The sequence below is a fragment of the Pinus tabuliformis genome, chromosome 9 (assembly GCF_031772625.1).
Source record: "Pinus tabuliformis cultivar Carrire ecotype Pingquan chromosome 9, CPIR1, whole genome shotgun sequence".
Classification (NCBI taxonomy): Eukaryota; Viridiplantae; Streptophyta; class Pinopsida; order Pinales; family Pinaceae; genus Pinus; species Pinus tabuliformis.
The window spans coordinates 747959089-748031177 of NC_142307.1; the positions used below are offsets into that span (position 1 = coordinate 747959089).

At 33.4% G+C, this 72089-nt stretch overlaps 2 protein-coding genes across 2 annotated transcripts; both read left to right on the plus strand.

Moving 5' to 3' along the window:
- Nucleotides 1-28994: 28994 nt before the first annotated feature.
- Nucleotides 28995-32072, plus strand: LOC149150865 (transcription factor MYB36-like). Its single transcript, XM_089438874.1, has 3 exons — nucleotides 28995-29840; nucleotides 29960-30089; nucleotides 30654-32072. The coding sequence occupies exons 1-3, from the start codon at nucleotides 29705-29707 to the stop codon at nucleotides 31675-31677; spliced, it is 1290 nt and encodes a 429-aa protein (XP_089295000.1). The 5' UTR covers nucleotides 28995-29704; the 3' UTR covers nucleotides 31678-32072.
- A 35414-nt stretch (nucleotides 32073-67486) lies between these two features.
- On the plus strand, nucleotides 67487-67966 carry LOC149150866 (uncharacterized). Its single transcript, XM_089442969.1, has one exon. It carries the CDS (start codon nucleotides 67487-67489, stop codon nucleotides 67964-67966), a length of 480 nt encoding a protein of 159 aa, XP_089299095.1.
- The last annotated feature ends 4123 nt before the right edge of the window (nucleotides 67967-72089 follow it).

Consider the following 72089-nt stretch of genomic DNA (forward strand, 5'->3'; position numbering starts at 1 on the left):
TTATGATGTATTTTTCAGTTATACATGTATTAACATCTCTGAACCTCAGCTTCATCATTTTCCTGTATTCCTTCCAGTCAGTGAAGCTATCCTTATGTGTAACCCACCAATGCGTAGGTGTAGTGCGCAGTGTCAGATCAAGGGCCTGGAATCAATGTTCCTTGGGCACCTCCTTTTCAAACTCATCCAAAAATAGATTAACATCATTTAAGACATCATAATTTAGAATATTTCGTACCTCCATAGAGACACACCATAGTGATTTTGTCATCATATTGCAACATAGCATAGAAACTTTGTGCAACCTATTTTGCTAGTGCTCAAGTTCTTCATCTAAATATGAGGTACAAGAGCTATCTCTATCCCACGTGATCCACCCATATGCAGTGGGATTGATCCAATCTTCATCGCGGGTGATGATATTATATATTTGATCCAAATCATCTTCCTCCATAGTCACAGACTGGTTCAGTGTAGCATGCTCCCTTGGCAAGATCCAGTGGCACAATAGCCCTGAGAACCTTCTTCTCAAAGGTCATCCTTTGCTTCTTCAGATTAATTACCACATCCATGTTGAAGTCCCAATCAATTCCTACTAGTGCAAGGTAGGCATTGTTGTCATCCACCATTTCAATCACTTCAAAGCCAGCCAAAGTGCTTTCTCCTTCGATGTCGACTACTACCCCATACAGGTGCCCCATAGGAATGATTTTCTATTGATTGGCTATGCATAGCTATATAGGAGACCATTGTAGTGTAGGTCTCCCTATCCTCTCCCATGTCTGCTTAGGTAGTATGTTTCCATCAGATCCCAGATCTAAGATAACTTGATCATTTCATATTCTCCAATTTGCATGATTAGCCTCATCTCGCACCCTGTCTACTTCTTATTCTTACTCAGTTTCATTATAGTGTGTTTTTCTAAAGGAATCTTAATTTTTTCAATACAATTGTCAATTAGCTCCTGGAGCCCTTCCACTGACTTCTTATCTCTCAATAGCTTCATACAAGTTTTCAAAAAAGTGGCTAATAGTGAGGGATCCACATCCTACACTTCACTATTTTCAACCAACTTCTCTTGACTCCTCGACATAGAAGCTTCAACAAAATTCTTCTTGGCCTCCATAAATGTTTATGTATCCTTATTGAGATCAAATCTAGCCCCATTTTCAGCAGCCTTCTGCACCCATCCTCTAGCTTTTGGTTGTTTTCCTTTATCTTCTCCTATGGCCATACCACTATGCATTATGATATTGATGCTACAATCCTCTTCGCGAGGCTCTTCTCTCATCATTTGTATGTTTTGCGTAGGTTGTTGTATCTTTTTCTCATGCATTTTAGCTATCAATACCGGGCAATCTTCTATCGCATGATCAAACTGTTGGCAATATTGACAAGATGGATGCGTTGGGTTTTGACAATTGTGAGAAAAATGACCTACTTTGCCACATTTATAACAACCACAACCACTGCGAACCCCTCCTCCTCTTCCTCTTCCATTGCCTTGAAATCCTCTGCACGCTACACTCGTGCCCTAATTCTGAGGCTGATTTTCCACTTGCATTCAATAGGTAGGGGTCTATTCCATCATCAACTCATAACTTTGCCAGTTTCACTCATCATGCCCAAACGATTTAAAGAAGGTACAAAACAACTGTTGCGGAGTCTGTACAAACTTTTGCAAGAGGTGACAATTATCAGTTGCATGCTTCCCAATTATCTAGAAGATAGCGCACCATAGTGGTACTCCTGCGCTCGATCCCACAATGTTCTCAGGTTTCAAAGGTACATGACCTCCTCCAATCAAGTAATTAGGATAAACAGGGCATTGATCCTTATCATGTCCTTTATCTTTACATTTTATGCACCAAACTTTAGCACCCACCTCAGGTTGAGTATCCTTTCCTATCTTCAAACTTTGCAACTCCATGTGTAGGCTTTCTAGCTGCAACTGAATCTTTTGTACTCCAACATTCATACCCTGTACTGTTGAGGCTTCCAACCTCATTGTGATCTCCATAGCCTCTACTTTTGTTCCTATATTCTGTTGTGATAGTGGTAATCTTATATGTGGAAGCAAAGATGCGATGTACCAGTCCCTATGCTGAGATTCTGTGATCAACATATTAGCCTGTCGGATTAGGCACTTCAACCTTTGATCAAAGTCCCACATGGACTCATTTCCCCTTTGTTATATCTCCTTGAACTTTGTTACAAACTGTGCCTGAGACTTAGGCTTCTTAAACTCATTGTTCAACGCCTAATGCATCTTTGTCATCGTCGCACCAAGCCTATCCTGAAAGAACTTGATATACCAGGTTAGCGCCCTATCTTGCAATGTTGTGACTAGCTGCACTTTCTTTATATTATCATCAGTAGTATACTTTTTTTTCCACACAACATATGCAATGAAACAAAATTTTTCAGGGTCTTCACTCCCTACCCTTTTAAATATTAACATCTTTATTGTGCTCGCCATGTTGAATGGTTGGTGCAAAGGTGGAGGTGGAGGTGAAGGTGTATGTGTATGTGACAGAGGTGGGGCTGGAGGTGGAGTGGATGGATGAGGTATCCTCGGGATACCTTGACTTACTATCTATAGCACGCTTCATGGTGTACTCATAATAGTCCCTTCATCGTCACTAGAAGAAGATCCTAACAATGGACTGCATTCTAAGTGTGATTCTCCATTCCTTCTAAAAGGTTTTTCCCTTCACATAGTTCCAAACATCAAGGTAATGGAATAACCCGTTTTTCACACAACAACGTCTTAATCTACTTTTTCAAAGATTTTAAGTACTTACCTTATGGTCCCTTGAAGAGCCTGCGCTCTGCTTCGCTATAGCTAATGGTCGTATCAATCACAAGTTTAGTGAAGAATCCTCCTAATACATGATCAATCTAGTTATCAAAAACCAGTGTGATGTTATTTTATGAAGCTTCCAGGCCCCTCACCAGCTCCGGATTCCACTCAATGGGGTCGTCAAGCCTCCACGTACCCTGATTATCTGCTAATCTAGAAATCCACTCATGCAATTCGCAAGGGAAGTAACAAAAAAAGGCTTCGGTTTCGTCCCTGTACATGTACATATTCCACCACTGTTCCTTGGATAACTGTGGGTTCCTATTCTCCTGAGCTGCAAACACATGCAACTTTTGATCGATCTACTTTTCGATTTCCTTCTTAGTACGGAACCACTTATTCGACATCACACATTCCTTAGATAGATCCCGGTCCCGGAAATAGAACCATTTGTTGGCTTTATGGGGCCTGGCCTAGGTTCAGTGTTATCTACGCCAACCAAAAAAACCCTAACTGATGGCCCTTTTAGTAATAACCTGCATAGCACAGGTTGCAGTATCACCCGAAGCAGTATTGGGGGATGCTAGAACCAAGTTTCTGCATCTAGAGGCTTGTGTGATGTGCTCATGTAGATTTAAATCTTAGATCTGCCTTAGCGCAACTCTAATCCTTTCGAACAGACAACTACTGTAAATTTATCTAACTGATTTCCAGATCTTTGTGAAGGTTCCTAATTATACTTATCATGCATAAAGATTACAGATCTACCACTTTCACACAGTAAACAAGAATTAATTCATATAAAACATATCATAGAGTGAATATGTATAAACTTTGCAGAAGTAAATAATAAGACATGGAAGTACCAGAATCATCTCAAAATAGTCGTTATTAAGTATAATCATTCAATTACAAATTTCCTTTCCCTATGCACTCAGCTGCAGGGGCCCACACACTCAACTTGCAAACTTACCAAGGTCTCCACGCACTCATCTGCAGGAGCCTTCCCCTTTCACCTAAGTATAGGAAACGAACCTCTCTTGACTCAACATCTTACCCTTACAATGATTCTTCACTATTAGATTCTTAGGCTCACTATGACTCATCTATATATAGCATTCGATTTATAATACCATGGTCCGGGACGGGTCTCAAAAACTATCTATCACCTACCCACCTAAGGGACTAAATCTCCTTTGACTTCTATTAGCTTCACGCTCCGCTTCCACATTTCATGGAGACTTTACATTCGTTATAAAAGGAGACTACAAAATGTACTCAAAATTGACTCAACTGATCCCAGGGATCCCATCCCAACAGTTGTTTGTAAGTTTGGGGACAAATTGGCCTTCAGTACAACATATCATTCACAAACAGATGGTTAGACAAAGAGGGTCAACAGGATTCTGGAGGATATTCTAAGGATTTATGTCATGCACCAACATAGGAGATAGGAGGAGTACCTCCCATTGGTCAAGTTTGCTTACAACAATGGTTATTAGGAGTCACTGAGGATGAGTCTGTTTGAGGAACTTTATGGGTGGAGTTGTAATACTCCCATCAGTTGGAGTGGTCTAGTGAACAGGGTACTTATTAGACTGGATATGTTGGCAGAAATGGAACATGAGATGTAGGTTATAAATAATAATCTAAAGGAAGTATGGGACATGCAGAAGAGTTATGTAGACCAACACAAAGCATTTAAGGATTTTAATGGTAGGGAGCATGTGTATTTGCGCATCAATCCCAAGAAGAGCTCCTTGAGGATTGGATCATGTTCCAAGTTGGCACCACATTATTGTGGGCCTATTGAGATCCTTAAGAGGATCCTACAAACTTGCACTTCCTCCGAAAATGAAATTACATGATGTTTTCCGTGTTTCATTGCTTAAAATATATGTAAAGGATGTTGATCATGTTATTGATTGGTTTGTATTGCAGGTGGAATCAGAAGGAGAATTCCATGTGGAACCTTAGTGCATATTGCAACAGAAACAACTCATGCTCTGGAACAAAGCAATCGAGCATGTTAAAGGGTAGTGGAAGCACTTTATGCCCAATGAAGCTATATGGGCAATGGTTGATCAGATGCAAGCTAGGTATCCTTCATTGTTTATCGGTTGAGGAAAATCAATTTTATTATATGTATATATGTACATGGATGTAAATACTACCACGAGTTGTGTTGTAAAGCTCCAATAAGTGGTATGGCTGTCATGTTGTCATGATGGTTTTCTTTTGAGCAGGTTGTATATTGTAAATACTACAACTAGATGGGTTATAAAGCTCCATGGGCAGTGTGTTTTGGTTTTCAATGGTTTTGTTGGTTTTAGGTGTCATAGAACACTAACAATGGTGTTCCCCGAAGGGGGAGGGGTTTGTAGAAGCCCCAGGTTAAAAGTTCACGTAATAAAGTTAATAAAGGAAAAATAAGACCAAGGTCAACGGACACTTATGGCAAGTTGAATGTTGGGAAAATAATCCTAATGGGCATCACTTGTTGTGTATTATGGCTAAGGGGAAATTGGAAAAGGCAATGAAAAAGGATTTGAAAAGGAAAAAAAGAACTATTGGCATTTTATTTATAAAAATAAAGGAAAATAGGAGAAAATGGAGGTGAAAGGTCATAGGTTGCATGTGAGGAGGAAATTGAAGTAAAATTTAGGAAAAATAAAGAAATTAGAGGCATCAATAATAAAAATATGTCAGAGCATCAGTTTATAGCTTTTGGTTAGTTCATTTTCAGAATTGGTTTCAGAGAGGAGAAGAAAACGAAGAGGAGGAGGAAAGCAAGCAAGCAAGGGAAGGACAAGGAAATCAAAGGAAAGCAAGGATCAAGCATATAAATGTTGGGTCAAGCAGTTTCAACAAGAATACATGCAGATAACAAGTTGCATGTAGGATTTCCTAACTAGTTTTGGCATGCATGGTATGTGCATGTGTGTATTTGGTTTCATTGTTGTCGGTGGCATGGATTTTGCTAGTTTTTGGCAGTGGTTTTGAGCCTTGCCTTGGCATTTTCAGATAGCCATGGTGTGATGGGATTCTTTCTCGATTGAGCTTTGAATTACTAAAAGGTTTTGGATCTAGGTGAGGTGGTCTTAGGAAAATCCCAAGGGATGGGGGTGGAGATGTTTTTCTCCGGGAAGCCCTGAACATGTGGGTGGAGATAGGAAAATTACTGAAGGGATGGTGAAGGAATTCTGAGGAATCCATGCTCGGGTTGGTTTTGTGATCTCGAATTCGGTCTAGGTGAGATTAGAGTGTGGTGAGGGTTGAGGCGATTTAAGCTCTAGATTCCCTTATTTGTTTATGGATTGGTTTATCCCATGAGATTTCACCTTCATGCTTGGAATATGACATGGGGCTAATTGGCTAAAAGAAAGATTTGGTCCAACCCAATCTATGGTCAGGTGGTACATGGAAGTCCCTCACTTAGTTTGATTTTTCATATGGTTAATAAGAGCTAAGTTCCTTTTGTCTTTAATAAGTAAATGTACTTTTTATTATGTGGCTTTAACGGTTGTTTTATCATTATTATCTATCTGGTTATATGTTGGTTATAAGCATGGTTATATGACAGATCTAAGTATGGTTTTTATCACATTTCATTCAATGAATGTCTGGTTAATGGATGCATGACCTAATTGGTGTTATGGAAACTAATATGAGAAGGCATAAATCCTTCTTGCTAAATCTCAAATAAGTTTTAAGATCCTCATGTTCAGATATGCATTCAGGACCTGTAGGTTGCATGTTCACTATGTGTTTGATGTAGAAATTTTCAATAATAAACACTTATTCAATAGAGATTATCCTGATTATACACTATTGCGGAATACATGCACAATACATAACCTCCTCTACGTTGATCATCAATTTAGCACCATCAAAAACAATGAAACATCAATATCATTCACACATTAACACAGTATGTAACCCGGGGAAAGCTTACAGTTGAAAACCCCACATTATCTGTATATTAATGATTGAGAACATGTAACAATACATAGTACAATACTCCTCTCAAGTATCCAGCACTATATCCACCTGTTACACACAAAACTAGCTCAGATCCGAACAAGTCACAGGTTCAAATCTCCTCCGCTGCTTTGCCTGCCTCTATTGCACACAATACCATGTGAAATCACTCACCCTGGAAATCACGTGAGCACAGGCTACTTCACTGGGCATATACTGTGCAATCCTCATGGGCATACTCAATCCATTGATTGTGCAAGATCTCATGCACGACTATAGTCACAACTAATAGCAATCTCAACCTCTAACACCTGTCTCCACTGAACTGTACATGAATTAAGTTAACTAATGTATTCTTCAGTTGAATTATGAGTTAATAACTAGTGAATTAATTTAATCAATTAATTCACATCACTCATCACTAGTCTATTTGCAGTTAGACTAATTACAACTAGTTTAACCAAGTCAAACTGAACACAACTCCATCAACTCCACATCAACTCCACAGAACTCAACCACATGAGTTCTAACTGATGTCCTGCATGCAATAGCTCAACTGACTCACAAGAAAAGCATATTTCCTTCTGACAGCTGCATGTGCCACATCTGTAGCTCAAACTGAAGTGCTCCAAGAGGATAAGATAATGTTTATAGTCTAAATATTATTATGAGACAATAATATCTGACTTTTCTATTTTTAGCCTGGCAGTCTAAAAATAGACTTTGATCACACCGCTGTGAACCAGAAATAGAAGTCCATCTATTTTTCCCAACATGACCAATCATCCATAAACAACATCCTACAACTCATAGACCATGATCCATATATCTAAAAATAGACATAGTCTAAAAATAGACTTTGCGCCATAATTTTCCTGCGGGCCCACTTAGTGAAGGCGACTCCTTTCCATTAAGCTCCATCATCTTGTTGCATTCTCAACACTCCCTCTCAACAAGATATGGATTATCAGCAACCCCTATCCTACCTCGGTGGTATTCGAATTTGCTCCTGGTGAGCACCTTCGTCAAGATATCAACATCCTAATCCTCCGTTGGAATGTATGAAAGTAACATGATTCTCCGCTGCACACAATCTCTGATATGATGGTACCTGCTGTCAATGTGCTTAGATCTATCATGAAATACATGATTAGCTAAGAGTTTAATGCAACTCTAGTTATCACAGTAAATCATAGTAGGCTCCAAGTAAGAACCGAACAAACCGACCAGGATCTTCTTCATCCATATAGCCTCCCATGCAGCCAAACTTGTTGCCATATACTCGGCCTCTACTGAACTGAGTGCCACGGATCTCTGCTTCCTGGTGTACCAAGAAACTGTTGTCACTCGATACTGAAGACCCCTCCTGATTTGCTCTTTCTTTCCGTTGGGCTCCCTGCCCAATCTGCATCCGTGAAGCCACATAGCTTCACCTCATCCTCCTGTCTGTACCAAAAACCATATCCTGATGTGCCTCTCAAATAATGCAATACATGCTTGCCCGCCTTCTAGAAGAGCTTGGTTGGCTTAACCATAGCTTGTGAAAGCTGGTTAACAGCATAGCATATATCGGGTCGTGTATTGACCAGATACATAAGCGACCCCACCAACTGTCGATAAACAGTGGCATCCACTTCTTCTGCCGAAGTGGCATCCTCCTTCCTCGAACCTCCAAGAAGAGGAGTATCAACAGGATTGCAGCCATGCATGTTGAACTTCTCCAGTATCTCCCAAGCATACTTACCCTGAGAAACAAATAGTCCATCACTACGCTGCCAAATTTCCAATCCCAGGAAATAATGAAGGAGGCCCAAGTCCTTCATCTCAAACTCCTTAGCAAGATCATCCTTGCATGGAAGTATCAATAGCTCATCACCCGTTAGAATCAAATCATCTACATAAAGTACAACGATAAGCAACTTACCCTCCACCACAATCTGGTATAGGTTAGGATCCACCTCACACTTGGAGAATCCAAGTCCGATGAAATAGCTGTCTATCCATGTGTACCAAGCACATGGTGCTTGTTTCAACCCATACAGTGCTCTCTTGAGCCTACACACATGCGACTCGCTACAGAAGATCTCAAAACCTTTGGGCTGCTCTATGTACACCTCCTCCTCAATGACTCCATTGAGGAACGTAGTCTTCACATCCATCTGATGAATGTGCCATCCCATCTGCACTGAGAGAGAAAGAATCGTCTGTATGGAATAATACCTTGCGACAGGTGCAAAGGTCTCCTCATAATTGATCCCAGTATCTGTGAAAAGCCTCAGGCAACAAATCTTTCCTTTTAATTCTCCACACTCTCGTCAGCTGCCTGCTTAACTTTGTAGATCCATCTCGAACCCACCACTGATTTCCCTTCCGGTCTAGGAACAATCTCCCATGCACTATTTCTGACAATCGAATCATACTCTTCTACCATGGCGTCTACCCATGCGAGATCCTCCACAGCTTCCTCGAAAGAGGATGGCTCAGTCACAACACATTTTCTCACAAAAGCCATGTATCCAGTGTACCGATCAGGTGACTGTCTCTTCCTGCATTGGGTTGTAGCTGGTCCTACAACTTTCTCTGCATCTTGAGCCAGTCGCTCAGCTTTTGTCAAGTGCTTTCACCCTCTTATGGTTGGCGCTACATGAGTGGTCTCTTCCACTCCATGAACCTCATCCTGTGGCTGATCCACGTCTTGAAGCTCATCCTTAGGAACTAATAGCTCCTCATCTGCATGCAAGTGTAGCTCCCTCTCAAGCGAACACTTCATGGATTTCTCCTCCTGAAATTTTATATCCTGTCGCACAACAGTCTTACCACTATCTGGAAAATACACACGAAAGTTGTGGGGCGTATCAGTGTACCCCACAAATATCCCAACCCATGCGGTCGGCTCCAACTTCTTCCTAGCATCCTTCATCACATGCATGTAAACGTTAGCACCAAAAATCCTCAAATGAGAAAGATCAGGCTTCTTACCAGAATAAGCCTCCTCGGGTGTACTCATCCCAAGTATCCTATGAGGACAACGGTTCTGCACATATACTATTGTATTGCATGCTTCCACCCACAAGTGAAGGGGTAGGCCCTGATCATGTAACATCGCCCGTGCAACACCCACGATCGTTCTGTTCTTCTGCTCAGCAACCCCGTTCTGCTGTGGGTTATGGGGAGCTATGAACTCTCTTCGAATCCCTTCTGCACTGCAGAAATCCTTGAACTTGCCAGAGATGTATTCACCGCCATTGTCACTCCTAAGAGCCTTCACCTTCTTCCCTGACTCCTTCTCAACCAATGCTTTGAACTCACGGAACTTTGAGTATGTCTCGCTCTTCTTCTGCATGAAGAAGATCCAACACTTACGAGAGAAATCATCAACAAAGATCACATAATACCTGTGTTTTGTTATCGAAGCTACTGAGAAAGGTCCACACACGTCTGTGTGAATTCTCTCAAGGATCGTCATGGCGCGACTATCCTTCTCGTGAAAGGTGGCTTTCACAAAGTTTCCCAAAGTACACCCCTTGCACTGATATGACTGCGCAAGAGTGCCTTTAGGAAGCCCTGTAGTGATCTGCTGCAGTATCTTCAAGGCTCCATGGTGAAGGTGACCCAATCTCTTGTGCCACAGCTCACCATCATCCCGTCTCACCAATCCTTCTGCCTTGCATGCCATTGCTGCACATCCATCTACATGCAACTGATAAAGGTTCCTCACTCGAACCCCTATCTTTCTGGTTTCTCCAGTTGTCTTACTGTGCAGGAAAGCCTTTCCCTCGCTAAAAACAACATCATATCCCTTGTCTTCTAACATCGCCACAGAGATAACATTCTTCTTCAATCCTGGAACATGCATCGCTCCCTTCAATACGAAGGGACTCCCTCTCAAAGGAAATGGTACCGATACCAGTCGCACTGTATCTATCATCATCGCCCATCTCGATGTGCACTCCAAGATCTTTGTCCTCCATATCAGAAAACAAATCTCGATCTCCTGTCATGTGAAAAGATGCACCACTGTCCAAGAACCACACCGATCCCATCACACTTGAAACCAAGCATGCAATCAATGAAAAATCAAGCTCAAACTGTGAGGCTAGAGCCTCTCCTGCTGCAAATCCAACAACTTGCTTGTTCTTCTTCTTCTGCGGACAATTAGTGGCATAGTGTCTGTGCTGGTGACAGTGAAAGCACTTCACCTTAGACATATCCTACTTCTTGACTTTCGCACCAGACTGAGAATATTTCTTGCTCTTCCCCTTCTTTGCTTTGGTAGCCAAAGTGCAATTTTCTTGATCAAGTCCCTTTGATGAAGATCCGTCCCTGGTATTCCGCCTGATCTCCTCCTGCACAAGATCTGACCAAAGTCTCTCCCATCCTGGTAGTTTCTCCCAAGCTCACCAAGGACAGCCAAGCTCACCAAGTCCTCATCATCGACAGTCACTCCCACACTTCCCAGCTCATCTCGACACTGAGTGAACTTCGTGAGATACTTGGGCATACTGTCTCCCTTCTCACATTTGATGTTTCTGAGTTTATCCTTGAGCGCCAGCTTCCTCTGATCGCTCTTGCTTTGGAATAGATCTGTCAATGCTTTCCACATCAAGTATGGAGAAGCCTTTCCATGCAGGCTGGACACAATGTGATCCTTCACGCCCTCCAACAGAATCCTTCGACACTTTGCTGTCTTCTTTTGCCAAGCATCAACTTGAGTAGCATCAGTAGGCTTTGGGACATCAGCCTCTATGAAATCCTTTAGCCCATTATCATCTAACACCGCCTCCATCCTGTCCTTCCATGCAATATAGTTCGAGCTGCCCTCAAGAGCATACTCCAATCGCAATCCGTTGAAAGACATTGCCACGTTGATACCAAGAAAATACTGCTGCAAATTCGAATTCCACCAGCTCCAAAATCAACTGCCTCTGATCTAAGATTCATGAGAACAAAGTATTTCTTGTACAGAGATTGACTGTATGGGCTTTTACTGGATATCTCACCTTCCAAAGGAAGGATGAATCCAGAGGCTACCTGGCCCGATTACAGACTCTGCCTGAAGAAATAAGATGTAAACATTTCCTGAATAGTAGATCTGATGATTCAACAACTCCGATACCATGTAGAAATTTTGAATAATAAACATTATTCAACAGAGATTATCCCGATTATACACTATTGCAGAATACATGCACAATACATAACCTCCTCTACGTTGATCATCAATTTAGCAACATCAAAAACAATGAAACATCAATAGCATACACACATTAACACAGTATGTAACCCGGGGAAAGCTTACAGCTGAAAACCCCACACTATCTGTATATTAATGATTGAGAACATGTAACAATACATAGTACAATACTTCTCTCAAGTATCCAGCACTAGCTCAGATCCGAACAAGTCACAGGTTCAAATCTCCTCTGCTGCTTTGCCTGCCTCTATTGCACACAATACCATGTGAAAATCACTCACCCTGGAAATCACGTGAGCACAGGCTATTTCACTGGGCATATACTGTGCAATCCTCATGGGCATACTCAATCCATTGATTGTGCAAGATCTCATGCACAACTATAGTCACAACTGATAGCAATCTCAACCTCTAACACCTGTCTCCACTGAACTGTACATGCACTAAGTTAACTGATGTATTCTTCAGTTGCATTATGAGTTAATAATTAGTGAATTAATTTAATCAATTAATTCACATCACTCATCACTAGTCTATTTGCAGTTAGACTAATTACAACTAGTTTAACCAAGTCAAACTGAACACAACTCCATCAACTCCACATCCAACTCCACAGAACTCAACCACATGAGTTCTAACTGATGTCCTGCATGCAATAGTTCAACTGACTCACAAGAAAAGCGTATTTCCTTCTGACAGCTGCATGTGCCACATCTGTAGCTCAAACTGAAGTGCTCCAAGAGGATAAGATAATGTTTATAGTCTAAATATTATTATGAGACAATAATATCTGGCTTTTCTATTTTTAGCCTGGCAGTCTAAAAATAGACTTTGATCACACCACTATGAACCAAAAATAGAAGTCCATCTATTTTTCCCAACATGACCAATAATCCATAAACAGCATTGTGCAACTCATAGACCATGATCCATATGTCTAAAAATAGACATAGTCTAAAAATAGACTTTGCTCCATAATTTGCCTATGGGCCCACTTAGTGAAGGCGACTCCTTTCCACTAAGCTCCATCATCTTGTTTCATTGTCAACATTTGATGGAATATTTTTTCTAGTTGGGAGAGGTCGGGTCAAGTCTTGGTTTAAGTTTTTGTTTTGAAGCCTTGTTTCTATGTAATTTATCATTTTTGGAAGTTTCAATGAGTTCTTGGCAGGGGCTTGAGTCTTATCCCTAAAAAGGTGGCTCAGAATTAAGGGTCGCTGACATAGATCTGACTGAAAAAGTCCACAATCGCTTGGAATAAAACCTATGGGAGAGATTGGATGGTTACAGTCATCTAGAGGCCTTGGAAAGGGAGTGACTAAGGCTCTAGGTATGTGAAACAAAGATTTAACTCAAGGGTGGACACCTGAAGGGGTTGGGTTGCTCATGGAGGTCCTATGGCACCTGAGGGAGGTCAGTAAAGTATTAAGTTGTCAAATCCATTTTCTTAAGATCATATAGGAGGTTGAGTCTTATCATAGTGACCCTCATCAAATGTTTACCCTATAAAAATTGATGAATGTGGGTAAATGTGGGAGGAGGTAGGTTACAAAACAACAAACTTGTCCTTTGGACATGTTTGGGTCCAATTTGGGATACCAAGGAGTATCATTTCATACAAGGAAACAATATTTATTAGTTCATTATGGACTACATTGTGGGATAAGATGGACACTGGGTTAAATAGGTCTACAACATTCCACCCACATATAGGCGACCAAACAAAAGTAGTCAACAGGGTTTTGGTGCAACTTTTAAGGTGTTACAATCAAAAGGATCTAAAAGACCTAGGATTAAAATATGGTATATATACAATACTCTTATAATAGAGTAGTCCACACTTCCATTCATAAGTCCCCATTTGAAACTTGTTTGGATATTTTTCACCTTCACCTTTGGATATTGCATATGGGAAACAAGGAAGAGTAAGGAAGGGCCTTACATTGGATGACTTAAGAGGAAGAAAATTTGTTGAGAAGACCAGGTAGATCCATATACAGGTACAATATGCGTACTCTTGAGAATGGTCACAAGTTGTTGTTATATCAGATGTTGTGATAGTGTTGTTACTCTTGACATATTATTAAAGTGTTATTACTTATAACATGTTATAATGTTATTACTCCCGACATGTTGCTATAGTGTTGTTACTATAATAATGTTGTTACAATGTTGTTACTTCTAACACACTATGATATTGATACTATAGGCTTCTTATGTGTTGTTCCTCCTAGTTGGTTGTGATGTTGTTACTCCTATTTGCGTAAATGTTAATACTACTCCAAGTGCATCCCCTATTTTGTCATGCCACCATAATTCCAAGGGATGGATATGACATAGTTATAACCTCCTATTTTCTCACAAGAGTAAATGGAACAACTATCCCTCCCGATTGAAACTAGACATGCTATAATGGACTTGTTTACCTAGAGAACCTTGTGAAGATAGATCAAAGGCACCAAAGAACCATTACTACAAATGTGATCAATTGAAGGAGTCAATGTGGCCACATTGTAATAAAAGGAGAACCTTATGTTATTTTGGCTTAGTTGTTGAAGTTAAACTATACAATTAATATAGTAAGTTAGGATGACCTAAGAATCATAGATTCTCATGGTTGTTCTTTGAACCTTTTCCAAGGATGGAAAATCATAAAAAATATAAAGCCACCCCCCCTTGAGGAGGAGAGGGGGAGAATGGTATGTTGTAATGTTATCAAATTGTAAAAGAATTTCTAGTTAATAAAGAACCTGCATGAGTTCTATTGCATCTATGTTTATTGTGTCTAAAGATTTAATTAAGGAAATCCATATTCATTCTTTCTAGTACCTCATTTAAGGAGGCAATGCACCCTCCTTGGAAAGGTACTTTTGTATTTTTATTAGATTTAATAGTTTTTCTTATATTAGCCTTTGCGTTTCTAGTCCTATGTGTGGTAATATTAATTTGCAGAGTTATTTCCTTTTCAAGCAAGACTTGGTCAGTTTCTTGTAATTAGATTTATATTTCTAAGGAAATAGTTGTTTTGGGAACATAGTAATTCACTTTGTGTTATAAGCAAGTTTAATTTCATGAAATAATTATTGTTCACTTACCAATTTAATAGATAGTGTTAGTTTTTGTTTGAGGTAGTGGCGGATAATTTTTCTAGTCTCTGTGGTTCCTAAGAGGCTAAGGAACACGAGATCTCCAAAACCTAAAATATGTCTCACAAGAAAAGACTTGGAGATACCTCAATTAGATTATTTGAAAAATAATTAAATATTTCCTAAGTCTAATTTAGGAAAAATGGTTAATTAAAGTGAATTAATTGAGGGAGTTTGATCTTGCTTTAGCGATTTCTGGAAAATCTAATTGACAAAGTCAAGATGATCTTATCCATTGGTTGAGATGTAATCGTGGTAATTGAGACTCCAACAAGAGATTATAAGATAAGGTCAAAGGGTTTGGAGAATACATAATTTACAAGAAAACATTTGAGAATTTCAACTTACACAGTTGTAGTATTCAACAGGGGCATAGTTGAATCTAGGGAAGCATCAGCAGCGTGGTTTCAGTCATGATAATTTCAAGAGAAATTCTTAGAAATTTTTCTAGTGTTCCATATTTAGGACAGGAGGCCGAGTTTTTCATGAATAGGAGGTTGATTCAGCTAGTGTGAGTAGCCAATTTCTCCAGTGTGAGTTGTAGGAGAAAAATTTCACTTCTAGTTGGAAGAAAAATTGTCGGAAGGAAGAGCAAAAACTCTAGGAGATAGAGGGAGGAATATCGAATTGTAGGGAAAAGCTCTAAGGGTTGTGTGAATTTACCAGAGGCTATGGTGTGCATTTCTAGGAAAGAGTATGGGTGCCAAGAAGGAGTGCCAGTAGCCAGAAGGAGGCTAGATTGATTTGTTGGAGGGAGAAGGATTTTCCCGGATATTTTCTAGTGATAATTATTGTCATATCTTTGCGAGTAAGGCAAGAAGTTGTAATTATCTATTTTTTTGAAGATAATAATAAAACCCTCATCTACTGCAGTAGTTTTCCCTTCAGGGTTTTTCCAAGGGAAATTTCCTAAAAATAATTGTGTCAAAATTATTGTGTGTGTGCATTATTTTCTTAGTTCCAATACTTTATATTCCACAGCGTATTTTTATTTGTGAAGAAATGCAGTGAGGTATTTAATATTTTTCATTAATAAATAATAGAAGATAAATAATTTTCTTAAGTTAGGAGAATAATTTCTAGTTGTTTCGATTCAAGAAAATTTCACATGGTATTAGAGAAAATCAAATAAAAGAGGCTCTAGAGTGAGGTTTGTGCAGTTCAGAGGGAGATTTGAAGCACTAAAAACTAGATTTTCATAGGCTAGCCAAGCAGTGTGAATTGTAGAGGCAACAATTCCATTTCTAGTATAGGGAGGTGATCTAGAAGAAGTGTGAATTGTCTCAATAGTAGGAAGCAAGAAATGAGGTTATAAGAAAATGGTTTCTAGGGGAAAATTAAATTCCAGAGTAGATCCAATGCAAACGCTTTGCATCAAAAGGGTTTTGCAGTAACATATTTGCATAGGGAAAGGATAAGAAATCATACCCTTGTGTGAAGGGGTTTCGACCCAGTTTATTATTTCTCGAATGAATTTGAGTTCTTGTTTTTTTGAAATATGGCCACAGTATGATTGAGAGATCATGATAGGTTGAATAGAGAATCCAACATTGGCATCTAGAAGGCCAGGATGATGTTTCTGTCAGATGACCATGGTCTGAAGGAGTTTTGTACAATAGTAATAGTTGTTCCAATAGATCCCATCTTGTTTCATGACTATAGGAGGGATAACTCCAATGAAAAGAGGATGATCGTCAATGATGTATGAGATCATATTGTTCCAATCATCACACAGAAGGGAACCATGAAGGATATGTGGATGCCATCATCAAGCTATACCAGGATCTATCAAAAAATAAAAAAATCATCCTCAAAGAGAAGTTGAGGATAGTCAAGATGAAGAAGGGGAAAGATGTGACCACCTATATCATCAAGATTGAGGGTGTTATAGGTGAACTGGCTGCAGTAGGAGAGAAGCCAACAAATGACAAACTAGCGTGTATAACACTCAATGGGTTTACCAAGGGCTGCTGTACATTTGTCTAGGTGATCTCTCGGCATGATAAGCTTCCATATTGGGAACACCTATGGAATGAATTCACTTACGAGGAGTTGAAGATCAGCTTGGTCAAGGGCACTACCAACAGTAGTGGCAAGACAATGAAGACAAAGGAGGAAGAGGATGTTACCCTTTTAGGAAAGGGGAAAGTGAAAAAGGGTGCTAGCCAAGGACACAACTTAAAGGGAGAAAAGAAGAAGAAATACGTGTCGAATATCAAGTGCTTCAGTTGTGGTGACTTTTTTCACTGTGTTAGCCAGTGTCTAAAGAGGAAGAAGGATAAAAATGGGAAGCATACAACAACTTCGGTAGAGATTGATGATTTGTCTTCTAGGTTGGATGATTAATGCACAATGTATGCAGCATTATCTTTAGGAGGGGAAGTATGAAACTCCAATATGTCAACTCAGGCAAGGTTTGAGGAAGGTGCAGGAGATCTAGATCATAGCTTAGGAGGGCTTAATCAATAGATCGAAAGATCCAGTTCTGTACATGATTCCTCAGTTTGACCATTACCTTTGATACATGAGCCCTAGATTTAAAGTAGTCGGAGGATCATAATTATGGAACAATCATGATATGGGAGGTACACGGGTTCAGTGTCAGCAAGGTGCGGTTAGATACTCGAGCGACAATTGTAGAGCCAATTGCACTGAGCAAGGCACAATAAGATACTCAAAAGACAGTTGCAGAGCTAGTTGCAATGACACAATAGATCAGGAGAGATCAATACACACAATTGCAATGATAGAAGTAGCGCAAATGTAATGTATGAGCATCAACAGTGTGAGTATTGCAGTGGAAGCACAAATTGGTTTAGCTACAACATGTAGGAAATGAATCAGAGTAGCATAGTAGCATGGTGGACAACGATTATCAGAGGATTTTCTTTACAGAGATTTTCAACTTCTCAGTCGCAGAGGGAGATCTATTTGTAGTGTGAGTTTGCCAAATATTGTCAAAAAGCAGTTGCAAAGGTTGATTATGGGTCTCTGAGGGAGGCCAAATTGATTTGGAGGGGCCAAGTAGTTTCCAGGAGTTCAGATCAACTAATAGAAGTGAAGGAATGAATTTACCGAAGGTTTTCCATTTATGGAAACCAGTTGTATCATAGATGTTAGGCACCAAAAACTTGGATCAGTTTGGCTACAACATTTTCCCACAAATCAACAAATAGTAGATATACTCATAAAGGCCTTGGGTAGGGAAAGTTTGTTTACTTCAGGGAACAGATGAGAGTAGTGGAGAACACCTACCTTGCTAAGAGGGAAAGTTAGTTTTTGTTTAACGTAGTAATGGATAGGTGTTCTAGTCTCTATGGTGTCTAAGAGGCTAACAAACATGAGATCATCAAAACCTAGAAAATGTTTCACGAGAAAAAACTTGGGGACACATCAATTAAATTAATTGACCAATAATTAAATATTTCCTAAGTCTAACTTAGAAAAATTGGTTAATTAAAGTGAATTAATTGAGGGAGTTCAATATTTCTCTACATACTTCTAGAAAAGTTAATTGACAGACTCAAGATTATCTTAGTCATTAGTTGAGATGTGGTTATGACCATTGAGACTCTAACGAGAGATGATAAGAGTAGGTCGAAGGGTTTGGAGAAGACATAGTTTACAAGAAAATATTTGAGCAATTTGACTTACCCAGTTGCAATATTCAACAAGGGTCCAGTTGAAGCTAGGGAAGCATCATTAGCAGAGTTTCAACACTGAGAATTTCTAGAGAAATTTTCAGGAGCTTTTCCAGTGTTCCAGAGTCAAGACAAGAGGCCGATTTTTCCAATAGAGGAGGTTGAATCTGCTAGTGCGAGTAGCTAGTTTCCCAGTGTGAGTTGTAGGAGTAGAGTTTCGCTTCCAGTTGCCAAAAAAATTGTTGGAAGGAAGAGTGAATAGCTTAAGGAGATAGAGGGAGGTAGATTGACTTGTATGGAAAGGTTCCCAGGGCTGTGCAAAATTACCAGATGTTATAGTGCACATTTCTGGGCAAGAGTGTGAATGTTGGGAAGGAGTTCGAGTAGCTAGGAGGAGGTTAGATTGATTTGTTGGAGGGAAAAGGATGTTCCCAGATATTTTCTAGTGAGAAATATTGTTGGAGTTTCACCAAAAAGGAAAGCAATTGTAACTATCTATTTCCCTAAAGATAATAATAAAACCCTCATCTACTGCACTATTTTTCCTTTCAGATTTTTTCCAGGGACAATTGTCTAAAATTACTGTGTCAAAATTATTGTGTGTGTGCATTATTTTCTTAGTTCTAGTATTTTATATCCCTTAGCATATTTTTATTTATGAAGAATTGCAGTTTGAGCTATTTGATATTTAAAAACAGTCTTTTTGGTAGAAATCATAAAGGAGAAAATTTTGCCAATGCGTTTCAATCCAACTAGTATGGTTCATTATTTGTCTTTAATAAATAATAAAAGAAAAATAAGTTAGAAGAATAATTTTTAGTTGTGATTCGTGGAAATTTCATAGTTAGTTCTTGTTCACATTTGAATTAGAATGAATGATTTCCTTCTACTCTTGAGTTATTTTTTTCAATCTTATTATTTCATTTGATCGGTCCTAGTGTTGAGTGATCTTTCTCAAACATTTAAGGACTCCCTTTTTGTAAAAATTATTATTTTTAATATAACTATAACATAATACCTAAATTAGTACTTGAATGGTTGCCCTGGAATATACAATGTATAAAGTTCTCGAGTGTTATATGAATCCCTAGTTGATTGAGCTGAGAGGCTCATTCTACAGCCTAGTATGAGGGGATGTGTAAGTTTTTCCATCCATCTGTGCCCCTTTAAAATAAAAATTATTCTATTCCTAGTATGAGGGGATGTGTAAGTTTGTTCGTCCATCCGTGCCCCTTTAAAATAAAAATTAAAATTAAAAATTATGTTCTAAATAGAAAAATAATGTCGACTAAAATTAAAAAAAATGAATATGTTGTAAAGTAATTAGAAGTAAAAAAAAGTGTGAATCACATGATTAAGTCTTATACTTTTCAAAAATATTTCAACAAGGGATTTAAATAAACTATTTGAAGATCTACGTTAACTAGTTTATGTTGATATCAACTTCATATATATCTATATATAGAAAAAAGAATAAGTTTTTATGGTTAAAATTTTTATTTGGTCCTATATATACTATATTTAGCATTCAAAAATATAATTTTAAAAATGACAAATAACACATTGCCTTTTGCACTCTAAAAAAGCTTGCACATGAAGACATTTGATCCCTCTCGGCTCATGTTCGATCCGTACTTAAGATGGATCTATGCTGGTAATTATAAGCATGTCTTCTACTTATCCTTCTTAGAAATTAAAAAGATAATTAAAAGAGCATCAAAAATCCTATAAGGTGACTTGGATTATCAAAAAATTATTAATGATAAAGACAACAAAGATCTCCAATCTAAAGCCATTAGTGTATTTGTTAAATTAGAGAATGTCAAGGAGGTTGAAACTTGGATTTGAAGTTTTTAAATTATTTAGGTTGGTTATAGTACACCATATGACCCTACATAAACATGTGACCCTACCTAAGTTCATGAATACTTCATGACTAAGGAACTTGATTATCTCAATGATGAACCATTTAAAATGCAATCTAATATTTTTTCCTTTAGAAACTGATCTTAACGACGAGCGAAGCAAAGCTTGGTAGTTAATCCAGACAAATGAAAAATGTTAAACATCGAAACAAAGGCCTTCACTAACAAAATTTGAACCATGTGGTTTTCCATCCCATTGGTTGGTGTACTTAAAAGACTTTCAAATTACTAAGAATAACATACAATCGATTTTAGATTTTCCCATTTAACCAAACCATAAAGATTTTAGGCTCCACAAGTCTTAGTTTGCTTAAGAATCTAATAAGCTCAATGTCACGTATGTCTTACCTATGCTGATTTGGATGAATCGACTAGAATATTGAGCAAACAAAAATTAATCTCCTAATGAGGAGAGGTGTCATATGCCATTAAGCTAGTTCTAGTTTGAGAACTAGTTCTAGATAAGTGCCCAAAGGGTAACTAGATGGCCTAAATCCTCAAGCTTATCTAGAAGGCCTAAATAATAACATCACGAAAAGGTTTTACAGTCATTTTACAATGGTATCCAGGCAACACATTAAGATAATATTCACCACCATGGTGCATTAGTGTTCTCTTTTTTTTTCTATTTATACATTGTAGAAAGACATGGTAAAGGATTAAATATATAGTAAAATTTAAGTTTAGGTGAACATTTTAGTCTTGGGATTGCCTTTGAATATTTTATTGAAGATTTATTTAAGCCTTTCTAAATTCCTTTGGTATGGGTTTTTAAAGGAATATTTGATTGAATAATATATTATAATAGAATTATAATCACAAGTTTGATATTTTATTGTATTGAGGTATTTTGTATATTAATAAGGGAGCTGTTGTAGTGAATCATTACATAAAATGTTATAATAAGATATTAGATAAAAAATAATAATAATTAAACAAAATAGTTGCTCAATTAAATAAATAATAAGTTGTCTGATTTCAATTTGTTATATTGTAATTTTTCTTTTATTAATAAAATGAGATATAGTTTTTTTTTAAATCATAATAGTCATATTATATTAAAAGAAATATAAATAATGATGATTCATATTGCTAACTATGATATTTCCAAACTTCATGTTTAGATTTAGTTTATCTCTCTATACACATTAAAAGGTTAAATAAAAATTTATAAAACATGTCAAAGAAAAATTTCAGAAAAAATCATGAGCATATGTGTGTATCTATATGTATTATGATGGTTTTAATAGAATTAATAATAAAAGTATTTTTATATAGAGAAATGTGAAATTTATATATAATATAAATAGTATTATAAAGAACCAACATAGATTCATCTTAACTATGAACCTATAAGTGTGTGAGGGATTGGGAAATCTCAAATCTATCCAACTATAAACCTTTCCGCAAGATTTGAACTCAAAAATAGGTTTGCATTTTGAAAGATTTTATCTTTCTTGATGCTCAGTTGATCTAGAGTTAAGATGGATATATGTTGGTTTAACAAAGTTTTAGCATGTAAATGAATAAGAGATAAAACCATTAACAAAGACCTAGAAACCAACTTAAATATATTTGGGAACACCTTGGGGCCACAGGTAGATAGTGTACTTTAATCATTGAATTTTGTGTTCCATGACCATACCACATTTATTTCTAGGAAAAGGCCCTCTCTTGTCAATGGGTAGGAAAATGATAAATATGACATAGTACCAAAAAAATTTGTGGCTCAAATCACATGCCCAAACTAAAAATGGTTAAGGATAGTTTTACCAAATGGAACCTTAGAAATTGTGCCCAAATGGTTATGGGGACCCAAAATTATGCATTTCCAACTAAATAAAGTCTAAATCAAAAGCACAAAGAGTAACACTAATAAAGTCACCTAAAAGATGTCCCAAGTTAATATCCTCAAGTGTCCAACAAGACCAATCATGTGTCTATAGGCCCAAGAATAAAAGTACCAAAGGTAAGGGGACCTTATCATAAAATTAGATGTCATGTGGAAAGACCATATCCAATTCTTAGCCTATGATAAGGAATCTCAAAGGGCTAGATCAACTAGTTTATGCCAATGTTGTTACAATTTTGGAAATTTCCATGTTGGTAGCTACTTGATTCAAATCCCCTTGAGATAGAAACATCAAATTATGCCAATAGTGTAATACCATGGCTTTGGCCCATGAATTATAATGTACTAAATAATTTGTTTTTTTCATAATGTGTTCTTTATGTGATAAGAGTCAAGTCATGTGGCTTGAGTTATAATGATCCTATATTTTAAAATTGTGCAATTTATTATAAATATTCCTAATGTAAAGTTCAAGGTTAAGGCCCAGCTATTGAATGCATATGGGTCCTAGTGGTGGGCTATGATTTGGTGTGGAATTAATATTATGATTTGGTGTGGAAGTAATATTTTCCTTTGTATGATTATGTATATGTTAAAATATGTAAAAAGAGAAAATTACATAATTTTATAATATTCACAAAGTTTTTTTCTTCAGGAAATAATAAGTGGACTATGATACTATAAGAAGGGAAGAGTAAAGGGAGTTGTTGGTGATTTGACCTTGTTATTTTCCTTTAATAGTGCTAAATTTTATTGCTCAAACTTCTTATAACATTTTCCATCACTATTTAGCTTTTTTGTGTGTATCAAGTGCAAGTTACCATAAACACTAGATGGGGGTAAAACCCAGTAAGAAAAAAAATCACCTTATCTTCCCTAGCACTATTGTTCATTCATTACTAAGAAAGGATACGAGGCATGATACCAAATTAATCCATTTCACCTATTATTGGGATGTTTTTCTATGGTACTTGATTCAAATCCCCTTGAGATATGTACATTAAATTATGCCAATAAGATAATACCATGGCTTTGGATCATGAATCATAGTGTAATAAATCATGTATTATTTCCATAATGTCATTCTTATGTGATAATAATCAAGTGGTTTGAGTTATAATGATCCTTTGTTGTTAAAATGTGCAATTCATTATAAATATTCCTAAAGTAGAGGTGAAAGCTAAGGCCCAACTAGTAAATACATATGGATCCTATTGGTGGGCTATGATTATTGTGTGGAAGTTATTTTTTGCTTGATATGCTTATGTATATGTAAAAAAACGTAAAAAGAGAAATTTACATGATTATATAATATCACAATTTTTTTTTCCTTGAGGAATTAATAAGTGGACTATGATGCTAAAAGAAGATAAGAGGAAAAGGAGTTGTTGGTGATTTGACCTTTTCATTGTCCTTTAATAAGTATTATATTTTCTTGCTCATAATTTCTTATAAGATTTTCCATCAATATTTAGCTTTTGTATGTGTGTATATCAAGTTCAAGTTGCCATGAACTTGAGTTGAAGCTAAAACTCTATCAGAAAATGTGTTTCCTTATCTTCTATAGGATTATTGTTCATTCATTTACTAAGTAAGGATAGGAGGCATGATCTTAAATTAATTTTCCTTTCCCATGTTATTGGGAACTTTTCCCGTGGTTATTATAATTGTTATGGATAAAAATGTGAAAAGAATTCCATATACATGTGGCTAGTAAGAACCCCTAAAATTTGGGTTATTTGCTATTGGAAATATAAGATGAAATGGAATGATTTGAAAGAGAAATGATTTATGGAATGTCCATAATATCTTAATTAGAAAAAATCAAACCTAAAACCCTATTATTATTTCTCAATTACCATTTTGAGGCTAGGTGTTGTCTCTCCCATAGTATTCCTAAAAGGTAGCCAATATTGGGACTCTATCTACTTGCACTAAACAACACTTAAGGGAAAAAGATTTCCAAAATATTGTTGAGAGATGAAAAGGGGCTAGATGTGGGATTTGAGTGCTTTGTAGTAATGAAATTGGCTAAGCTTGAGATTAATGGTTTGGGGTGAGTGATATTAGAGCCTCATAAGAGCTTCTATTTCCTTCATGATGTCATGTTCTTGCTTGAGGGTGAAATCCATAGTCAACTCCTACATTTGGGTAGTAAATTACTCCTAAGCAACAAATTTGGTGGATTGAATTCATCTTTAGATAAGTTTTCTTCATTAGCTCTTGCAAAATACTTTTTATTTTAATAATACAATGAATGAAAATGGGCGATGAAGAATTCACATTATGTGATTTTTTCTACTAATATCTATGTCTAAAATTATGTGTTATATTATTATTAATGGTCAAATTTATATGTGTAAATGGCAATGGTTACTAAGGAAAAAATCCTTGATGATAGTTCTTTATGGTCAAGGTAGACATCTAAGGACTCTATAAAGTAGCATGTGTCTAATGGCCAAGGGAAGTATCTAGGGATACTATAAATGGGTGTACTAGGGGTGCCATTCATGATTGTGGGGAAGCATCCCTTGGGTTTCCCCACAAGATTATCCTTAATTTTCCTTCGAGGGTTATGATGAGGTGATTGAATTGATGGTAATCCAACACAATTTATTATGATAAGTATCACAAGGCGACTCAAGGGAAGGTAGTTAAACAAGAATAAGTTGTCACATAGAAAAATAAAAAGCCCTTATTGTCATCCACATGTTAGTCTTGCATGAGAGTGCACATAAATACTTAACATCCAACACCCATATTAGAGGGGTATTTGTATGTGGAGAACAATATGTGAAATCCATGCATAATACGACCAACCTAGTATTATATACATGCATTTTCATATAATAATGATTATAAAATACATATTAAAATCATGTTAATAAATAAATTGATATATAAGATATTTATGTTCACTAGACAATGCACCATTTTTATATAGTGATTTGACTACTTAATCTATAAAAAATACATTATATCTTTTTTAAATTCAATTTATAATCTTTAATAAAAAACAAATATCGTTAAATATTAAACTTATTCAAAATAACTCATTAATAATAATAAAAAAATTAGTCATGGGTCAAATCTCCTCCATGCTATTGGGGTTAGGGCAGGGGTTAAGCCCGACCACATAAGCTCATGGCTAGATCCCTACGGATAATCGGCTAGGATTATAAAACAGTTGGAAAAAACAATTATTTTCAAAGAAATTCGAGAATGAAAAATATAAGAAAATACTCTAATTTTCTAAATAACACTATTTTATAACCAATGTTATATACTAAAAATAGTTTAATTATATATAATATTATTTTTAATGAATGTAATAATATTTTAATAATAATAATAATATCTTAATTTTATATTTATTAAAAAAAAACAATACACATATATAATAACTCATTTCATATTTGGATATTTTTAACTTTATTAATTCAATAATTATTCTTAAAGAAATAGGATACATTTATTCTGACGCGAATAAGATCTTTTTATTTATATTATATGAATGCTGTTAAATATATTAAATATATTTTAATTTTATATTTATTAAGTATGAAAATGAGTGGATATGAACAATATAAAAAAGCAATGGATTAAGAAAAATGAATTAAATTTGAATTAAGATAAATGTTTAATAATTTTTTTTTGTTATTTTATTATTTGTTATTACTATAGTTCGATTTGTTATTTTATTATTTGTTATTACTATAGTTCGATTTGTTTGTTATATATATATATATATATATATTTTCATGGTAAGCTTTTTTTTATTTTTTGTTTGAAATATTATAGCTTGCTATATCTTATTTATTATTGAATGTTGTTAGTGTTCACTAAATAACTGTACCAGTTTTATTTGACTGAGTGAGAAATAATTTTTTGATTGAGTGAGATTTTTTTTTCCCTTTTATCACATCTTAAATATGTTAGAATGTTGTTACTATTAGCTCAATAATTGCAAATAATTTTCACTAACAAAGTAAGTTCTTTCTGTATTAAAGTAAGTTTTCTTTATGTGTGAAGTGTGTAATGTTAATTATTATAAAATATACCATACATTATAGAGTATAAAGAAAACAATGCCTAATTTTTTTTTGTTATATTTTTACAATCACAGTAATAAAGTACTTTTATAGAAAAGAAATTTTCACAAATAAACATAATAAGAATTAAAATAAATTACCTAAAAAATTAACATTGTAATTTTTAAAAATTTAAATAAACTTAAATTTATTATAAACCTAAATTTATTAAATACTGAAGGAAAAAAAAAAACAAATTTGTAATATATAAATAATATAAAATTTAATAATTTAAAAAATAAATAAAATTTAATTTTTTGATTTCAACTTAAAATCATTTATTATAACAATTTAGATAATTATATATTTTTTAATATTTAATTAAATTTTTATTTATTTTTAATAAATATTAATATTAATAAAAATATTTAATTTATTAATATCACAATATTAAATATCTTGCACATCATTTATATTAAAATATCATTTGGATATCCTGGTTTGTTAACTTGTTATTTCACAAAACAAAGTGGAGTAATTCCCTCTTCTTTCTTTCCTTTTTATTAGGTTAATTTACAAAAATGGATTATCATGCCTGGTCAACTTGCTATTTTACACAACAACGTGGAGTAATTCCCTCTTCTTCCTTTCATTTTCATTAGGTTAATTTAGGACAATGAAGTTATTTATATATTATAACAATAATTTATTTTTAAAAATTAAGTTAAAAAAGTTAAATTGATGTATGCTATTTTTTTATGGGTGAAAATTAGTATATGAAATTTCTTTATTTCTAATATGATAACAATAATTTATTTTTAACATTATCATACATACAGTAAACATTAATTAGAATCTAATTTTTTAATTGTAGAAATTGGTTCATGGAATGTGGCTTTGTATTACAATTTGATAATTAAAATTCATAAAAATACTCATATTATATCTCTCTAAATTTGAACTTATAACTTTATAAAATGAAAATTATACCTTAATCATTAAACTTATTCAAATTATATTTTATATTTATATATATATTCATTTATTTTAAATTTAATACTCATATTTTATCTCTCTAAATTCAAACTTGTAACTTCATAAAATGAATTATATACCCTTAATCATTGAACTTACTCAAATTACCTATTATATATATATATATATATATATATATATATATATATATATATTCTCATCAGTTTTTTCCATTTCTTTTGAACACTGGTAATTTGAAATTACGAGATATCCATAATACCTATGATATGTTCAAAATTGACAAAGATCTAGTAAACTATATACTAATCCTATAGTAACATGATGAAAAAGATTATTATTGAGAAAAATATCTAATCCTATAGTAACATGATGAAAAAACTATTATTGAGAAAAATATCTAATCCTATAGTAACATGATGAAAAAACTATTATTGAGAAAAATACAGTGGTACTCCCCATATTAATTTTACTCACGATCCCCTACTATATAAATATAAATATAAATATAATTAATTTTAATTTTTAATTTTAATTATAATATATTAAAATTTAATCTTATTTTAAATTTTATATATAAAAAATAAAACTTATTTATTTATTTTGATAATTTATTATAAAATAAATGAACTTAAATTCAAGTTGAAATTGATCAAAGGAGGGGCTGGTAATCCAAATCATTGAGATGCGCGCTCTAATTCTTTGTAAAACATAATACGTCCAAGTTGAAAGATAAAACTAAGCGGATTCTGATAAATCTGAGGTCGATGTCACCTTTCACATCGCAAATGAGCTACAAGGCCTGATATTCAAGACTCCATTGACTTTTGGTAGAAACTGTGTTTAAAAAAGCCCCCATATTCATGCACATGTAATTTGAAGTTAAAGTTTATGGATTAAAGCTGCTCCGAAATTTTTGAAAATTCAACATAGCAGCTGAACGCACAACTACACCCGAAAAATCCCAAGCCCCTGCAAATATAAAACTAATATCGACAAGGAAAGGCTCCAACTATTTCGAAAAATTCAAAAGGAAAAGGAATGGCAGGAGGAATTTGGTTCTGGTTGAACGCACACGTTCCCAAGTATTTATTTTATGAATATTGTTATTTAATGTACGACTTCACATTTTCTATAATTGTTTGGACGTTTTCCTGTAACTCGTCATATAAAAACAGAACCACTGAGTTGTCATTCAACATGAGAGGAATATTAATATTGATTTCAATGGTTACATCTGAACAATAATCATATTTTTATTATTACCATGAGTAAACGAAGCTAGAGAATGTCAAATTCCTCTGGTCACAAAGAAGTACACAAAGTGTTAAATCAGAAAAATGTATTATATTAAATGTTATTGGTACCCAGTACCATCAAATTTGAGAGGGAAAGCCTGATTAGTGAAGGGGCAAGGCCCCCAAGGGGGGCCCTTATGCAGACAGTCAAGGCTTGCACAGTAATTATGGAGAAGTTGGCATAAGATTGATGAACCCTGTGATAAGTTAAAACAACAGCTTGGTGTCAATTCTAACGATCTCAACACTGGAAACAGGAGCCTAGTATCTATGAAGGTATTCAAGTAATTTATGAACCATGAAAACAAATCTAGGCATGCTGAGTAACAGTGAGCATAGGTGGTGGTTGCATTCCTTTGACTTTAATCATAATATGTACTTTAGTTGTTGTTGCAAGATATCTAGGTTGTTGACAATTGATTCTCAAGAATCCTGATTGCTTCCTGGTTGTCATTGGGTCAACTTCCAGGATTTCGATGCTCTTCACAGGTCATTGTAACCCCAAAAGGCAAAAAGAAAATTGTCAAACCGAACTATCTGATAAGAGTTTTGATTTTATAGGTGATTGGTATGTTTGGCTGTGGCAGCATGCTGAAGAAAAAATCCTCAGCTCTTGGTTCTCATATGCTGAGAGATCTGGCTATATTAGAAAAATTTAATATCGTTTCAACATGTTTAGCCCATGTATCATTTATAAGAGGGTTGAGCTCTACTGCTTCCAAGCATAAGGACAAATCCCCTTTGGACGTTCTATCAAACTTCTTATCCACCATACCCTTTTCCATTAGACAGCTGAATTCTCAGATCCAATTCGTTCCAGCCCTCTAGTGACAGAAGAAGATGGGAAGAGCACCCTGTTGTGACAAGGCAAATGTCAAAAAAGGACCTTGGTCACCAGAAGAAGACGCAAAACTCAAGGCGTTTATTGAACAGCATGGCACTGGTGGCAATTGGATTGCTCTTCCACAGAAAGCTGGTATATATATATATATTACAGATTCCTTGATGGACCATGTTGTTTTTCTTGCTTCTACATTCTGATGCCAATGGATTTATTCTCAGATTGATGATTTTTTCTGGCCTGGTTGGTTGCAGGTCTGAAAAGGTGTGGAAAAAGCTGCAGGCTTAGATGGTTGAACTATTTGAGGCCAGATATAAGGCATGGTGGTTTCTCAGAAGATGAAGATAACATCATTTGTAGCCTCTATGCAAGCATTGGAAGCAGGTATGGTAGTATTAGAATTAGTTTTCATGTTTACATGTGTGAAATAAGCATATTTTGTTTCATCTTGGAATTATTAATATGACTATAAAATCTCTTGTGTTGCATCATCTTGGAATTGATTTTGTAATGCATCATCATGCAAATGCTTCTATGACTACAAAATCTGAAGTCCCTTGGAATTGCTTCTGTGTTGCATCATCTTGGAATTGCTTCTGTGTTGCATCATCTTGGAATTGCTTCTATGACTACAAAATCTGAGCTGTTTTGGAATTGCTTTTATGTTGCATCATCTTGGAATTGCTTGTGTTGCATCATCTTGGAATTGTTTCCGTGACTACAAAATCTGAGCTCTCTTGGAATTGCTTGTATGTTGCATTATCTTGGAACTGCTTCTGTTTTGCATCGTCTTGGAATTTGCTTCTATGACTACAAAATGATATCTGAGCTCTCTTGGAATTGCTTCAATGTTGCATCATCTTGGAATTGCTTTTATGACTACAAAATCTGAGTTCTCTGGAAGAATAAGAGTAAATAAAAGTCTGGCTGGCCTACAATTTTGTGCAGGTGGTCTATAATTGCAGCCCAGTTACCTGGAAGAACAGACAATGACATAAAAAATTACTGGAACACAAGGCTGAAGAAAAAGTTGCTTGGGAAACGTAAAGATCAGCAAACACGTAGGTTTAAAGAAGCAAAGAACATGAGTAATGGCACAGGGCCTTATGTTTCAGAAGGTATGTCTACTGCATCATCCACCATCAATGCAATTAGATCTCTGATGTCAAACACCGAGGCACTTTATCTGTCAGATCGAATGCCTCATATGGATATGGATCCATCATCATTGGGCCTGCTTAATCCTCAGGTCTTGCAGCATACTGTATCAAATATTGCTAATTATTGCTCAAGCTCAGAGCATATTAGCTTTGGAACTGGTCCTCCCCAGGGACTGGATCAGGAGCTTACATTTGACAATGCAAGTCTGAGAAAGCTGCTCTTTAGGACTGAGTGTGGCTTCACTGCAGAAAATAACAATAACAGTGTCTCTCAAGCATCTCCACCAATCCTTAGTTCTCAGATATATTCGCCATCTACTATTTTGGATCCCGGGCTTGTCCATGACTCTTTTGAAAAATGCTGCATGAATGTGAACGTGAAAGAAGAACCAGTTGTAGGTGCACTAGACCATCACCATATCGATTACCTGCCTTCTATGACACTGAGAGACAGCTGCAGCTCTACTGAGGGAAATTATATACAGTCTCCATGGTTATATCAAAATGGGCTTCAAGATCACAGCTGTTTGACCTATGAATTCCCAATGGAGCAGCTGAATGAGGGCCTTTACTGGAACAGTGCTTCAAGTTCCTTGCAAGGACATCATGAGAAAGAAGATCTCTGTGCCTATTCATCTTACAAAGGGAGTGCTCATGCTCAGGAGACTGGTGCCACATTTTGGGGGGGCACCCAATTGCCTTGTAATTATACAAAGCCATTGTCAGACTGCCCTAACTATCTTTCTGGTGCTCCATCTGATGCCAATCAGCAAGGATTATCACGTTCACAAGAGGCTGGGATCATCTACTGACAACATTCCATGTTATAGAATTTTAAATCATGTCTATTTGCTTATTTGTCTAGAGGTTGAAATTTTGTATATCAGCGCTGTATTCAAATAAAACATGGTCGGTGTATTCCAATTCCTTGTCCTCCATTTATTTTTTTCTACTGTTGAATTAGTTGCTTGATTCCAGATTTCATCTTCTCATTGTTGGGTTTTCTCTAAACTTCAAATGTCACTATGACATGGCAGTGCCATTGGCCTTTTTGGAACTTGTAATGTATCATGAGTACATATCTCAGACATGGGTTCTTGTCCATGCAATATCCTCTGATGAATAGATGATTTCTGCTCTATCAGAATGCAAATGGAAATGCAAGGAGAAATAATTGCTGTAAATAAAGTTGTATCATTTCTCATGATCCCTGTTTCCACAGAAATATCTCATATTCTGGTCACATGCAGATCACATGCAGTGACTTCAGTGTATTTGTTTATTTGTGCTTGTATTTTTCATCACAGGATGAAAGAAGTTATATTTTTTCGCGGTGAACTGTTACCTTACAAACCGATTTTATACGTTTAATAGTGTTTTGCAGGTCAAAAGCAGGTGTTTCTCTGCTACGAAAATCCTTTGCTTTACAGCTAGTGTAAATGCATCATAGTTTATTAAACGTTTTGAGAAATCAAAATATTCGAAAGGTAAACATTTTGACAACATTTTCTCATATAACATTTAAAAATCAAATTGTTCATAGTGTAAACATTTTGACAAAACCATGTCCTACGATATATAAAAATCGCATTATTCATATAATGTATAATATTCATATATAATAATCACATTAGTAGACAAACTGCAAACATTTTGACAAAATTATTTAATATAATATATAAATTAAATCAAATGGCTAACTAATTTAGATACAACTATCTTATATGATATATAAAATCATATTATTTGTATAATATTGTTATGAGTTAAAAAATTAAGGAAAGTTTTTGGGTAGAAATCATATAAGAGAAATTTTTGGCTAATTTTTTGTTAGTTCCAAAAATTTTGGTCAAAATTTCTTTTATGTGATTTCTACTCAAATACTTCACTTAATTCATTATGGATCACAGAAACCTGAATACAGAAAGTAGAAAATTTGTAAACATTTTGATAAAAATATTTAATATAAGATATAACTAATATAGTTATATCAATTAGATAGCTTATTAATTTAAATAAAATTATTTTAACAAAAATGTGATAATTTATTTTGAAATTGTTTTAGCAAATGTGTAAGTATCTATTTTGACAAAATTATTTATATGATATTATAAGTTATATTTTTAACATGTATAAATTGAAAAATTATTTTTTAACCTAATATTGAAAGTTGTTTCAACATGAATTCAATCTAATTGAGAAAAAACCTTTTATATTAAACAATACATATAAATGAATTAATCATTCTTCAATTCAACATTGATATGAACCTCTATCTAAATTCAATCTATCTAATTAAAAATAAAAGAAAAACATATCCTTATATTAAAATCATATAATTTAGCAAAAATAACCTATATCTTGGTAGTTATTGCCAGAGGAGTATCATGAACTTAGATACCGAATTATGCTCCAAATACAAAAATAATTTTATTTACAAAAACAACCTATATCTTGGTAGTTATTGCCAGAGGAGTATCATGAACTCAGATACTGAATTATCCTCATTTTTCACAGAATTGCGCCAGTAAATATTGTTTCATAATATAAAATTTAGCTCATATATATCTTTATAATGTACATGTGAAAAAACATTCATGAACATATTTGTAGTTTTCCATATATTTCTTCAGCCTTTGAATCTACCTTCACAACTTTGATCTCATGGATTTCTATCTAAAACGGTGATAGTGTGTGACCGATTTTTACATATTTCCAAGCAAAAAAATTCACAAATAATTTCGGTTCACATCCGTTTTCAACCAAGTTATCTTTAAAGATATTTTTTGGAAGTTTTTCCGGTCAAAATCAGGTAGCAATTTATTGAAATCACAAGTTTGATAGCTAATTTCAAATATGCAGTTAAAAAACCATTTTAAATAATACAAAACAAGATTTAACCTCAATTTTTTCCGCCAGATTCCATCACCGAAATCTCCAAAAAATCGCACTAAAAACAACTCCGTTTTCAAGACCTACCTCCCTCCCATCTGCCTTGACAGTTATATTATTTTCAGCATTTTCCGGATTTTGTTTCTGAATGCTTCCCCAACTAACGAATCCATTACCTAATATTCGAATGTATCCCCTTGTTGCACTGGCAATCTGCGTGTAATTTGTTGCAGCCACATCCTCTAGGACAAAGGGACTTCGACGATGAACATGATAGCGCAACTCAATGATGTGATGGCAGGTTGAACACTAGGTTAAATGCATTTTAATATGAGAAGGATAAACCCACTCTGTCAATGAACAGTATTCTCTGAATTTTTTCATCTTTTACGAATTGCAGACCTACAATGTTGATATCACTTTTTATTTTATTTTTTTTAAATCTACTGCGAACTCAAGTGCAGAAATGATGTGAAGAAATGTAGTATTTATTAAGGGTTTAATGAATAAGTATTTTTTATATATATTTTCACAGTTATTCATATGGATATTTATATTCATATTGTAACATGAATTTTTGGGAAAAAAATTGTGATACCAATTCAGTTTTATGTAAATTTAATTTATATGTGATTATGATGGTAGAAGATCCACCCGGCCCAAGAAACTTTCCAAAAATTCATTTTACAACGATATTCTGATATTCTGTTAATGTGTTGTCATGTATTTATTCTCCACAGCATCTTCTACATAAAAATTTTGGTCAGAGAACTATAATTTTTCCTTTTCTGTTAATGTGTTGTCATGTATTTATTCTCCACTGATAAAAATTTTGGCTCAGAGAACTATAATTTTTCCTTTTCTTTCTCTGCAGATTTCCAGATGATTTAACATTGGCTGAACGAAAGTGCATCTGATTTAAATGCATGCTTGGCGATATGATGGCTCCGTATTCCACGCTTTCTGGTTTCAGCTCTCTCGACAAATGGTACAGCACATTAAATGGCTCCAGAACTATTTCACTTAAATCTATTAAGGCAGTACTGCCTTATCTATTTAACACTGACGCCTCTACCAGTTTATGCTGGTTGGATAAATTGACAGAACACTGTTATTTCTGCATGTGACAAGGCACTGATGTTTCCCAATACCTTGCATATAGAATTACAGTTATTTTTCACATACACAACAGACAATAATAGTTATCTCACATACATAACATACAACAGTACAACCTGCCAAAGGTACTTTGTATAGGCAATATAAACGCAAGTACCAACTCGCCAGAGGTACTTAGCCTCCTCTGAGAACCAGTGCCATAGAAATTGCTTCAATCAATAAAATCATTTATTTTGCTTTTATCACCTATAGATCTCAATATGGATGTAGATCTTTTGATAAATACCAACCTGCTCTTATTGGTTTGCATCCACAACAATCAATGCAAGAATAGCTGTCTCATAATGAGAGTGTTTCAGTATAGTATAATCCTTTGGTAGAAATCTTATTCTGCAATTTCCTTAATTTGATTTCGAATTTCTCTGTAACATTCTTTTACTAATCGAGTTGATATATCCAGCGCAATTTTTTTTTCCACTCATCTTTTTTTCAACTGCTTTGAAGTTTTCAGGCTGGCCAATGGTTTGTCTTTGTTAAAGTGTGTATTAAGTTCAGGGTCATGTTTACAGAGATACTTTGTTAAAGTGTGTATTAATTTTAGGGTCATGTTTAATGCAGATCCTGGATATTAGTATAAGCTAAGTAACCGTTTGATTTGGGTCATGTGTTTCAGACTTTTAAGATTATTCTAAAATAAATAGAATTATGTTCCGGCTGACTTTAGATGAATAATGAAGCTATGGTATTAATAAGGCTTTTATTTGCGGTATTTAAGATAGTTATACATATAGGTTTGTTATATTTTGTAAAGTGATTTGTAGAATTTTAATTTAAGTATTAATAATTTAGGGTAGAGATTTTTTTTTTTTTTTTGGGTTTTTTTTAATGGTTTTGAATTTCTAATTTTATAGAATATTCTAGGGGTAGCCAATTTGAGCTTCTCAGTTGGGTAATTAATGGTAGAGATTTAATTTTGGAATATTTTAAAATGATTTCAATAATCATTATAAATTAAGTTTAATTAAATTAAATTTTGGTATTTTTTTTATTTTTAATTAAAATGATTAATTAAAAACAAATTTTATTTTGATGATACATCTTTGTGAGAGAAAGAGTGCAAAGCCATGTTAAATGAAACGATTAGTAAATCTCAATAAATTTCACCATTATAAAAATATATTTTACAAATTAGAAGGGATAAAAAGGAAGAGGAAAAAAGAGAACTAGGTAATCAAGGTCATTAATATAAAGTTATTTATTTATATAATTAGAATTTTACTTAATTAAGTTTAATTTTGTTAATAATTAGTTAAGTATAAAATTAGTTAATTAAATATTTTTATTATTTTTATTTTTCTTAATTTTCTTAATTAAAATATTTAATTTTGTTTATTTTTTTAAGTTAGTCACTTTGCATTACATCAAATAAAAATTTATGCTATTGTTTAACTAAAGGGATATTAAAATCAAATGAGTAACAAAAGTTCAAAGTCTTGATGTTGCTAATCCCTTGTTTAGTTAGAGAATCTTGTAAATAAAAACTTATAAAAATATGTTGGTTGTGTCAAACTTTGACATACTTAACATGAGAAGATAAAAAGGACTGCTAGTGCTAGAAGAAAAAAAAATCAGTGAGTCATAACAACTATTGGCGACATCCACGTTGGTGCACTACCCTCATGAGAGGAGAGGAGATGTTGGCTAATGTCCTAATTAGAATGATCAACTTGTTTATATTGTAAATCCTTTCATTGTGCTCCCTTTGTGCCATGATATTGCACCTTACTTGGGGGGTTAATAAAAATGTTTAGTTAATTATTAAATGATAAAGTATTAATATTAAAAGTATTATGGTTAATATTAATGTTATAATTGTTAATGCTTAAATAATATTATTATTGTTGAATCCTGTTTTTAGTAAGGAAAATTGTATTCAAACCTCAATGGGCTAGTAAGCACGTGAGCTAGGAAGAAATATATGACTTAATTTTAAACAAAAATTAAAAATTATTAATATAGATAACAGAAGTTTGAATTCAAATTTTAATATTCATATTTATTTTATTATTTGATAATATTAATATTAATATTACTTAAATGTTATTATTTGATAATATTAATATTAATATTACTTAAATGTTATTAGTAATATTTTTAATATTAATATTAATATTAATGCTATTATTGATAGTGTTGTTATTATTAAATAGAAATTAATGATCCATAATGATGAAAATCTAATTAGTTTAGATTTATTAATATAATTATAATTATTACTAATCAAAAATTTTAGTTACTTAGTGAGATTGGATTTATTAATAACTTGTTACACTAAAAAGTTGATTAACTAATTAATTGTACTATTAATTAATTTAATTTTGTTAATGAAAGTTTAGTTATTTGTTAATCTATATAGTATTATTATTAAACATATTAGTGTTATAAATGTTAGTGTCATATGAAATGAGTTATTATTTTTTGCCATGGTAGTGTAACAAAGTCAAATATTTTAAGAACCTTCATCCCAAAGAGGGGTGAATTTTTATGGTTAAGAATATTGTTACATGTTCTTTAAAAGGTTAAGTCTAAGTTATAGAAGAAATGGGCCTTTTCACAAAATCCAACTTTACATTTTCAAGTAGGATTGTGATTTGTTGTTGTTTAAAATACATTTTTAAATGCATAAACGGATTCAATACCCTAAAAAAAACTTAGGGCACTTTAGTTTTATAGGTTAAACAACTTAAACTGAGGTTTTTAAAAAGAGTTGTCCAATTTTGATTAAAATTAAACAGAAAAAATGGCCTTAAAAAAGTCATTTCTTCTATTAGTTAGACTATAAGTTTTTTTAAATGCATATATGTTTAACTCCTATATTATTCTTTTAAAAATTAGTAATAATAATAATTTAAAAATAGATTTATAATTTATGAGAAAAATATAATAATGGATCACAGAAGCCTCAATTCAACTAAAAAATTTATAATTTAGTTAACTTTTATGATTTTTTAGAAACTTATTATGAGGTAAGTAGGTTGATACTTATTACTCCCCCAACCCAAGATTTTAGAAATTACTTTTCTTGTTGCTAGTGTTAGTTTAGAATTGAAAAATGCAATTTATAATGTTTAACTTTGAAAAAATATATATTTTTTTAATATTAAAAAAAGACTATTTTTCAAACATTTGATTGGGCCATAACTGGAATGTCTTATTGTAGCCTTTACAAAATACAATGCCATGTGGATAAGAGCTTCACATATTTCACTTCTTACTGTTACAATATTCACGCATATTTTTTAGATATTTCTTAAGTGATTTTTTATTTTTATTCAAGCATATTTTTTAGATATTTCTTAAGTGATTTTTTATTTTTAAGTTTTGCACGAAAAACCATCGAAAAATGAAATCCCTGAAAATAGTTCATAATAAAATAAATCAAATATTTATGATTACTTACTTCCCACCATAATTTAAGCAAGTCTTTGTATAATTTTTCTTTAGGAATAAGATGTAAATAAGCATAAATAGGGGAAGTTACTTCCCACAATTATTTATGTTTTCCTCAACACATATGTAGGAGAAAATTGTAAATGTATAAACTTTTTAGTTGTTATTAATCACTAAAATTTATGTATTTAATTTATACACTTCATATCTCAATTTGTTAGTTTCTCCCAAACAAAAAGTTATAGCTATTAATTTAGCATTGATCAATATAAGTTATAATTTTTTATGCAATTTTTCTCATGGCATAATTTCTAACTTAAGTTATAGGGGCTAAACTGTCGTACACAATTTATTATGAATTAGTGTCTATCAACTTATACCAGCCATTTAATTTATATTGCTTTATTATCTTAATAACAAAATTATGTAATATATAGTATGTTTTAAAAAAGGAATTTAAATATTTTGAGTTTGATTTTTAATATAAAATTTTAATAATTTTATTTAATATTTAATTTAAATTTATTTAAATTTTATATTTAAATCGTTAAATTTATGTAATGTATGCAATTTTAATATTTTGAAAAAAATTTATTTTGAATTTTAATTTTTCAAAATAGTAAAGTTTATTATTACAATTAAATTGCATATTTAATTAAACTTTTCAATTTACAAAAATATATTATTAAATTTAAAAAATAATAATAATAAAATCTGAAACATTAATACCTACCTAATTTAATAAAGAAAATAACTATTTGCACTCTTCAATCCTTTGCTTATACTTTAATATGGGGGAAACAACTTTTAAACTACTTAGTTGTTTGCCTAACGTTAGTGTAATTTAACAAAGCAAAAAACTACTTACTTAGACCGATTCCCTTGAAGGGTAGTTGTCATGAATAGTGTATCATGTGTTTATGGACTTTGCCATGTGTGGGATTATTTTTATCGTTCTCCTTCACATTTTTTGAAGGTTTTTTTAATGGAACAATGCTGAAAATTTTCCTTTTAGGGATCACTAGGTTATCTTGTTAACCTGCAAATAAGAAAATATAGATAATTAAATTTTATAGAATTATTTGTTATAATTTAAATTTATTATAATTCAAGTTATATTATAATATGAAAGATTTATTTGATCTTTTTAATAAGATATAATATTTAATTATTTATGTATTAATGTAAGATTATTAATAAAAATTATATAAAATTATTAATGAATAAATAACTATTTTTTAAATTTAAATAAAATATTTTTAAATTATTTATAATTAAATATGGTTTTAAAAAATTGTGTAATTAAAAGTGTATATCATTTTAATGTAAAAAATCTGTTTCTGCAAAATGTTGTAACGTTATGAGATTTGAATATATATATATATATATATATATATATATATATATATATATATATATATATAAATTTTGATTTTTTTCCCACTTTTAAAATATTAAGCGAATGAGGAAGGTGAGCTGTTCTAAAGGGACAAGTGCAATAAAGTCTCCATAATCTCATACTCATGGGTTATTGTTAAATGAAACATCATCTTCCTTTTAAATTAATCTTTTATTTTTTTTTCACACAAGTTTTATAAAATCAAGTGTATGAAATAATTGATATATCCCCAAAGTGGTAAATATAACAAAGTATATATTGTAAAATTCCACAAACTTACATCATTATCTTCTCACTATTATGTTAACAATTTTTAGCAAATCCTTCACAAATAATTACATTGAATTAATATTTTTAGTAAGTAGACAAAAATTAATCAATAAATAAATGAGGGAATCCTCTACCCAAGAAGGAATAAGGCAATCCTCTACCCATGAAAGAATAAAGCTCGACAACAACAAACAAATTAAAATGCATCTATTGTCCAAGGTTGTCCATAAGAGTGATGTTACACAAGGTTGCAACCATTACTTATGAAAAGAAGCATGAAAATATTCACGATAATATCCAACAAAGACATTAAATATTAAATTACCACATCTTCAAAGTAACAAAAGACCATCAACAAAAAGCATATCAACAAAAACACCAAATAAAAAGATTGATTGAGGCTCACTTAATTAAGCCACAATATAATATGTGGATTTATGAGATATTTAAGAATACATTTATTTCATTTCTACTTTCAAAAGTATATTGTTAATACCCACTCCCACTAAATATTTTGAGATAAAATAACAAACTTTTTTCATCAAACATTTTATGTACCTTTTATTTTAGCATTTTTTATATCATCTATTATTTTTACCCCTAGTATATTGTTCCCAACATTGACATATATATCCAACGTCTTCTTTATAAAATATTTTTCATATGTTACTTAAATTTTGAGAGATGATCATCCAACATTGTTCTCCTCAATCCTAAAACCATTTTATTTTTAAATCCTTCCATTATGGAATCTATATTTATTTTCATTACTTGTTCATAGATTATTATGGTTTACTCAAAAAATTTCCTATAATACCAAGACTACAAATGTACAAAGATATGAGAACTTCAAACAAAAAATCATAAAAATGTATTTACTTATATTACTATATCTTATGCCCTCCTCCTCACAATTCTGGTTACTATATCTTATCCCTCTCCCCCTCACAATTTTGGTTAGTTGAAATTTCCAATATGTATACCCTTAATTTATTTAAAAAATCCTCATGACTCAATATTTCCATCCAATATATTAAGTTATAATTTAACTATTTTGATTCTAAAATACCAATACATGTCATATGATATTTATTTATCAATAATCTAATTAGAATTGTGCATGCCAAAGTCAATATTAGGGACTAAGGAAACATAACACCATGTTACTTGTTCAAATGTTCAATATAATATTATTGCATTTTCATGTATGAACTTCTCCATATGTACTTTCTACAACAATGTTTTATAGGGATTCTTAGATCCTTTCTATCTCATGGGAATTTATTTTCTCATAAAAACTACGTATTTTCCATTATAATTTCTATGCATTTTTACTATATCCTATATTAGTTTAGTGCATGATCCTACTATTTCTATGCCAAATATTTTTTCTATTTTCACTACTTTTAATTCCAGGATAAAAATTCCTAACTCCAATAGCATGATTTCCATACTAGGTGGAAGCTTTTAAACTTATAGAAAATCCCTTAGAATATGCATTTGTATCTTTTTTATCTAGTCACATTTGGTTTTTGGTATGAGACCCATCTTTGACACGACTAGAGCTACTGCCATTTGGAATTGTGAGTTGCCATTCCCTTCAAATCATTTCGAAGTCCCAAATTTTATCCTCAAATTTTCTCTTGAGGGTATGTTAAAGGTTTTTTATATCTCAAAAAGGCAACACCAAATCTCTTTTTCTTTGGAATTCCACATTTTGTGACCTAGGTGCTTAGAGTGACCTATTATTGATGGTAGAAGGCTTGGGGCTAAGATTTGCTTTATCCTTAGTTCTTTTCATTTTTTCTTTGTGCACTTGGTTATCATTTTCACAAATAATCCTCCAATCAATTTCACAATCAACGATGATGATGCCTTTTAGTTTTCTAGGTTGTTGTTGTTTATCTAGAGTATGAGACTTATAATACAACATTCAAGAAAACCCTCCATGAAAATTTTGATAAGCATGTTTCTTATGTGGTCATTAATATGGTAATTCTCGATTAAATATATTTGACATGGATGCTATCTCTTTAATGGGTTTCATATCACTAAGTTGTGAGCACCACATAGGTTAATTATTTCATTCTCATTCCCTCTACCTATATATTGATGTATTAGTTCAGTTGAATATTTAGCAAGTTCTTATGAAGATTTTATTGTTGTCCTTTTATAAGTGTCCATTTTTCTCACATAAAGTGGTATCTTAAAATCTTTTTCCAAGTATGCCAATCCCACCCTCTAATGTATGACTTTTTTCCAAATAGCCTTTTTTGTTTTAATGTATATCTAGAGATGTATTGAATTTTGGAACATTCATGCTCATTAGACATTCCTCTTTCTTTGATGTTTTCTCCATATTTAAAGGGAAATGATTCTTAGATACATTAAAAATAGTGTTCCCCACATTTAATGTGAAAAAAAACCCTTAGATTCATTAAAGATAAATACATACAATAACAAATATTTTTCAATGATTCAAATATTAAACCTATATAATATTTTAAACAATTATTTTTATTGAAAAATTCATAAGTATATAGTAAATCAATATTTAATTAAAAACCTATAATTTATTATTAAAATTATTAATCTTTAATTATATTTATATATATAAATAAAAATGGTAAATATTTTTTAAGATAACTAATAACAAACCAATTGACTTTGGCTTTAAAAAAAAACCCTTAATTTACCTTATCACAAAGCAGCATTTCTGACCATACACTCTTACCAACAACTTCGCTTCTATTTTTAAGTATTAACGTATGTTCTCTCTGCAGGAGGACCCCGCACATAAGCGAATCCATGGTTAAACACACACTTAGGTTGCAGAGCTCCTATCACGCCATGCTTCCTGCAAGACAATATACTCTGACAATATTATTTGCTGGTGATAAATTATTGGCTCCGAACATACCGGTTATACACTACACTGATATCCACTTTGACATTGATTTAAAATATTCATAAAATGTTTTGCGTGTTTACTTTGACACTGAATTTATAATATTTATTCGTGATTTGGTGATTTGTGGCTTTTATAAATGTTTTGTAGGCCGGTAGAGTTACTTTGACATTGAACAAATGGCTTTTATAAATGTTTTGTAGGCCGGTAGAATTCCTTTGACATTGAACTAATATATTTATAAATGTCTCGTAGGGCGGCTATTGCTGGCGAAAAAGGAGTAGCACAGGACTGTGAAAGGCCCAATGGTCCTTGTGCTGAGAAAGACTGGTGGTGAGTGACGTCGGGCGACAATGGCAGAGGCATGCAGGTAGCCGAGACATCCCTACTGGCTCTGGCGTCACGGTACTTTAATGAAGCCCAAATGTGACGAGCAATTAATACAGCTCCATGGCAGAAGAGTTCTGTTGTGATAAGTGTTATAGGTGGAGTTGTCTTTAAAGATATTTTTTGGAAGTTTTTTTGGTGGGTTTTTCTAGTCAAAATCCGGTAGCAATTTATTGAAATGAAAAGTTTGATAGCTAATTTCTGCACAATCAAAGCCTCCCAGGGATTTTCCAGGGTGCTGAATCCAAATATGCAGTTAAAAAACCATTTTAAATAATACAAATCAAAATTTAACCTCATTTTTTCAGCCAGATTCAGTCATCAAAATCTCCAAAAAAAAATTATTTAGTTAATTATATTATTTGGTTTTTTTTTGTGGTGACCACCATATATAATTTTTCCCATTATTTAAAATGTATTTTTTAATTTGTTTGAGTGAATATAATTATATAAATTTAATTACAATTTCTATAATTTTTAATTGAATTTTAATTAAAATTTATTAAAATATATATATATATATATATATATATATATATATATTCTTTTTGTTATTCATAGAAATCAAGTAAGAATTAGTGCATAGTTTTGTTAAAAAATAAACTTAGTAACTAGTAGGGACCAAACCTACAATAATTTATTTTAGAATGTTTTATAAGAGTTGAGATGTAAATTTCATTAAACTTGGTGAATGAGATTATTACAAGTATATTATATTTTTTTATTTCGTTAATTATAATTTTTTTTTAATTTGCCCAACCATGACGAAGTAAATAAAATATAAAAGAAGAAAATACTGATCATAATAATTTTGTAAAAGAATGAAAAAACTAAAAATAAAAAAACTAAAATGTTTAAATTATAGGTCATCAACATGAAAATGTTGTAGTCTTGCAAACACTGCTATTTTGTAAACCATTGTTGCAATATAAATTTTACATATTAAAATGTGAGTGAGAGTTTAGTGTTAGAAAAAGGGTTAGTGTTAATTAATATTATATATATATATAATTAATATTTTTGTTATTCACATAAAGTAAGGAAGAATCACTACATAGCTTCACGAGAGGATGGATCTCGGAATTTATAGAGACCAAACTTACAATAATTTATTTTAGAATGTTTTAAAAGAATTGAAATGTAAATTTGATTCAGTTTGGTGAATGAGATTATTATTTATAAGTATATTTTTTTTAATTAGTTAATTATAAATATATATATTTTTAATTTGGATTCACCTAACAACGACTTTGATCACTTTAAGATATTTTACAATTTAGTATAGAGACAATCTTTATATTAAATTTAATATATATATATATATAAAACCTTAACCTCATCTCTAAGTTCTTTTTCATATATATAAAACTTTATTTATTATCATAATTTTAATAAAATTAAATATAAGAAGATTTAACATTTATATCAATATAAATATTATTATTAAGAATTAATATAAAATTATTTTAATTATAAATTCAATAAAAATTAAGAGAAATTTAATTTCAAATTTTACATTATAAAAAAATTCATCTCTTTAAACACTTAATAGATTTAGAATTAAAATAAATCTTAACTAAATTTTATTCAATTTTTTAATAATAATAACACTAATAATAATATTCCACAGGGCTTGGATAGAAGGTAATAGGGTGCTTTCGTAAGGAACTCCTTGATATGAAGTCACCCATTCAATTCCCTGCTCCGCTAAGATTGATATATTAAACATAATAAAGATGCAATCCTATCAAACTTACAAAATAATAATAGTATAATTTAACGCACTCCAATTTTATTTTCAAATTAAAAACACTTATTTATATAATAATAATAAGTAATATTTATTAAATCAAATTATATAATATATTACATTGCAATATATATTATAATAATTAAAAACACTTATTCATATTATAATAATATTTAATATTAATTAAATCAAATTATATAATATATTACATTACAATATATATTATATTATTATAGTTAATTATAAACATGACATATGTGCTTACATATTAGTTAATTATAAACATGACATAGGTGCTTACACATGCTTACCGTTACACATCTTCATATTAAATTGTAAAATATATTATGCTTATCTCAAATTTTTTAATTTATTATTTTATAACATAATAATTTTTTTAAGAGTATAGTCTATTTAAGTAATGGGCGTTGTCTATTTAAAAGGGGATGTATTTGATTTAAATTTTCACGAAATATTCTCTCTAACTAAAATCAATGTTAACTTATGGATGTCGTTGAAATATTGTGATGAGAAGGTACTATCTAATTAAATTTGATCTTAAAAATAATCCTATCTCAAGCGTGTGGTTGACATATTGTGAGCTTGTGGTTGAAATATTGTGAAGCGATGGAAATGTGTAACTGAATTTGATATCGTAAATATGTGGTTGAAGTGGTTATGGTGCGTCTACAATGGAGGAATTTTTAATTTTAATTGAATTTTATGCAAAAGTCAATAATTGAGGACAAGTTCAAAGTGATTAAAAATATTTTATTTTATTATTTATTTTTATATATTAAATATACCACAGTATATTTTATTTATTAGTTTTTAACATTAGAGTGGATTAAGTAGATCATATAAACAATTAAAAGGAAGATTAATGGGAGAAATTTTAAATTGTATTTGGGTTTTCAACTTAATATTAGTTTTTTTAATAAAATGAAATTATATATATCGTTATAGAAATTATATATATGGTTATAGAATGTCTTGATGGTATTTGAACATTTTATGTGTTATGAAAATACTTATGGTTGGTGTTTTTTTGGATACATGGAGTGATAAGGAAACTTTGTGGCTAGTATTTTTTTCTTAGTTGTTTGATTTGAAAGTTTGTCATTACATTTTGGGAAGAACCCATGGATCACAAAATTCCTTGATGGTGAAATAAAAGGATAAGTTCTTATTATCAACTAGAGTTGTGATGGCTAGAAGCCACATCCTGCACCGAACATGGTTTTGATTAAGACTTGTTGCCTCTTATAGAAGATTCACTCAAGATATCCTATTGAAATGAATCAACTCATTCCCTTTCCAATCCATCAAATCCATGATTGAGTTGTGCCTTATATATCTACCACTCATTCCAAGATCCATTCAAATAGAGATTTTTATTAGTTGCTCAATTTGCAAAATTATTGTTATGTCTATGAAAAAATAATGGATCAAAGAGAATTTCTTTGTAGCAGCATTGAGTGGAAAGCTAGGGTTCCTATAGTGTTCTATTTTCTAAGGACATGTAGGTCCCAGTGACCTAATTAGGAGTCCACTTTCCCTTTAGGCCTAATGGATTACATAAAGGATCTGCTTGGTGAGCAAAAGATATACGTGGATCCCAAGGACTTCAAGGTCACCTTGGACCTTATGTTATATTTTGGATGGGGGGATGTAAGGGGGTACATGAAGGGGATGATTTCAATGTGTCAAATTCCACTCTCAACAATTCATACCCGGAGTGATGGAACTAACCTCTATAGTTTAGTATGGAGATCTTGTCTTGCACAAGCATAACTTTACTAGTTGTTTTAGGATGCCACTTTGATGAATTTGAATGTGAAAATATTGAAAATACAAATGGGAAAATAATTCCATCTCTTAGGATCAATTCCGTCTATGCTCCCATTGTAGAAGAAGTCATACTTGAAATGATGACAAATGATTTAGGTATGAAATCCATTGAATGTAGTTCTCAAGAGCCTCAAGGACTCCACTTCATTTGAGAATTTCATTCAAGTGACCTAAGGAGTGGAATTTCCCTCTCTACCACTAGCTCTACAACTAGAAGCATAGCTCTAGGAGGGTTGGGTGTCAAAGCAAAAAAAGAAGAAGGAAATGTATCAAGAAGAAGGTCGAGGTAATAAACATGTTCCTTAGAGATACTGTAAGGCTCGATGGAATCATGTGTTTTGAACAAGTTCCCTAGTTGTAGAATGAGAATGAATTCCCTAAAAAATGTATAGAGGAGAATTTTTATGTGCTTCTAAACTACAGACCATGAAGCATGATTTTGGTAAGAGGTTGGGTTGCATGGTCATTTAGGAAATCAAAATATGCAGACAAAATAATTTAAATATTATAGAAATGGATGTCTCAAACCCTATTCTTGAAAAATGGAATTTGGAATTCAATGTACATTTAATGCAAATCAACTACACTATTATATGGATTAGAATTCTAGGATTACCATTGCTTCTTATGTCTAAGAATGTTTCCAAAAAACCTGACAACACCTTGGGACTTTTCTTTGAAGCTGGAAACTCCTTTTAGGAAATGGGATGTATGGGATTGGCTAGGATACTCATAGGACTTGAACTAACCAAGAGCTTGGTGGATTCCATCACTATAAGAAAAGGATCTATGTTTTTCCACTAGGCTCTAGACTATTAAGGAGAATCATTTAAGTGTGGAAGATTCCATGAGTATGGCCACCTAGTTAAGGAATTTTCCCTTCACTTCTATAGAAAAAATGGACGCATAAACCTTTTTACTTTCAAATAAATATTAATTATGGTAGAAGAGTCAACTTCTTCAACTACGCAATAGATTTCCTTGATGAGAAAACCTCTAATTTGGAACTCTCGACCTAAAGGGAAAATAGTGGAACAATAGGTTTCTCCCAAGAAGATACCTCTGCTAGAAAGGGAAAACTATTTTGCATTAGGTAAGACATTATCCTCCCTAACTTCTCCTATATATTTCACTGGTATAATTCAATTTGGCTCTTGGGAAGCCAACATAAAGTATATGATAAAATATATTCATGGGGATTTTCTCTCTAGCCTATTAGGATTAGTATATCCCTATCCTTCTTCATTAATCCCATTGGGTATTTAAGAGAGACTCGTAATTTGTTTCTACAACCCTTTGATCTCATCACCCCACCTTCGATAAACCCACTAGTTAAGGACTCTATGTAAGAATCTTATTCCTTTGACGGCATAAAATATAACTTGAGACCATATCAAAAGGATTTGAAAATATATAGTGTCTTTTCTAAAGGAATACGCAGACACTCGAAATATTAAAACAAAAACATGGATAAAGAGGTGGGAAATACTAGTTTTCCATAGCTTAGATGTAGGTTAATTGTTGAATATAACTATATGTTCTTGGTACCATTAGAGCATCTACCATTGATATAGGTTTAAATGATCTTTTTATATGTGAGCCATAGATGGATGACCAATCCCTCCAATAATTTGTCCCTTAGGAGGTTAGTTAACACACAATCATATGTCATATTCTTACAAGAGATGATGATAAATAAAGGAACTATGCTTCAATAGCTTGCTAAATTGTTTAAAGGATGGAATTTTTGTAACTTTTTGAATGACATAGGCCACTTATTTGGGTTGGATACAAGATGGAAGACAATTTTTTATTGCCTCTATAATTTATGGGATTTTTACTTTAGACTGCTTGTTTCTTGTAACATACCCAACCTTCTAACCATCATTAAGGAGGCAAGCTAATAAAAATTTCCATGTTATAAATCTTCCACTATATAACTCCACAACAAATTTTTATGTCACAATTGGATTCTACTCATTAAGAGCTCTAATGGCTATGGTTTTTCTCAAATTGGAGTTATGATCACAAATTTATTCTCCTTCAAAGTTATACAACTTTCTCTCTCCTAACACTTCAAGACTATGATGCTACCATGTGATTATGCCATATCACTATTGTACTACTAGGTGGGATCTACCATGTCATTGCATATATAGTCTTTCACAGACTTCAATGACTTGGTCTATTGTTGGTTGTGACATAATGACTCGATTCTTTCCTTGTCAACATATCAATGCTACACAATCTTTCTCTCCTTGCTAATGCTTATCTTTTTTTCTATCCAAAATTCCTTTTTCTATTGGTTATATCATATTTTCCTTCAATTGAAACAAATTATATCCTTTTAACTTTCCTTATATTTAAGACTTTTCCCTTGTTTCTCCTTTGTTCTTCACCAAGTTATATGTTTATCATTGATCCTTTCTTTTTAGTTTCATCAACATATTGATGGGAAATTGTTTTATATCCACTAAATCCTTCCCTTCACCACATCTTCTTTATCATTGAGCTTTCAATTCAACTTGTTTATTTTTTGACATCTTTAACTTTTATTATTATTGAACCTATCCTTCATCCATACCTTATTTTCTTCTTCCTCGTGTCTTCACTAGGTCTTCCTTTGCATTGGTGGTTCTTATCATTTATATTCATCAATATGTTCTCCTATATTTGTGAAATTTTCTTTTGTCAATGCTATGCCTAACTCTTCTTTCTATGTTGACAACTTTAATTTTTGTTTGACTAACATATTGGCATGTTCATCATTTCTTTCCATTGATATGATATTTCTCCCTTCAACTAAAGATATTTTCTTATCACTGAATCAATCTCCCTAATTGGAAAAATCTTCATTTCTTTTCTCTAATTTTTTAATAAAATCCTCTTTGCTTTTCTTCAACGACTTTACTTTATCTCATTAATGTTTTGATTTCATTCATTTTTCTTTATCACTAAAAAATTAAGTTTTTCTACCGAAATCCTTCTTTCTATTGTCATCTCAACTTTATCCTCCATTGATAGCCTTTACTCCTATAAAAAAGATGATGTTTGTTCTTCATTGATACAATCTCATTGAGTAGTGTCATCATCTTGTGTTTCACCAAACATTTTCCACTCTATTTTTGATGACTAGTATTCCTTGTTTCATGGAAACATATCAACATCGTGACCTTTTATTCCATAAATTATTCAACAACATAATATTTTCGTTTTGTCGAAGACCTAACTTCCTTTTATTGATATTTTAACATGATTTATTTTCTTTCTTGGTGTTCAATCTTTTATTTTTTTCAAAGTATCAATCCTAAATTCCTCTTACCAATAACTTTATTTTCCAATGCCAATATTTTACTACAAAATATTTATTTATTTTTATATATTTTTAAAAATAAACATCATTCTTCCTTGTCGATATTTCACTAAGATTTATCTTTCTTTCTTAGAAAAATAGGTAAACCACCTTATAGTCCAAGGTTTTTTTTTCTAAGTCTTATTAGGGGTTAACCAAGTCTTGATAATCATACTAGAGGCATTCATTGACATACATTAATTATTAGATAATGGATTGGTAGAGCCACGAAGGCTCAAATCATTTAGATATAAGGTAAGGAAGCCAAACTCCTTCCATTATAGTTTATAATAGATGATGTAGGGATTTGGCCCTTTAGAAATCTCCTACAAACATTAACTAGGATTACCAGGGACTCCATGGTCCCAAAGGATACTTACCTTTAGCAATCATTCAAAACTTTACCTAATCGTCATTCACCCTACTAGCATACTTCTACTACCCAATGCCACAATATTCATAGAATGGTGAAGGTTGTGAGTGTAAGGATCCGATTACAATAATATGTTTGAGTCAATGGAAAATTACTTTGGGGTAAGGAACTTGAAAATCTTTGAAGAGACCTAATTTGTGATTGATTGGATATGTGACAAGGTTGGAATTATTGATCCCCATGTGCTTCATTTCATTCAAGAAGCAAAGAAGGAAATTAGTAAACGTTTTTAATTGAAACACATTTTGAGGGAGATGAATTTTGTAGCAAATTGTATCTCTAAGGAGGATTTGCAATTTCAACTTGGATATATGGAGATGTTTGAATTTTTGGATTAGAGGCAATGGTCATCTAGTTTTGTGTTAATAAGTTTTATATCTTTTGGACTTTTCAAATCATGTAGCTCCTTAAAAGATATATATTTTTGTATGAAAAACATTAAAGGTCTTTATGTTGTTGGTTTTGGTAGATAGGAAATGAGATTTTTTAAGGTTACTAGAGATGATTGAAAGATATAGCAAGATGAAGTTTCTTTTTACTTATAATTACATAATTATTGGACTTATCAGGTTATCTCAATGTATATTTTCATCAATGAAACAAAGTTTAGTTTGTTGTGGTTTTCTTTCTTTGTTTTCTAGAAGAAAAACATGGTAATATATTTAATCTACTAATTAATTTTATATTTATAAATATAATTTATAATTATTTAAATTTTTTCAATGATATAATATATTGTGTATAGATTTTATTGAATGGGTTTACCTTGGTAATATGAAAGGAATAATTGTGGCAAGATGCAAGGAATGATTGTTATCCTTCTCACCTAGGTTTAATTTTAACAAATGACATATGAGCTTTAACAAATGACATGATGAGCTTTGATGCAATGAATTCGATCCTTATTATGATAAATGATATATATATATATATATATATCTCATTTTTCTCAAGGGAAGTAGAGTAGACGGTGATGGCGTGTACTGTTAAGGCATTCCATGATGTGAAGGTTATTGGTTTGAAACTTTGAGGAAATAAATCCAGCCATTTTAAGGGATTCTATGGCCGAGACTCGGCGTGATCCTAGGTGATTTTTTCATCCTAGCATGACATGGTGTCAATTCCAACCGCTGCCACTATAATCCCTAGGTGCTTAGGTATGCCTCTTCAAGAGATCGAACCTTCTGCTGCAACTACCCCTAAGCCTTATACTTAAATTATATATTTTTTGAAATAAATAAATCCATTTTAATATAAATTTATATAATTAATTTATTTTAATATAATGTACACCAAGTTTAAAATTTAATTAAAAAATATTAACTTATCATATATTTATTTATTGATTTAAATATTTATTATTGAATATTACATCTTTGATTATTATTTAATAAATTCTATATATATCTTCAAAAGTTTAAGATTGATTACCTTTATTTTTTAAATTTTATTTTCTATTTTTTAAAAACACTTTATCAATTTCAAAAAAATCATTATTATATTTACTATTCCCTAAATCCACCTTAATTCCCAATCTTTTATATTTCACTACTAAATTGAGTTAACAAAAACAATATGTCATTGATGGAATTAGGTTAAATAATTGAATTAAAAACAACTTTTTAAAGTTTAAAGAAGGTATATAAATAAACTTGTTGTAGAAAATCTTGTAGATTCACAAGCTCATGCAATGTACTAAAGCACAGGACAAGAATTTACTTCTACTTTCAACCAGTGGAAACCAATAGATCGATGAAAGCAATATGAACAAGAAGAAGACAAATAAATGGAACATGACACAAGATGTATCTAGGGAAAGCCACTACTGAAAACCCCGCTATATGTATTGCATTTATCAGAAATATGAGTGAATATACAAAGCCTATTCTCACTAGAACAATTCCACACAAGTATGCTCAACTCTTACAGCTCACAATCTAGCTCAAGCCAAATCCTTAGCTTATTTAACAACTCTCCAAGCCCCTGATCTCTTGCGTAATTCTTAGGATGAATAGCTCGTATTTAAATAGAATTCATGCTTCCAAAACTGCACAATCCAAACATAGGATCAGTCTCTGATGCATGCATGATATTTACACTCCAATAAATAATACAACTAATTGTACAGTGTCCCTGCACTCTAGTCTCAACTGGGTCTTTCTCTGAACTGACATGCATGAGTTTCTCATGAGGGAATCTTCAATTAACTGGAGTAGCACTAGTGGATTCATTAGTGCACCAACTGACTGTTAGTCCTCTATTAGTTCCAAAAACAATTTAGAACTAATTTAACTGAACTTAATTGAGTAAACTGAGTGATCTAATTTCCAACTCAATTTAAACTCATATTGGACCCCTAAAACTTAGGGAGAACATATACATGGCTACAGAAATATTTCCAACTTGAAATTCCTAAGCTACTTAAGTTAATTAAACTTAATTAACTATTTACAAGTTGCTATGAGAATAGAATTCAATTTTAATTCTTAGTTTAATTCAAGGACAAATTAAACTAGAATTTCTTGTTGTCATTTCTCAACACTCCCTCTCAACAAGAAAGGGATTATCAGCTACCCCGATCCTGTATTTGTGAAACTTGAATTTACATCTTGACAATGCCTTTGTCAAAATGTCAGCAACTTGATCCTCCATGGGAATGTACTCTAACAACATAATTCGCCTCAATACACAATCTTTGAGATGATGATATCGGATATCAATATGCTTGGACCGATCATGGAAAATTGGATTTTCATAGAGTTTGTTACAACTCTAATTATCATAGTAAATCATAGTTGGATCCATCTGTTGACCAAACAAACCAACTAGGATCTTCCTCATCCAAATGGCCTCATATGCTGCTTGACTTGCAGCCATGTACTCTGCCTCTGTCGAACTGAGTGCAACCAATCTTTGTTTCCTGTTGCACCAAGAAACTAATGCTGACCCAATACTGAAGATCCCTCCTGATGTACTATACCTGTCGGATGGAATCCCTACCCAATCTACATCGGTGAAGCCTTGAACCTTCACTCCCTATGGCTGTATGTACCATAATCCATACTAAATAATGCCCATAAGGTATCTCAACACATGCTTTGTTGCCTTCCAATACAGGTTGGTAGGCCTAACCATTGCTTGACTAAGTTGGTTAACTGCATAGCACATATTCGGTCATGTGTTCACCAAGTACATGAGTGAACCTATAAGTTGCTTGTAAATAGTAGCTTCCACTACTTCCCCTAAAGTAGCATCCTCCTTCGTCTAATTACCTGCTAGAGGAGTCTCTATGGGTTTTCTTCTCTCCATGTAGAATCCCTTGAGTATCTCATTGGCGTACTTTCCTTGAGGCACAAACAACTCCCCATCTCCCTGCCATACCTCCATGCCAAGAAAGTAATGCATGAGCCCCATATCCTTCATCTCAAACTCTCTTGCAAGGTCCTCCTTACAAGACTTGATCAGTTGATCATCACTTGTCTGTATGAGATCATCAACATAAAGTACAATGATCAACAATTTACCTTCCACCACTATGTGGTACAGGTTCGCATCTGCTTCACTCTTCGTGAATCCCAACCCAGTGAAGTAGCTATCTATCCTGGTGTACCAAGCACGGGGTGCTTGCTTCAGTGCATACAATGCTCTCTTGAGCCTACACACATGTGACTCATGGTCAAAGGTCTCAAAACCTTCAGGCTTCTCTATGTACACCTCTTCCTCAATCATGTCATTAAGTAAGGTTGTCTTCACATCCATCTAATGTATCTTCCAACCCATCTGTGCTGATAGTGCCAATATAGATCCGATTGATGAGTACCTCGCAATAGGAGCAAAGATCTCATCATAGTCAATCCCCTCTACCTGTGAAAATCCACAGACCACAAATCTAGCCTTATGCTTCTCCACACTACCATATGAAGCTTACTTTAGCTTGTAAAGCCAAGAGGAGCTCACCACTGACTTGTCCTCCGGTCTTGAGACCACATCCCAAACACTGTTATGAACTATGGAGTCATACTCCTCCACCATGGCATCAACCCAAACTGCTTCCTTAAAGGAAGATGGCTCTATCACAACACATTCGCCCATAAGAGCCATGTATCCAGTGTACCTCTCAGATGACCTCTTGTGCCTACGCTGAGAAGTAGGTGTTCACACATTCTCCCGTGTATCATCCAACAATCTGTCAACCTCTTTGGTGCACTTTCTTCCCTTGTTGGAAGATTCGGCTTGAGTGGATGTCTCCACTCATGGATCCTCTGCATGTGGTTGCTCCACATCAATCTAAGGCTCCTCAATCTTAGGAGCTAAAAGCTCCTCATCCACATGTAGCTCAAGCTCCCTCTCAAGGGAAACTCGCATGGCCTTCTCCTCATCGAATCTGACATCCCTACGAACCACTGTCATCCTGTTGGTCGACAAGTACACCCGATAGTTGTGAGGTGTATCAGTGTACCCCACAAATATCCCCAACTCTGTTGTTGGCTCAAGCTTCTTCCATAAATATTTGGTCACATGGAAATATACCGATGACCCAAAACTCCTGAAGTGACCAACATCTGGCCTCTTATTGTAATGAGCCTTCTCTGGTGTCTTCATCTCAAGTATCCAATGTGGACTACGGTTCTGAACATAAACTGCTTTGTTTCATGCCTCATCCCACAAGTGTAGTCGTAGGCCTTGATCATGCAACATTGCTCTCGATGCCCCTACTATGCTTTTTTTCTTCCTCTTGGCCACCCCTTTGTGTTGAGGTTTATGGGGTGTCGTCAACTCCCATTTAATCCCTTCCACTGCACATAAGTTCTTAAACTCATTTGAGACATACTAACCAAGGTTATCACTCCATATAGCTTTAACCTTCTTTCCCGACTCTTTCTTCACCAATGCTTTAAACACACAAAACTTTGTGAAAGTTTGATCCTTTTTCTGCTTGAAAAATATCCAACATTTACGAGAATAGTCATCAACAATATAAAATAATACATGTGCTTGGTCGTGAATGCTATTGAGAATGGTTCACACAATCTGAATGGACTTGCTCTAAAATAACATCTGCTCGAATGTCTCTATTGTGAAAAGAATACTTGGTGTATTTTCCCAAAGTACACCCCTTTCATATATCAACTTTCTCAAGCATACCTTTGGGAAGACCGATAGAGATCTGCTACAATATCTTCAAAGGCCCATGATGCAAGTGGCACAATCGCCTGTGCCACAACTCGCCAACCTTCTCAACTCTGCACCCTTTCTTCTATTCTGCTCAAAGAAACACACTCCTCTACCTCCAGGTTCTAGAGATTATTCACTCGAATCTCAATCTTCTTTACTTGACCCATGGCTATTTGTCAAAGGAACGTCATTCCTTTCAAGAAGATCACATCATAGCCTCTATCCTTAAGCATGTCAACAGATACCAAGTTCTTCTTCAGCTCAGGCACATATATAACATTCTTCAAGGTGAGTGGAGTTCCATGCTCCCTCTGAAAAGTAATCATGCCCAATCCAATAACACTATACTTCCCATTGTCACCCATCTCAATATTCATCTAGAGATCTTTCTCCTCCAGGTCACTGAATAACTCTTTGTCACCAGTCATGTGGAATGAAGCTCGATTGTCTAAGTACCATACACTTCCCATCATTGATGACACCATGCATGCAATGAGGGAAAATTCAAATTCGAATTAAGAGGCCAAAGCCTTAACTGTCGCTCTTCCTGAGGACTTCTTCTTGGACTTCTTGAGTGGACAATTTGTAGCAAAATGGCCCAGTTCATGATAATGAAAGCACTTAAATTTCATCATGTCTTTCTTCTTACCTCCATGATAAGAATCTAATTTGGAATGGGAAGCTTTCCCTTTCCCATTCTTCGCCTTAATCACTAAGGCATAATTCTCTTCATCATCAGTCTTTGATGAAGAGTCATCCCTGGTGTTCCTCCTGATCTCCTCTTGCATCAAATCTGACCACAATCATTCCCAATCCGATAGCTTCTCCCGACCATTGACAGAGTCCTAATAACTATGCCAACTCTTTGGGAGTCCTAGAAGAGCAAGAATCACCAAATCATCATTGACAACTTTGATTACAACACTTCCAAGTTCATCATGACATTGAGTGAACTTGGTCAAGTATTTTGGAATAGTCTCACCTTTCCCCATTTTGATTTTTCAAAGTTTGTCACTCAGTGCCAATTTCCTTTATTCATTTTTGTTTTGACACAAGTTCGTCAATTCTTTCGACATAGAATATAGAGTTTCCTTAGCATGGATACTCAAGACAATGTGGTCTGAAACTCCCTCTAGGATTATCCGCCTCGTCTTTAGCACACACTTCTTCCATTTAGCCAAATTCTGTGCATCTGATGTTGCTGGCTTAGGAATTTCTTGATCAACGAATTCCTTCAAGCCATTGTCCTCTAGCACAACCTCCATTCTATCCCTCGAGGCTATAAAATTCGAGCTGCCTTCCAAGGCATGCTTGAGCCACAAACCATAGAACGCCATCTGTCGATCGTGAAGTATGTATTGAAAATTCGAATTTCACCTGTAACCCAAAACTCAAAACTTTGAAATCTCCTCTAGTATACTGTTCTGAGCTCTGGTACCATGTAGAAAATCCTATATATTCACAATCTCATGCAATGTACTAAAGCACAAGACAAGAATCTACTTCTACTTTCAACCAGCGGAAGCCAATACATTGATGAAAACAATATGAACAAGAAGAAGACAAATCAATGGGACATAAAACAAGATGTATCTGGGAAAAGCCACTGCTCAAAACCCCACTATCTATATTGCATATATCATAAATATGAGTGAAGATACAAAGCTTGTTCTCACTAGAACAATTCTGCACAAGTATGCTCAACTCTCATAGCTCACAAGCTAGCTCAGGCCAAATCCTTACCTTATCCAACATCTCTCCAAGCCCCTGACCCCTTGTGTAACTCCTAGGATGAATAACCTGTATTTAAAGGGAATTCATGTTTCTAAAACTACGCAATCCAAACATAGGATCAATCTCTGATGCATGCATGATATTTACACTCCAGTAAATAATACAACTGATAGTACAATGTCCTTGTACTCTAGTCTCAACTGGGTCTTTCTCTGAACTGAAATGCATGAGTTTCTCATAAGGGAATCTTCAGTTGACTGGAGTAGCACTAGTGGATGCATTGGTGCACCAACTAACTATTAGACCTCTATTAGTTCCAAAAACAATTTAGAACTAATTTAACTGAACTTAACTCAGTAAACTGAGTGATCTAATTTCCAACTCAATTTAAACTCATACTGGACCCCTAAAACTTAGGGAGAAGATATATATATGACTACAGAAAGACTTCCAACTCGAAATTCCTAGCTAATTAAGTTAACTAAACTTAATTAACTATTTACAAGTTTTTATGAGAATAGAATTCAATTTTAATTCTTAGTTTAATTCGAAGACAATTTAAACTAAAATTTCTTCTTGTCATATCTCAAAACTTGATATTTTGTACATCTCACAGGCATTTCACTTCCGTATATATATATATATATATATAAAAATATTGATTTTGTGAACCGAGATAATAATTATATAAATTTAATGTCTTTTCTTTCCTCCATTAAATAAATTTTATAGTATTATTATTATGATTATTATTTTGTATTAGTATATTTTTTAGTTGTGGATTCTCTTGTGATTTAAGAAAGTGTGACACATGAATATTTAAGTTTTCAAAATCGTTTTAAGGTCACATTTGGCCTAGACCACACCAACCATTTGTTGGCTATAATTTTTCTGGGCCCCCTTTTTTATTATGATGACTTTCTAACTTATAAAAAAAAACTCTCAAAATCCAATAGAGCTAGCAACATTTGACATTTGATTGATTTTTGTATTTTAATGAGGATATAAATTTATTTTATTTGATAAGTTGTAGGAAGGGTGTCAATAGTTACATAGGGTTGTCAGTGTTCCAAAAAAATAAAATAAAATGGTAACTCTATGCTGCTACAAATAATTCAAAACAAACTATATGATATACATTCCATAATATTTACAAAACCACTAGGATTCTATTGACCTTGAACAACACATAAGTTAATGAAAAACAATGTTACTATGTATATCCTTTTAACCAACATTAGAAGGAGTGTTTAGTTGTTCTCTATTCATTAGCTCCTTGAGTTTATGGATTGTTCTTCCTCTTGAAAGTCTACTTGAGTTGAGTTGTCTAATTCTATATTGTTGGATGTCATGGGTAAGGAGTTTTTATGGAGATTTACAAACAAACTCTTGGAATATTGCAGTCAACTTCTAAAATGTTTATCCTCTTCTTTTCATGGACTAGAATATTTAGGATGTTGGCAGGTTGAGATATTTAATGGTGCTCTATTTCATTCACCTTTGATGATTATTTGATGATATTGAAAGCAAATATCTCCTATTGAATTGTATACTTTCATCGTTCCTTTGCAAGATTTTTCTAAATTCCTTATTACCTTTGTTATATATCTTGACATCTCTTCAAGCTAAGACAAATATATAATGACCAAATGAGGGGGATACTTTTCACCCAATTGAATAGAGGGAAAGCTTTGAAATTGAAATTTTGTAATTCCAACTTTAAAGGATAATTAACTAAAAAAAAAAAAATCCTCATATTCATCTATATTATAATCATAAATAAGGAGACAAAGGGATATATTCCATTGGAAAGATAAGAAGTACTTAAAAACTCAAAACTCAATAAGATTTTCTAGTTTAATTAATAGTAGCAGTACCTTAAAATCTAGAAGTTTGAGTGGTGGTAGCCTTTTCTCCATAAATCCCTTATTTCTAGGTTTGAAATAGTCTACTATGCTAGAATGTAATCCAAAAGTTCGAATGGTGATCACTTCTTCTGCATAAATCCCCTATTTTTAGGTTTGAAATAGTCTACTAACCTAAAATGTGACTAAGGTAGGAGAATAACTATACTATAATTCAAGCCCAAAATAATGTAGATATTTAACTTGAACTAGACATTCACCATGACACAATTTGAAATTCAAATCAAAAAAATCTATAAAAGTGAATTAGGTTGAACTAATCCTTCGACCAATAAGAATTCATGATTATTGACAAATACAAAAACATCAATTACTCAAAAAGCATAAATCACACTTAAAAAAAATTAGTACTCACTTTTTTAAACTACCATAATGTCCACTTTATATATTTGGGTTCACCATAGTTTCATGTGATCTAAAAGATATTAGCCCAAATTCTTCATTACCTATAAAAAAAAATGAATGAGTATATGGTAGGAGTATTGAGATATATCCTTCAAACTCCTATTTTAAAAGAATGGAATAATGTTCTTATCATGGATACATTTGTTATTAAATTAAAATGTTTAGTCAAAAAAAAACTTATTACTGATCTTTCATATATATTTTTAATTGAGTAATTTTGTTAACTCGTTAATATACCATAAAATTAAAATAACTAGTTTTAAATGATTTTTTCAAATCTTCTCACACCCTTTTTTTTTATTATTAAAAAATGTGATAATCCAAATTGTTTGACAACTTTAAATTTTATATGAATTAAACGAATAAAAAGCTATGATTTTTAATTATTTTAAATAAAAATATTTAAAGATAATTTTAAATAATTATTAACTTACTCTACCCTATAATATTAATTATAATATATAACCTGATATTTAAATATATATTAAACACGATATTCAAAATACATATGAAACAAAAACATTCCATATATATTAGCTACTATGTTGCATTGATATTTAAAGTATATATTATACAACATATTCAAAATATGATTAAAAAAATGGATAGTGGTTAGTGATATCACATAAATAAATAAATAAATTATTATATTATAACTATCACATCTTAAAATCATTACACACATGAACATTTGACTCAGATCCATCAGCATCGGTAGGGTTTCCATGGCGATCACAATTCTCTCACGTAAACGATTAAAATAAATTGGTGGGAACACAGAGAGATGGCACGTTCTATCCATGGAATCTCAGTGGGTGTCTTTTCCATAAAAATACAGTCACTCTCTCTGAAGCCATTGCACTGGAGCCAACAACTGTCACCAATTATGAGACTGATCAATCAAACATTTAGCAATCGGTGGGTGAGTATCAACTGGCACCAATTATAAGAACCAGTCACACATTTATCAAGAGTTTATAATATTTATTTATGACATCTGCGTTCTTGTCATGATCCGGAGCCGAGAAGCAGCAACTTTTCTGAACTTTAAACAATCATTATCCATGACAACATTTTTCTAGAGAATCATTTATTCATGATAATCCTACGAGTTATCTGTATCAGCTGATGCATGGCTGACGTTGGTTTTATCAGAGGTCGTATTAAAGTAATGATGGGAAATTTCAGCAGCGGGGCAGTTCAATTGGTAATAGCCTGGTTTGAGGTTCAGATTTTTTTTTAATACTTTGATGCAGATATTTAGAGGTCTTGATGTAGATATTGAGAGGTCACAGTGTTTATAGTTTCTAATTTTTATTCAAATAGATTCAAAATTTTTTATTTTTAAAAATATAAGTTAATGTATTTCAAAAAAAAATTATTTATATGTTTCAAAATTTTAGAAATCCATTTTTAATTTAGACTTTTTCTAAATAAGAGTGCAATTTGCTTTGGCTTTCCCTGCTGATTTGCTAATTAGTGCTCATTTTAACCACAATATATTAATGTTTTTTTTATGACCTCTAGGATTTCACTAGGAATATTAGCTACAATACATTAATATTATGAGGAGAAATTAATATTAAATCGGTTTTAATGTCTTTATTCTTAGTTTTGATGTATCTTTTCAGTTAATTGTTTTGTATTATAAAACTAATAGGTTTTTAAAAGATGAAATTGTATTAAATCAGTTTTGATGTTCTCATTCTCAGCTTTGATGTATCTTTCCACTTAGTCTTTCTATATTATAAGCCTAAAAGATTTTAAAAGATGGAATGAGATCTAACGAATTAGTCAATTTAAAATTGTTTATCAATTTTATTAAATTAGTTAACTTTTATTGTGGTAACAACATGAATCTATCACATAAGTAGTTTAACATTCAATTTTTATTTTTTTTTAATTAGCTTTAATGTTCTTATCCTCAGCTTTGATGTATCCTTCCACTTAATCGTTTTATATTATAAAGCTAATAGATTTTTAAAAGATGAAATTGTATTAAATCTGTTTTGATGTCCCTATCCTCAGCTTTGATGTATCTTTCCACTTAATCTTTCAATATTATAAGACTAATAGTTTTTTAAAAGATGGAATGAGATTTAACTAATTAATCAAATTTTAAATTGTTTATCAATTTTATTAAATTAGTTAACTCTGATAGTGGTAACAACATGAATCTATCGGAAAGATTTTCGGTACAGGAAACTGGTTTGGAGAGAAGAGCTAGGGTTTGAAGCAGAAGAGCAGTGTTGGGCACCATGGAGAGGCAAGAGGGGGGGAGTTCCACTCCCTCCTACAGTCAGGCAGTATCTAACAGATTCAAGAAACCTCTGGAGGCTGAAGACGAGGTTTCAGGAGAAAGGAAACAAGAAAACAGAGGCACTCAGGGGCAGGAAAATACGCAAGAAGGAGCTAGTAAAGGAAAGCAAATAGAAGGAGAGAATCAGAATGTTGATACCAGAAAGAGGATTGGACCTTGTAAGCCTAAGGCAACCATCATACCCCGAGTGGTGTTAAGTGATCCAACGATACAAGCACACTGGGAACACATGGCGAACTATGCAATAATTTGTAAATTCATGGGGTTATGGCCTACGGAGAAGGCTTTATAGGCATGGATGAAGAATCATTGGAAACCTAAGGGGGATATAGATCAGGACCTTGGATCCAAGGGTTTCTTCACTGTAGTTTTGAAGGAGGGCCATACTTCTATGCAGCTGTTGGCCTCTATATGTGGCCTTGGGTAATGAATTTTGTCCCAGAGCGTGAATCATTCACATCGGTCCCAGTGTGGGTTAGGCTATACTCCCTACCACTGGATTATTGGTAGCTGGAATCATTAAGAGAAATAGGAAATAAACTAGGGCATTTTGTTAAAATATCAGAGGCCACTATGTGGGGGAAGTATACCTCCTTTGCCCGTATATGTGTAGAGATGGACCTCTCTAGAGCTCTACCAGATGAAGTAATTCTGGAAGTTTTTGATGAAGAATGGGTGCAAGCGGTGGACTATGAGCATGTCCCCTTCAGATGCCGAAAATGTCATGAACATGGGCATCTATTCAGAGATTTCCCCTTAAACAGAATGGAAAACAGAACTAAAGCTACCTCAGGGAAAGAAACTGAAAGCTTTAACAAAGTGGGAAACAAAGGTAAAGGAATGAGAAGGTACCAAAAAAAACCCAATGAGGAAAAGCAACTGAATCAAAATAGGTACAAGGTATTAGAAGAAGAAGAGGAGCAAGATAAAGCAAACTAGACTCTGGATGATGGCCTGTAGAGAAGGAAAAGGAAGATAGCATGGAGGACACACAGGAAAAAAACCAACAAAAGGAGGATCTGTTGAACACTATGGAACTGGATAGGGATCAAGAGATGACCCCTAGCGAGGTGGGAACAGAGGACCATGAACTGCAAGATATTCTTGAAAGGGAGCATCTAGATCTGGAAAAGTTTATGGAGCAAGGAACCACCAAAGGAATGGACTCGCTACCACAAGAGGAATTCAACAGGGTGCAACAGCTATTCCTATGGAGAACCCAGGTGAAAGGTTCGGGAGTCAAAAGAAGCCACGAGAGTCAGAACAATGAAGGAGTGAAAACAATGAAGGTAGCACTAGGATTAGCTCCTAGGAACCCAGGTAGGAAAAGAGGCAGGAAAAAATAGAATGAGCTGCTACTAGAGTGTGGAAAACTGATGATTGACTCAGGTAAGATGAAAGACCTAGCTAGTTACTCATTTACAAATCTTTCTCAATGAAGCTCACAACATGGAATATCAGGGGTCTAGGAAATAAAAAGAAACAAAGAAATCTCAGCAATAGAATGAAAGAGGAAAAACCAGACTTGATTTTCATCCAGGAAACAAAATGTTCAATTGGAAAAATAAGAGAAATACATAGCAAATGGCTGATTAAATATGAATATCTAGAAGTTAAAGAAGATAAAACAACAGGAGGAATTCTTACACTTTGGAACCCTCTAAAAATAGGAGTCCTTGATGCTGAAGCATCAAGAAACTACCTCTCAATGGTTATTCAACCTTTGGGGGACAAGGAATTTTATTTGATCACGAATGTTTATGGTCCACAGAAGCCTGAGGACAAACTTAGGCTTCTTACCTCACTTGAGGATCTAAGGAATAGACAGTCGGGCATTCCCTGGATTTTGGGAGGGGACTTCAATATGATCAGATCCCTTTCGGAAAAAAAAGGTGGAACTAGAGCACTAGGCAGAGACTCCATAGAATTTCAAAATTTTATAAACAATATGAGGCTAGTAGACACAGAAACAAGTAATGGAATCTTTACCTGGAATAATAAAAGGGGAGGTGAGTCCCAGGTGGCTTCAAAACTCGACAGATTTATAATCTCGGAGGACCTTATCCTTACAGGCCTTGACCTGTCAGTAAGGATACTTCCTTTTGGGGGCTCAGATCATTGGCCTGTTCAACTTGAAGTGTCCTTTATAGGAACTCCAAGAAACAGACCTTTCAGGTTTGAAAACATTTGGCTCACCCATCTGGACTTTATCAGCAATATTGAAAAATGGTGGACAGAGGATATGCATGTTCAGGGCACTAAAATGTTCCTCCTACATAAAAGATTGAAACATATCAAACACAAGCTTAAAGATTGGAATAAGAATGAATTTGGAAACATTTTTGAAACCAAAAAAGTTGTTGAACGGAAGCTACATGAGATCAACCAGATCCTCATTACAGATGGCTTCAACGAGGGGAGAAAGAAACAAGCAGAACACCTTCAAAAAGAATGGGAAGAATTATGCGCGCAAGAGGAGATTTTCTGGAAACAGAAATCAAGGGTACAATGGTTAAAAGAAGGAGAAAGGAACACAAGGTTTTTTCACAAATCCACCATGGATCACAGGTCTCATAACAGGATCTCAGTCATCAAAGATGCTCAAGGTAAGCAACTCAATACCCACAAAGAAATAGAAGTAGTGCTGGTTCAACATTTCCAAGGCATTGCCGAGGAGCCTCTCTTAGATAGATCACAATTCATCAAGGACATAACAAAGCACATTCTGAAGCTTGTGACAAGGGAAGATAATTACAATCTAAATAGGCCTGTGAATGAAGAAGAGGTCAGTGAAGTTATCAAAGAGATGCAAAATGGGAAGGCGCCAGGTCCAGATGGTTTCAATGTTGACTTCTTCAAAGCATGTTGGGGAATTGTTAAGCAGGATATTCTTGAGGTGGTGGAGGATTCAAGGAAAAACAGAACTATATTGAAGGCCCTCAATACCTCTTTCATATCCTTGATCCCCAAACAAGATAATGCAATGACTCCAGACAGATTCAGACCAATAGCATTATGCAATGTGGTGTACAAAATCATTTCCAAAATAATAGCCAACAGGCTTAAGCCCCTTCTTCTGACTCTTGTTTCTGTGGAACAAACTGGGTATGTGGAAGGCAAACAAATTCTTGACAACATCATTCAAGCTCATGAGGTGGTTCACTCACTTAAAAGCAAGAGGCAGGTAGGTATGATCATGCAACTTGACCTAGAAAAGGCTTATGATAAGCTAAGTTGGACTTACATAAGAAGAGTTCTTATAGCTTATGGCTTTGACCATAATTGGGTACGATGGGTTATGGCCCTTGTAACTACCTCGAGTTTTTCGATACTAGTTAATGGCTCGCCATCCAAAACCTTTAACCCTTCAAGAGGTCTCAGACAAGGGGATCCACTCTCACCCTTCCTCTTTATTCTCATGATGGAAGGGCTTGGAAAAGCTATCAATTCAGCCAAAGTAGAAGGCAAAATCCAGGGTCTCAAACTCACCATGAATGGAGAGGATTTAACCCATCAACAATTTGTGGATGATACCATGTTGCAGGGTATACCTACGGTGAAGGAAGCTCTAGCCTACAAACAAATCCTGAAAGTCTTTGCAATGGCTGCAGGCACCGAGGTAAGCCTTACCAAATCAAAGATTTTCTTTTTTAACACTGACATTGCTATTCAGAGAAATATATCTAGAATTTTAGGCTTTCAAAGAGAGTTGTTACCATCCAAATATTTGGGAGTACCGCTAACAGACAAACCTCTGAGCAAGTCAGTTTGGGAACCGGTGATTAATAAGCTACAGGAAAAAATTAGGAAATGGACTACTAGGTCTTTGAACTTAGCAGGAAGGCTAGTGCTCACAAAAGTTGTCCTTCAAACTATTCCCATTTTTATGTTCTCAACCCTTCCAGCTCCTAAAGGAATCATGCAGCAATGCAGAAATATCCAAAGAGACTTTCTTTGGGGCAAAGGGGAGGAAAAAAATGGGCCTTGGTGGCCTAGGAAAAGATCTGTAAACCCAAGACCCATGGTGGTTTGGGGCTGGATGATCCTGAAATGCTAAACAAAGTTCTCGGGGCTAAGCTATGGTGGAGATGGCTAAAAGATTCAGCTTCCCCTTGGGCCCAAATTTGGAAACAGAAATATGCAATCAATTGGAAAGACAAGGACCACATTAGAATGTCTGGGCTCATCGAAGGCTCCCACATATGGAACAAAGCTTGGGAAAATAGAGCCATTGTGTAGAAACATAGCTTCTGGGAAATCAGAGATGGAAACCTTGCTTGGTTCTGGGAAGATAACTGGCAACAGGAACCTAAACTGTTAAAAGAAGAATTCGCCAGTCTCAAGAACGATACTGACAACAAGGGGTTACACAGGGTAAAAGACTTTTGGGATCTGGAAAGAAGGGATGAAAAATGGAGATCATGGAAGACTCTGGTTTATAGTGAGAACTCCCCATTGAAGGCACAAGCAAAAGCTTTATTGGACATCCTGGAACAAAGAAAGATTTTGACTTCAGCTGAGATGGGGCAATAACAATGAAGGTAACTTTAACCTCAAAGAGGCCAAGCATATAGCCCTAGGACTAGACTTCCCAAACCCTGATGGTGTATGGAAGGACCTATGGCAAAACCAAAGTTGGATGAAAATCAAACTGTTCACGTGGTTAGTGCAGCATAAAAAGATTTTGACCTGGGAGAATCTTAGGAAAAGAGGGGTATATGGTCCATCCAGATGCCAACTATGTGAATCACAAGAAGAAACCATGGATCACCTACTCAACCTCTGCCCTTTCACTTCCACCTTGTGGAATGGAGTTGCTTCAATATTCAAACAAATAGATAGGGACTTGGGCAGCATTACCGACACTCTAAAGAAGTGGAGGAGAAATTTCTCTGACAATGAAACAATCAACAAAGCTTGGGCATTAGTTCCAGGCTTTCTAATATGGGATGTCTAGAAAGAACGCAACAACAGAATATTCAAGAACAGGAAAGGTTCTCCCCAGAACATCATGGCTCAAATATTAAGACAGCTCAAGGAGACAGTAGGAACCCTCATTAAAAACCCCCCTGAAGAACGACCTAAAGATAAGGATGTACAGATTCTTCTGCAGTTGGGTCTTCAGGGGCTTACCCCATAGGGCAAAAACAGGAATGTAAGTCACATAATCTATGATAAGGATTTCTGGCAGCCTCCCCCTCAGGGATTCTTAAAATGCAATATAGATGGGGCCTCTAAAGGAAACCCGGGTATGGCGGGGTATGGAGGAGTAGTAAGAGATGAAAATGGGTACATAAAAACCCTCTTTCATAGCCATTTGGGTAAAGCCACTAACAATATGGCAGAGCTTATGGCCCTTGAGCAAAGTCTAGAAATCTTGAAGAACTCAAATCTTCAGAATATCATAATTGAAGTTGATTCTGAATTAATTATTAATTCGGTTAAGAGAATTTTCTATGGTTCTGCTCCAGAGAAAGTCTCGAAACACTGGCGGCTTCTACAAGTATATCAACGGATTCATTCTCACCTGCAGAACATGAGAACCATAAGTTTTACTCATGTGCGACGTACTGCCAACAAAGTAGCAGACTTACTTGCTAATGAGGGTGTGCGCTGGACCAAGAGCAATAAAGTTTATGATTGGATAGAGATACCCCAAGGCAGATTGAGGGAAGAATGTCTCAAACAGGCGAATGTGGACAGGGAGCTCTATCAAAGCAGGGGAAACTGACAGCATGTTGACTAAAGGTATCAGGGGAAGTTCGATCTTTTATGGTGAAGCAGTGCATGGTCATCGGGGCTGCGGGAGAGAACGAGCAACCAGAACTCGTCATCGGGTAGATGTCAATTTGCACCCTGCACTCTTAATGACAACTAAATTATCTACCGAAGATTTAGCTCTGTCGGGTGTTGATTTAAAGTACTTGCAGTTAAGTAGATTCGCGGCAATCCTATGGATTTTGCAAGGCAACTTGCAAGGTGGTTACCTTGCACATCGGACCTGAACTGAACCTAAATTATGGTGGTAATTGATTTCGGGTCCGGATTCAATGATATCTTCCGTGCATGTTTAGCTTCTAGGTTGGAATCGGTGGATTTCGGGTGGATTACATGCGCGAAGTTTATTCCCCCATTCGGACCCGAAATCTGTATAGTTTGGTTTCTATTTCCTCATCGGGTCCAATTTTAGAATCAAAGAATATCCCTTTTTCACTCCGATATGCGCCTCATCCATTAGATCTTCGAAGATGGATCAGACGGTCCAGGCATTTGTTGGTAGTTTGAAGGACTCAGAGTTAGGTTTGTGGGCCCGTGGCCTGGATGTTAAGCCTTTGGCTCGGTGCCCTAAGCCCTGAGCGGATAGTTAACTCTATGTCCCTCAGGTCCTTTGGGTTTGTTGTAATATATGTAATTTGTTTCTCTGTTTCAAATGAATAGAAGGTATGACTCTTGCTTCAGCAAAAAAAAACAACACGAATCTATCACATAAGTAGTTTGTGATTCAAATTTTTTTTTTTTAATCAGTAAAGTTGATATAGGCACTTAAAGGTTATAGTGGTCATTGCTATAAAATACAATTCAAATTCTTATTGGAATACACTACAAAAATAATTAGATTCATAATTTTTTATTTTTAAAAATATTTACCAATGTATTTCAAAAAATTCATCTTGGAAATTTATTAAATTCACTTCTAATTGAAGCTCTTCCTAATTAATGGTGTTTGCTGCTTTGGCTTGGCTGGTCCCTCTCACTAGGCTTTGTTAAATTCACTTCTAATTGAAGCTCTTTCTAAGTAAATATCTTCCTAAGTAAGGGTGTTTGTTGATTTGGCTTGCCATGCTGACTGGTCCCTTTAGCTGATGTCTCCTTACCACTTAATCCTTCTATATTATAAAATTAGTAGATTTTTAAAAGATGAAATGGGATCCAACAAATTAACCAATTTTTGAGTTTTTTTAATCAATTCTACTAAATTGGCTAACTATGATAGTGGTAACAATATGAATCTATCACATAAGTAGACACCTAAAAATGATAGTGATGATGTTATGACTCAACAATTTCATTAGTTAAAAAATAACAATAATAAAAATAAAATAAAAACTAAAAAACTTTTTTTTTTCCATAAAAATTTGGTCATAAGTCATTGGGGCAGTTTAATAGTCCATGGCCTTGTTTTGAAGTATGATGTAAACCCTAAAATTCAATGTTAAAATCCTAGTGGGTCAAAAAAAAATAGTCATAAAATCCTTCTATATAGAGTCTTTATCACCTTTCTGATTATATTTCTGACTTTCTATATTCAGTTCAAGGTATCTATCCACTTTTGTAGTAATTTTTTTTTTTGCATTATAAGCATTTAAAGATTAAAAGATTAAAATATTAATCATCTAAATCCATTCATAACAAGAACTTAAAAACTTAGAAACTTAGAGACTATAGTGATAATGACAAGTTGAAAAAAAATATTAAACAATCATAAAATCCTTCAGTATAGAGTCTTTATCACCTTTCTGATTATAATATTTCTGACTTTCTATATTCAGTTCAAAGCATCTATCCACATTTGTAGATTTTTAATTTTTGCATTATAAGCATTTAAAGATTAAAGTGTTAATCATCTGAATCCATTCATCACAAGAACTTAAGAGCTTAAAAACTTAGAGATTATGGTGGTAACTACAAGTTGAAAAAGAATATTTGTTTTCCTAAAAAACAAAAAAAAATTGGCATCGTTCAGGGTGGGTATCATCTTTGGGATTATATATCTGGCTTTTCCGTGTTGTAAAAGTCTGGTCATGAAGTCCTCCGTTTCATGGTCGCTGTCACCTTGCCGATTATCTCTCTCTTTCTGTACTGTAAAATTTTTGTCATGAAGTCCTTCGGTGCATGGTCGCTATCGCCTTTTGGATTATATTTCTCTCTTTCTGTAGAGTTAAACTTTGGTCATGAAAATATTTGCTGTCCTAAAAAACAAAAAAAATGGCATCGTTGGTGGGTATCACCTTTGGGATTATATATCTGGCTTTTCTGTATTCTAAAAGTCTGGTCATGAAGTCCTCCGTTTCATGGTCGTTGTCACCTTTCCGATTATCTCTCTCTTTCTGTACTGTAAAAATTTGGTCATGAAGTCCTTCGGTTCATGGTCGCCATCGCCTTTTGGATTATATTTCTCTCTTTCTGTAGAGTTAAACTTTGGTCATGAAGTCCTTCGGTTCATGGTCGCTCTCAGCTTTCGGATTATTCGGCACATCGTTCATAAATCCCGTTATGGAAATATTGAGCACATTGTTTAGGCCCGTGTATCGCGATACGACCTTCTCAAAAGTAAAGTGGGCATTGAATCGAGCTGGTCTGGAATAATTTATTGAGCCTTAATTGTCAAACCTCAGGTATTGGAGACAAATTATTTAGCATTAATTGTCAAACCTCAGCTATTGGAAAGCAGAAAGCAGAAAGATAACGTATGAGAAAGGGAAAAACCGAGTTTTAAAATCTTGTTTAAAGCAGAAAAGTACAGCATCGTTGATTATTTGGAAAAGAAGGATATGGCACATGGAAAGAGCAGAAACAAGGAGATTCAAAACCATTAATTGCAGGATTCAAACAAAGAAATATGGCAAATGGGAAAACAAATATGTAGTTCCAAAACCATTCCATTTTTAAAAAGAAAATTAGACCAGTACTAGGTAGGTCAACTGGAAAAAAGGAGGGCCATTTTCAAAACCTTTTTAAAGCAGAAAAGTAGGCCAAAGATGACACATGGAAAAAGATAAATGAGAGTTTTAAACTATTTGTAAAATAGAAAAGTACATCGTTAGTGGGTTAAAAATGCTGTAGAATAAACAGGAAGACATGATATTCTTTTACTTTAAAATTTATGGAAAAGGGGAAATTGTGGTTTTCTTTTGACTTTATAGGTAGGAAAAAATTGGTGAGAAATAAATGTGGTTTTTGTTTTAATATAGGAGTTTAAAGTCGGATACATTAATTAAATATAATGTATCTTTGAAATTTATGAATGAATATTATTTTAAAATTAATTAATAAATTAATCACAATTAAAATAGATAAATATATTAAGTAATTTAATACATAAACATTTATGGGGAAAGTTGGAGGTGGAAGCCATGTGAAGATGATAAAATTGTTTTGTACAATTCTGGTCACAACATGGGTAAGCAGCTTTTCTATTTCATATAGGAGTTAACTTATTCTAATTAAACTCAAATAAAATAAAATAAATTCAAATGTTAAATTAAAATAAAATGGAATAAAGTAAAAAATGAAATTCAAATTTTAAAATAATTCAATTAACACTATTTCACAAATAACAAAAATTTGTTTGTTAAATTGTGTGAGTTTTGAGATGACGTGTGGCATAGGCCACTATTACACCTCACCATCTATTTTCTATCTCATATAGGAGTTAACTCATTCTAATTAAACCCAAATAAAATAAAATAAAATAAAATAAATAAATTCAAATTTTAAAATAAAATAAAAAATGAAATCCAAATCTTAAAATAATTGAACAAATACTATTTTATAAATAAAAAATAATTGTATGAGGAATATAGGTACGCTGTCAATATAGTCCAAATAAAATAAAATAAAATAAAATAAAAAAATAAATTTTAATTTTAAAATAAAATAAAAAATGAAATCCAAATTTTAAAATAATTAAACCAACACTATTTTACAAATAAAAAATAATTGTATGAGGAATATAGGTACACTGTCAATATGGTCAACATTTGTCATGTCACTTGTGAAAATTGAACCTCAGTGCAGTGGATTCCATTCTTTCCTCCCAACGAACAAGGCTAACCCTAATTAATCACAAATAA

Coding starts and splice junctions, on each gene's coding strand:
- LOC149150866 (XM_089442969.1), top strand. CDS start 67,487: ATGGCGGGGTATGGAGGAGTAGTAAGAGATGAAAATGGGTACATAAAA.
- LOC149150865 (XM_089438874.1), top strand. CDS start 29,705: ATGGGAAGAGCACCCTGTTGTGACAAGGCAAATGTCAAAAAAGGACCT. Junction 29,841..29,959: donor TGCTCTTCCACAGAAAGCTG/GTATATATATAT, acceptor GGTTGGTTGCAG/GTCTGAAAAGGTGTGGAAAA. Junction 30,090..30,653: donor TATGCAAGCATTGGAAGCAG/GTATGGTAGTAT, acceptor AATTTTGTGCAG/GTGGTCTATAATTGCAGCCC.